At 43.3% G+C, this 70,621-nt stretch overlaps 5 protein-coding genes and 1 long non-coding RNA gene across 9 annotated transcripts in view; 3 read left to right on the top strand and 3 right to left on the bottom strand.

The window, feature by feature from the left end:
• The window catches only part of LOC128442189 (dihydropyridine-sensitive L-type skeletal muscle calcium channel subunit alpha-1), a 19,522-nt gene extending 10,356 nt beyond the window's left edge, over positions 1–9,166 (bottom strand). The window contains exons 1-19 of the mRNA XM_053424503.1: positions 8,906–9,166; positions 7,239–7,344; positions 4,428–4,567; positions 4,148–4,281; positions 3,910–4,062; positions 3,626–3,831; positions 3,102–3,205; positions 2,871–3,016; positions 2,704–2,785; positions 2,449–2,609; positions 2,139–2,364; positions 1,835–2,042; positions 1,626–1,746; positions 1,403–1,517; positions 1,210–1,309; positions 1,004–1,073; positions 491–623; positions 272–401; positions 125–184 (exon numbers count right to left, since the gene is read on the bottom strand). Of these exons, the coding sequence (XP_053280478.1) occupies positions 125–184; positions 272–401; positions 491–623; positions 1,004–1,073; positions 1,210–1,309; positions 1,403–1,517; positions 1,626–1,746; positions 1,835–2,042; positions 2,139–2,364; positions 2,449–2,609; positions 2,704–2,785; positions 2,871–3,016; positions 3,102–3,205; positions 3,626–3,831; positions 3,910–4,062; positions 4,148–4,281; positions 4,428–4,567; positions 7,239–7,344; positions 8,906–9,090 (2,580 nt within the window). The 5' untranslated portion in view covers positions 9,091–9,166. The remainder of the gene's footprint in view (positions 1–124; positions 185–271; positions 402–490; positions 624–1,003; positions 1,074–1,209; positions 1,310–1,402; positions 1,518–1,625; positions 1,747–1,834; positions 2,043–2,138; positions 2,365–2,448; positions 2,610–2,703; positions 2,786–2,870; positions 3,017–3,101; positions 3,206–3,625; positions 3,832–3,909; positions 4,063–4,147; positions 4,282–4,427; positions 4,568–7,238; positions 7,345–8,905) is intronic.
• Positions 9,167–10,148: 982 nt separating this feature from the next.
• tmem9 (transmembrane protein 9) lies at positions 10,149–13,545 on the bottom strand. Its single transcript, XM_053424770.1, has 6 exons — positions 13,419–13,545; positions 13,169–13,294; positions 12,874–12,965; positions 12,222–12,330; positions 11,757–11,888; positions 10,149–11,523 (listed from the first exon to the last, which is right to left on the bottom strand). The coding sequence occupies exons 2-6, from the start codon at positions 13,259–13,261 to the stop codon at positions 11,383–11,385; spliced, it is 567 nt and encodes a 188-aa protein (XP_053280745.1). The 5' UTR covers positions 13,262–13,294; positions 13,419–13,545; the 3' UTR covers positions 10,149–11,382.
• Positions 13,546–33,027: 19,482 nt separating this feature from the next.
• On the top strand, positions 33,028–40,910 carry c1ql4a (complement component 1, q subcomponent-like 4). The gene is made up of 2 exons (XM_053425288.1): positions 33,028–33,570; positions 40,731–40,910. The coding sequence occupies exons 1-2, from the start codon at positions 33,034–33,036 to the stop codon at positions 40,908–40,910; spliced, it is 717 nt and encodes a 238-aa protein (XP_053281263.1). The 5' UTR covers positions 33,028–33,033.
• A 3,105-nt stretch (positions 40,911–44,015) lies between these two features.
• zgc:153867 (uncharacterized protein LOC337226 homolog) lies at positions 44,016–54,465 on the bottom strand. 4 transcript variants are annotated; one of them, XM_053424425.1, is made up of 7 exons: positions 49,767–49,898; positions 49,331–49,358; positions 47,010–47,153; positions 46,722–46,895; positions 46,307–46,384; positions 45,325–45,359; positions 44,016–44,271 (listed from the first exon to the last, which is right to left on the bottom strand). In XM_053424425.1, the coding sequence occupies exons 1-6, from the start codon at positions 49,767–49,769 to the stop codon at positions 45,331–45,333; spliced, it is 456 nt and encodes a 151-aa protein (XP_053280400.1). In that variant the 5' UTR covers positions 49,770–49,898; the 3' UTR covers positions 44,016–44,271; positions 45,325–45,330. The 4 variants fall into 4 exon arrangements, with proteins under 4 accessions (XP_053280400.1, XP_053280396.1, XP_053280397.1 ...); XM_053424421.1 differs by lacking the exons at positions 45,325–45,359; positions 49,767–49,898 and adding an exon at positions 54,289–54,465; XM_053424422.1 differs by lacking the exons at positions 45,325–45,359; positions 49,331–49,358; positions 49,767–49,898 and adding exons at positions 49,070–49,097; positions 54,289–54,465.
• On the top strand, positions 50,040–55,448 carry LOC128442148 (uncharacterized). Its single transcript, XR_008338804.1, has 3 exons — positions 50,040–50,098; positions 50,691–50,839; positions 55,071–55,448. It is a non-coding gene; the product is annotated as an uncharacterized LOC128442148 (long non-coding RNA).
• A 9,095-nt stretch (positions 55,449–64,543) lies between these two features.
• neurod4 (neuronal differentiation 4) lies at positions 64,544–65,623 on the top strand. Its single transcript, XM_053425403.1, has one exon. The coding sequence runs from the start codon at positions 64,544–64,546 to the stop codon at positions 65,621–65,623; it is 1,080 nt and encodes a 359-aa protein (XP_053281378.1).
• Positions 65,624–70,621: the final 4,998 nt, after the last annotated feature.

Below are 70,621 nucleotides of genomic sequence, written 5' to 3'. Positions count from 1 at the left end.
ATAAATAAAAAACAAACATCACCTGCTTCAGCAAATATATGCAAATATATTTGGTATCTCGACGACTGAAATAAGACATTCAGTAAGATGAAAGATACAGCACATGACTGTCAGCTGTATTTACCTTGAGCACAATCTCAATGGTGAACACGGTTGTGAAGACGATGTCAGCATAGGCCAAGATCTGGAAGAAAAACACAGACAGCAGGATTGTTATCAAACGCGGCCTTCTCTCAAAAGTCTGTTGGGTCCTGCTGGATCTGACTATCACCTTGTTCCTGTAGGACTTGGGGTCGATGGGGTCCTCAGCTGCCAGGGAGATGGAGGACAGCAGGATGAACAGGAGGATCAAGTTGGTGAAGGACGAGGCATTGATGATCTTGTAGCACAACTTCCGGAACCTGGATACCAGCGAGGAGCCCGATGTCAGCAAACACATATCGTTTATTATAATCTTAAATATATTTACGAGGACAGTCGGGGTTCTCACTTGTTCTGAGGTCCAAAGATGAAAAAGGAGCTGGCTTCAGGCAACGGAACCGCTTCTTCTTTCAGCTGCAGGTCGGCCATCGGGCGGGGCCGAGGGCTGAGGGGGATTGCGGGCTCTTCTTCCTCGTCATCACCTACCAAGTGAAAGAAAGCAGGTTCAAAACTCTCTACTTATTCGTGGTTTTCATGTTACAGAATCAAAGAGAATTGAGGGTGAAAAAAAATGACTGGTGATTCGACCTATACTGAATCACATAGTGGGCTTTATATGGTCGTCACCGGAGCAGTGTGAAAATAGCCTGACTTTACCCTCTGCTTTATACTCAGCTCAGGGAATTGCCTGGGTCTAATTATAATGACGGGTTACTATACTTGTACTGTAACATCGCCAAGACAGCAGCACTGGTAAACAGCCAGTGTAATGAATACAATTCCCTGTAATCAGTAAACCCCTGCTGCTGCAACTGCCCTGCTGAGAGAAGGAGGTGGGAGATGCAGGAGAAGTGGAGGTTACCTGGGAAGTCGGCAGGTGGGAATGGGTCTTTCACTTCATTGACGTTGGACTCAAATTCATCAATTTTGAGCTGAAAAAAAACAACAAAAACAATCATGTGCCTATTGTATATATATACCTACTGTACGCATGGCTTGTATGCACTAGATTTATGTCAGTATCTAAGAATAGATGTGTGATATAACACCAGTAAAACAAACACTAACCTTGGCTGTGGTGGGCATGCCCTCCGTCTTGGCTCTCTGCTCTGCCAGCTTCTTAGCAATCCGCTCCCTCTCCTCATCGGTCTTGTCGGGCATTTTGGACCTGGAGGCCAAGCGGGGGAAAGAAATAGAATAAAGCTGAGCAATGAGTCGACAGAGCAGATAATGTCAGCCGGGTTAACCTCTCTTTATTCACCTCAGTATCTTCCTCTTCAACTTCTCCTCTGCCTTTTCTTTCTGAGCCGACGTCAGACTCTCAGCCTCTGCCAGGTTGTCGACAGCGATGGCCAAGAAGACATTGAGGAGGATATCTAATTCCCGCAGAGCTCAGGAAAACGAAATCTTTGGGGGTTTTGTTGACATTATCATTACGTATAAAATTTGTATCACGTCACATTGTGAGTGCGCGTGAAGGATACAGTTTCCACAGACAAAGAGGAAGATGAAGTAGATGGAGACCAGGATGCCAGGGATGACAGGCCCTCCATAGGCCATGATGCCGTTATACATGATGGTGGTCCATTCCTCTCCTGTGAGGATCTGAGACATTTAGACAATGACTTTCTGTCCCATCACAAAATCAAAGGAGAACCTTGCTGAGAGTTTAAAAATGAGCAGATAGCCTCACCTGGAACACACTGATGAGGGCCTGGGGGAAATTGTCAAAGTTACTGCGACTGGGTCTGTTGTAGGGAAAGTTGAATTTCCCCCCAAACACCTGCATGCCGAGGAGCGAAAAGATGACGATGAAGAGGAAGAGGAGGAGGAGCAGGGAGGCAATGGAGCGGACGGAGTTGAGGAGGGAGGCCACAAGATTGCTCAGAGGGGTCCAGTACCTGCAAAGCAGTTTAGAGAGGGGGAGTGTTAAATGACGATTAAAAAACACTATGACTTATTGAACTGAATGCAGCATAATGCTTTGAGGACTTTACTTTGTGACTTTAAGGATCCTCAGCAGCCGAATACACCTGAGTACCGAGAAACCCAGAGGGGCCACGGATCCCACAGACATCATGATCATCTCCAGGATGCCGCACAGCACCACGAAGCAGTCAAAGCGGTTAAACAGAGACATGAAGTAGGCTCTAGGACCCAGAGCATACATCTTCAGAAACATCTCAATGACAAACAGCACCAGCAGCACACGACTGGCCACATCTGTCGAAACCAGAGGAGAGAGAATGGATGAAGCCAAGAGGGAAATAATCGATGTAAAAACAAATAGTCATGTTCATAATTAACCTTGTAGGGCAGTGAGGTTTTCCGACTGGTGGTGGTACTCGGTCGCTATGGTCAGGGTGTTGAGTAAAACCAGGAACATCACCAACCAGTAAAAGCCCCTGGTTTTCACATACACCAGGCACTTCATCCTGAAGAAGCGATTCCAGCGACGGGCCAAGCGGCTAAACACAAAAATGACCCCCACGGCTCACTGTGACAAACTGCTGGTGATATTACATGTCAACATTAACACATTTACAAAACAGCCCGACTCACTAATAGTAGATGACGCGACTCTTGCCTTCCAGGCCATACAGGCTGTCTGCGTCAGAGTCCCCGCTGGTCAAAGGCAGCAGACCTGACAAGGACGAGAGAGAAGAACTGTTGGAATTCCACAGAATCGCTGCATGGGATGGGAGCTGAGCAGGTCCGCAGGTGCTCACCTTTGCCCTCGCGATCGGCATCCAGGATCTCAGCGTGAGTGATCCACTCCATGTAGCCATGCAGGTCTTCATCCAGCTGCTGACGCTCTCGCATCTCCTGGAACTCTCCACGCGACCTGGCCTTTTCTCTCTCTTTGGTAAACTCTCTGAGATGTGAGACGATGAAAAGTTAAACAGCAGAAAATACTTGTTGTTTGTTCGAGGAAAGAAACAAAAATGCTGTCGTCTCACCCGCTGAGCACACCCAGAACCAGATTGAGCATGAAGAAGGAACCAATCAGGATGAGGGGAACAAAGTAGACCCAGGGCCATTCGTATCCTATGGCATCATTGACCTGAGAGAAAACTCTGCGTCAGCCACACACGCTGTCATCTGTTGGGTATACTCAATAGACTTTTGTTAAGAATACTTAAAAAATAAATAGTTATTGATCTGTATTCTTACAGCACTTCCCTAGTCTCAATGGCCACTCAAAGCTCTTTGGTTTGGTCCTTCATCCGCTAACACACACATTCATACAGTGGATGTGTGTGCAGCACTCTATCATACATCACTGCTGGCACAGCGGCCTGTGGAGAATTGGGGCTCAGTGTTTTGCCCAAGGACACTTCGGCATGAGGAATTAGGCCAAATGGGGCTCAAACTATTGACCTTAATCGTTAGTGGACGTTCCGCTCTACCTCTTAAGACTGGCCTAAAATGTTGAGGTGTTGGTGTGTGAAACACGGCAGTTCATGTTGGAGCAGTCACTAACCCAGTAGAGCACTTTGGTCCATCCCTCCATGGTGATACACTGGTAGACAGTCAACATGGCAAAACCAATGTTGTCGAAGTGGGTGATGCCATTGTTGGGACCTTCCCAGCCGGGCCGACACTCCGTGCCATTGATGAGGCAACGGCGTCCATTACCGGCCTGAGCACACGGAGCAGGCAGCTCAGCCTCTGCTGTAGCATAGATATCTGCAGGCCAACGAAAAGAGATCAGTACAACATAATGTACGACTTCAACTGTGTCTGATTATGACCTTTAAGACATACTTGTGCCAGTGTAGTAACAGGTCTTATGCATTTTGCACTTGAAGAGCTCCAGGCCCATAATGGCATAGATGGTGACCAGTAAAAAGACGAGCAGGGCGATGTGCAGCAGAGGCAGCATGGCCTTGAGGATGGAGTTCATCACCACCTGCAGGCCTGAGGGGGAACAGTAAAACCAAAAGATCACAATACTGTAATGAAGATTTGGTGGTAGAGACTCAAAACGGGCCGAACACCTTACTGGGGACTCCAGAGACGAGGCGCAGGGGTCGCAGCACTCTGAAGGCTCTCAGTGCCTTCATGTCAAAGCCCCCACCCTTCTCCACTGGAATGTCGACTATCATATGGATCGTATCCAAAGCAAAGGTGAAGAGTCTGCATGGGAAAAAAAGATGACATTCAGCAAATACTACTGAAGACTGGATACAAAATGTAACATGTCTGCATATCAACACAATTCAAAGTTTTGCAAGATTCTCTGGCAGCAGAGATGTCGGCCTGCAGCACAGATCTCATCTCACCCCATGAAGACGATGACAAAGTCCAATATGTTCCAACAGTTCCGTAAATAGGCGCCTTCATGGAAAAAGAGTCCGTATGCCACTATCTTCAGAAAGCACTCTAATGTGAAGATGATCATGAAGATGTACTCCAAACTCTCCTGCAGAAAGACATTTACAAACCAGGGAATGACACTTCGTAAAGCTCACAACCCTCAGGTTACATTCTCTGGAATGACTGTGGTTAAAGGCCTTGTTAAAAATCCTCACTTACACACCACTCGTCTGCTTATCATTTGATTTTCCATTATTTGCCTGTAACTGTGAATCTAAAATAATTTTGCAGTTACTTTTTATGTGTGTTATTATTTCAGACAGTATTAGACCACTTGAAGTCGCTGTCGATGAGGACAATCTCAGAGAGCTTCTCCAATGTAAATAAAGATGAAATTGAACGAGAGATGAACTAATTTGCTCTGATAGCCGGTCATGACCTCACACAGTTTAAACAAATCTGTGGCTCATGACTCAGTGATGAATTAACCTATTTTAGCTTCGACATAGAGAGATCCTGAGCTGAAGTAACAGACATGTATTATGCTTTACCAGATGCATTTTAGGAGGGTTTAATAAAAGCATATTTTAGTTAATCTGGCCTGAATCTGTGTCTTTATCGTCAGTGTCGATTGTTTTCGGGGACAAACAGCAGACTGACACAGAGGAGCTGTAACATTTCCTCTACATTGTTTGGCCATTTTTATAAAAAACGTATCTGCTTCATTACTTCTGCCAAAGGGGATACAGTTTTTTTTTCGCTATCAGGATTTGAAATTCCTCAAAACGATTTTCCATTAAATGCTGTAGACACCCGAGGAAGAAACCATCAACTTTCGGAGCGGTTCCGGATCAGGGGGTGGGTGCAGATGGATATGAGATAGGGCGTTTTTCTACATTTCCGTGGATTTCTCAGAGAATAATTCATGGATCTTGATTTAAAAAAAAAAATCTTGCACATTTAAGGGACTGATATTTATGAGCGTGTGCAATTTCCTACAGATCCAGACAAAAATCTTGATCTAGTGAATTTGAATGTGTTGTAATCGGGGGACTGTCGGGCCTTGGTGGAGGTCTGCGCTCTACTGAGGGAAAATCCAGGTGTTGATGTGCAATACAAATATTGTCAGAGAAGAAGGGATGATGTGAGAAGAGAGGGATTTGAGCCCCAGCAGAGTTCTTTTGAGAAAAAGTTATAAATTATAAATGAAATGCTGTTTATTTCCCTTTGATCCTTTCAGGTCTATAATATTGGATTGAATCAGCCGGCAGAAGCCCCCAAGCCCCTGGTCAATAACAACCATCAAGGCTACAGCTGTACATGCATTGACAATAGTGCGCACATTTATAAACAAAATAAATGTAGAGCAACAAGAAAGGCTTTGCTTCTATATACTGTAATGTACACTGTTACAAACCATGAGTGCAGTTCTATGAGACTACATTTGCTGATTGTCATGCATTGGCTGTAGTGACGCTGTTGGGCCGACCTACTTCCAACAGCACCAGTGGTGGTGTGGGGTAGTTGTTGGGGTGTAGAGGGGTATATAGGTTGACTAGCTCCTCTTACATAGCTCACCCCTGAAGAATGGCATGCTGTGGTAAGAAGAATTTGGCAAGAGGGCCAAAGTAAAGATATTGAAGAGATGGGGTGAGCTTTAGGTTCAGGTGCCTGATAACTCAATGAATTTGGCCGCAGTGTCGGTCAATTGGTCAAACAAGGTTTATATGAGCTTTGACCGGGTGATTTGATGGAGTTGATTGAACGTGTGGAGGATTTGTGAGGCGGCTGTATGTTGACACTTAAAACCAGATGTCACGGCCTCTCAGAGACACAGATCCACAAATCAAGACTCTCGCGACGAGCCTCCTCAGAACCATAACAACTGCGTCAATACAATGTCAAATATCCAGAGAATGGCAAAATATGTCCACTGTGGAGCAAAGGTTCATCTTTTGCTCACAAAGGCACTTTCATTCTCCCCAAATGCAGCTCCATCGATTGTATAATTCAGTCTGAGACCTGTGATACATTATACACAACCTCCCAGCAATGTGAACACACATGAGATTTCAATTATAGTAACGCCTGAGAAAACAAAAGTGGCAATCAGGGGACAAATTTAAAATAAGAGGATTCATGAACATTTTACAAACGAGACTTGTTATCCATGCAGCTGAAAAATTCATATATTACGTTACAAACTTAGGCAAGTTCTGATCACAGTTTAGGGATAGACCAATCGCACGCTTAGTTGTGCACAAGTTCCACTGCAGACAAATGTGACTCCAAATAAACAACTGACTTGTGTCTGGAGGCATTTGAATTGGTTCTGGCACTGAGACCTGCAGTGTCCATTTCAGACACAGAGCAATCTGACTTTGCTCGATTAAAGGAATTGAACACGTGAAATCTGTGGGAAAAACACTTGAACTCTTTAGAAATCAGTGACTATGTTAATATTTAGTTTCGATACCCCTAGTTTTAAACCCCTTTTTTTTTAACTTGCCTCACATCGCATTTTATATTTATATATTTTTTGTATCTCCCCCAATTTAAGTCTGGCTTTACAAATAATTGGCTTATCTTTTTAAACGTTATTTTAAAACATAATATGTTGTATTTTTATGCTTCTGCTTATCATTTTATTATCGTTCATCTTATCCTTATTTTAGTATGAATTCGTATTTATATAATTCCAAATAAATATCACTTTCGTGGTCCTGGGCATGATAAATGTCTGTAAGAAGGGGTGAAAGGATCATATTTATACTCACCAAGTTTTCGTTGGTGTTATTACTATCTTCTTCAGGCATGGGCAGGAACACAGCCAGAGCCACACAGTTTGCAAAGATGGTCAATAAGATGATGATCTCAAAGGTTCTGGATGTGGAGGCTTAGGATCATAACAATAACAAATGAAGAGGACTGGTAAAATCCCAGTTTACCCCAATAAGAAATATTACAAAAGGGGATACCATTTACCTGGAAATGACCTATGAGGCTAATATTACAGTGAAAATGGAAGGACGAGAATTATTTTTAGAAACGTTATCTGTGTAATTTGCTCTGTAATTTTTTCTTGATGTAAAGTAACAACACATATCCTGCTGACACTGATCAGTGGCTCTAAATGCTGCCTGAAACCTCATCCCTAACTGGGCCAGCAAACCCGTCACAGTAAAAGTAATCCTGTCCATCGCGCTGCTTCATTCCCGTCCATAGGGGGCTCTCTGAGTGAATTCCCCTGCCAGGTCAGCATCATGTCTGGGTGTGAAGCCGCGGGACAGCTGCAGAGCCCAAGAATATGACCGAACCATTTTAACACACACTGCTCATCAGGAATAAATCTCTTTGGTTATACTGTGAGCTAGTTATTGATTCTTATGTCTGCGAGCAGTATTTTTTTTTTTAAATACTATGAGTAGAACTTCAGGAGTTTTTGTAGATTTCTAATTTTACTGTAATTTTACAGCACTAGTCTTGTATTACAGGATCCCATACCAAAGTGATTAAACTGTGGTGGTAAAAAACTCATGACCTGGTTGAGCGTATGGACATTTCACTGTTACTGTTCAGGAACTATTTTCACAGATGAGGTTTCAATCTGTAGTTGATCTATTTAAAGTCTGAACATATGGAGTTTGTCGTTGAAAAAATACGATCGACTGAATCTATTTTGGAAAAGAAATGTGTATAATCCAGGAATGGACTTCATGCTAAAACAGGAAACCCCCTAACATCACTCTGTAGCCTGCCTTGTCTTCTTGTGTTAGGCCTCACAGCAATGCGGAGCAAAACTATCTCCACATTAAAACCATGTCATCTGGTCAGGACCCTTGAGAGGCAGCTTGATTAATAGTTTTTGCACGCTTGACGTAAATAGATTAGCTCAGGAAACTCCACAAGAGAAAATACAAGCTTGACTTTGACGCAGGGCGGCCAAATACATGACAAAAGTGACTTGGCTTCATCGCAGGTAAACCACACAGCTGATAGGTCACTGACATGTAGACACATTATTTCTGTCAATCCTGGTTGTCAGTGTTCTTGACCACAACAAAATATGTTGTGATAATTGTACAACACCTTGAATACTGTATTATTATAATAATAGTAACATTTAAATAGTATTTCTTGTACAAGACTGAATAATGATATTGAGTTTAATTGGTATATTTTAAATAAACGTCGACTAAAGTAGTCAGACTGTTGTGATTGTGTGTGTGGTCGAGGTATTACTTAGGTTGCACTGACCTAAATATTTGACAGTCATGTAATGTGGCCAAAAAGAAAGACTCATTATTTAAATCATGAAATACAGTACAGTAGGGTTAACTTTGCGGTAAGGGTTATGGTTAGGCAAGTAGTGGCTATTGATATGGTTAGAATTACACCCCAGCAAATGTCTGAGTGTGTTTGTGTGTGGAAGATAAAAGGATACTTCCACTCTACGATGGTAATGCAGGCCTTGCGGAAGGGATTCTTGAGGCCGAAGATGAAGAGGGTTCTCGCCGGTCGAGGGTTGCCCCCCGTGGCCTGCAGCTTCTTCATCTTCTCCCTCTGCTTCCGCTTCAGCTCCTCTTCGTTCATGATGACCGGCTTGGCGGCCTCTCCGTTGGACGCCATCCTGTTGCTTCCACCTGAGATAATCTCCCACTCCACGAGAAATGAGTCCTCTCACAGTATAATCCCAAAAGTGAGGCACGCTATAACTCCCTGCTGTGAAGGCCCGTGGGCTCCTGGCCTGCGAATCCTGTGTGCAGTGCTCCACCGACCTCTCTCCCCCTCTACTCCTCTCCCTCTGACTTTGTCTCCCCCATGCAGAGTGACAGGCCTCTCCTCCTGGCTGAGGGCCTCTGACAGAAAAAGCCCCCCCCCCCCCCCCCCCCCCAGATAGGGGGGAAATAACAGGGGCTCAGGGTGGCTGGAGGAGCAGTTGCTCCTGCGGCAGGTTAAATTTAGACTGTGAGCCACTGACAGGCCATGCTTGGGGATGGTTATGAGGGCAGGGTGGGTAAAAGGTGGAAGAAGGGAGTAGATGGGATCAAAGGGGGTTGGGGCAGGGCAGCAGTGGCAGGCGAGAGCACAAAGACGAGGACTGACAGTCTTACAGACGCAGAATACCCCCACCAGCCTCCATTTCAAAACATATTGAGCCCTAAACATACAGTTCTCTGGTTAAACCTTAAACTATGAAAAAAAAGTGAGCAGAGAATGGGGAAGGGATTCTGAATCCAATGACACTGTGCAGGTTGAAGTCAGTGTTAAGACTCTGAAGAGTTTGGGATTAGATGATTTCTCAATGTACATTTTTGGTTAAAGAATTTTTTGGCATGTTTTCTTTTAATTAAAAAAGCCCCAAAAGGGAAATAGAAATCCTTCGAAATACAATAGGGCAATTGATCGCACAGCCTTAAGGAAATTAGTCTGAATGTGTTTTGGGAGAATGAGATGTTAATGTTGCATAAAACATCTTACTTCTGTTTCCAGCTGAAGAAAACAGAACCAATGTAAAGTTTGATTTGATGATAAATCAGCGTTTTCTCATGGTTCAACTCTAAACAGGGGGCCCCCATACTGTGTGCTCTGTTGCCCCCTAGTGCCAATAAACAGTAGCAATGACTCAAGTAGTGGAAAATCTGCAGCAACCAAAATAATAATTCTAAACCTCCAGAGGCATGAAGAACATTTTTACACTCAAGGGTTTTTTATTTATTATTTCACATCAAGCAGAATGTATTGATTCAAGAACTGGAATACTCCATTTATGCTAGAAATTAATAAATATAAGCACAAAACACTGATACCACTGACGTGAAATTATACACAATTCAATCAAAAACTCTTCAGTGATGAAATAAAGCCTCACAGATAAACAAATAAAGTTCACCAGTTTGTAATAAGCATGAGGTTATGTATTTCAGCATACCTTTCTTATTTAAGCTTTGTTTTGTAAAATGTGAAGGGGAACATCGGCATAGTGATGCATACGACGGCCCTTCAAGGTTTGGCCGTACTTTACCGCATTATCAGCAGCTCTGCTGATTTAGGACTTCCTCCACTGGCAGAGAATGGATTAATTTGAGTTAAAAGCTCTGTTAAATGTCCCCTACTCCATATCTCTGCTTGCTTTGGAAAGTATGTTCGAGCTAGACTGCAAAACAGAGAGTGTAAACGTGGCCTTGTGCTTAACTCAGTGATCCAAAAGGTCAGATTAAGTTCAACTCAAGGTAAATGATTAAGTTTAAGTTAAAGAAACATAACGTTTACTTAGACAACGATATATCTGCAGTAGTTTGTCTTTTACATTTAGCAAGATGACAAAAACCAAGATTTAAGCGCCAACGTCAAAGCTTTAAAATTACAAAGCCCAAAATGTACAAGCCTTTACCTAAATTAAAAGTGCAAATGATACCAAATACGCCCAGAGCTACAATATAAATAACATATCATTTTTACCAAATTATAAAATGTGCAATACTTGGAAATAGAACGGTATGCTTTCTACCTCATTAGCAAAAACGGATCATTCACAAACACAAAGCTTTACCTGTTCAGAGGTAACGTCATCATTTATGCTACAAGAAAAAAAGGCTTAATATAATATCAAATTAGCAAAGAGCTGATAAAAAGTACCATGAAGAGGCTTAAATGCTTTTCAGAGTCTGGCTTCACAGACAAGAAAAGTTCTTACCATCAAGACATTCCATATGTAGTAGTCGTTAAGAGTGCAAAATGTAGCTTAGCCTTTAGTGCTGCATCTAATAAATAGAAAATATCTGCTTGTTTGATCAGTGCGTTGAAGCGTTTCTTAGTGAGGAAAGTGACAGTGGAGTGAGTAACAGTACAGCTGAGGCCAGTGCGCTGGACCAGATGAAGTTACCTATTCTAAACATGTTTAGAGGTTCGTCGCAGGGTTTAGCTGAGCAGCTTGTGGCGGTCAAAAACAGTCTTACGCTGCTCCTGGACCTGTTTCTTCCAGCGCTGCTGTGCTCCTTCGACACGCTCCAGCACCGTGTTCCCTTTCGCCTGGCTGCTGTCCACCGGTGGACGCATCTCCTGAACACACACACACACGCAGAAAACCACTTCATTAAATACACCAGTGTGGTGTAGGTGTATAAAAGACTATTGTGTAAGATTTAGTGGCATCAAGTTTCTGCACCCTCTCTTGAGTGGCCTTCACTTTATAACAACAACATTGAAGGTCCTCTCTAAAGTGACGACAACTGATTCCCCCTAAATCCTACACAGTGGCCCTTTGAGAGAACATGTGTTGTTTGAGTGGTTACCTCAGAGTCCTCCTCATTGTGCAGTGGCTGGGTGTAGGGCTCGCGTTTGCGGATAAGAGGATCGACCAGTAGCAGAAACAGCATGTAGAGCAGCAGTGCCCCCACAACAGACAGGTAAATGATGATGGTTACCTGAGATTGACAGGATACATTTTTGGAAAATACAGACATTAAGTGAAGCTGACACTCTGCCTACGCGCTCGCTCAATCTCTGCTGTGTGCAATGGCAGCCACTCACAGACCGGGAGGAAGCAACTCTGATTTTGAAAACGACAATAATGTCCGCAAATAGAAGCGGACGGTACTGTCCTGCATGGATTTATTATATTGTATCATATTTTATCAAGGAAGTTTATTAAAACAGACTTTATAAAGTTTGACATGACATGTTTTGTGACGTGACATTACAGTGAGGATGAAATACACATAGAGAAAATGGCACATGGTGACAAAGGTCCTCGGTACCTTGATGGTGTTGCTGCTTCGTTCCTCGTACTTGCACTCACACAGCAGGCAGTACGCCTCGACATCGTGCCCAGGCACCGGCATCGGCTCCACTACATGGAGGCAGTTACTGTAAAACACATGAAAGCAGTGCAGTGAGGAGTGGACCATGTGTTCAACCTCAACACATCAGCTTAGTGAAAGAAGACATTAAAGGGGTAGTTCACCCCAAAATGAAAATTGACTGATTATCTTTTTCAGGGGTAAACAGTGTTGCAGCCAAATCCAAAACAGTTTTAGTAAATGGCGACCACTGTTTACTGTGATGTCAGAGGACATCTGGGCTGAAAACACTGTGTAAATGATGCAGTTTTAAGTCTAATTTCAATGACGGGACTTACGGACACTTTGATGACACAAGCAGCATGGAGGCCTTTCTTGTTTTGACTGTTGTTTTCTTACATTTGAGGTGAAGTGATCATCAGTTACTTCAATAGTATTGGATTTGGCTGCAAAACTGTTTACCCATGAAACTCAAAAAGTGTTTTGTGGACTCAAACACTTCACCCACCACCCCCACATCAGCATAGTGGTGAGTGGATAATGAGTGAATATACATTATTGGGGTGAACTAACCCTTTACACTATTTGCTGAGGTGAGGGTTTCTCTTACCAATCCTTCTGGGACACATTTCTGTTATAGATGTGGCCAGTGATGTTCCTGTATGGAGGGCAGATGCATTTGCAGCGAACATCTTCAAAGTTCTGCAATTCAAGAGGAAATTGAAATGTTTAAAAAGTGCTCAGTTCAATGATTACTTCAACCATCTATTTATGCTGAAGCCATTTCTTTAACTGATTTAAAAAAATAAATAACACAAAGTCTCCCTCAGTCCAGCTCCAACACGTTATTTAATACAAGGAGAGCAGAGGAGCACACAGAGGGAAATGGATGATGCAGGTTTTACCTTTGCTTGTGTGAAACCAACAAGATTCAGCAGAATAACGGTCACTACTGAGACTATGATGAATGTCCCGGATCCCGCTGCACCACACAACATCCTCCCGGGGAGGAGACGATCTGCACCACGCCTCTGCCGAAACACAACAGACAGCCTGGTTCACACGTTCACAGATCAACCGACCATCATTGACCTTTACTGCGACAACCAGCGAAAAAGACTGACTTCAGATCAACTAGAAAAACGATTAACTTACGTTGTATTAGAAGCTGAAGCTTCAGTTTTTTTCTTTTTTCGCTGCACTGTTGTTTTAGAATGCAAATTAATGTTCAACCATCCTTCCGGGTTTCGTTACGTTCGAAGGCAATGCGCATCTCCTAACCTGCCCCTGATTGGTTTGGGTTTGAGCAAGAAGAGTAATCATTGGGTAGGATTAGAGAACTGTTTCACAGCGAGCCAATCAGAGGTAGGGTAAGGGCGGGTTTTCTCCCAACTAGGAAAAAAATATATTCCTGCAGTGACACCTATTGGACGCAATTATATAAATCATCATCACCATTGCATTGGTCTAGTGTTCCTCTGCTTCAGGACATGCATCTATCCATCTATCCATATATCCATCCATCCATCTATCTATCCATCTATCTATCCATCTATCCATCTATCTATCTATCTATCTATCTATTTATCATTATATTATTATTGTTACATTACATACAATATATATTTTAAGTTTAAATATATATTGTATGTAATGTTACGCAGACAATGTTCTGGTGAGTCACAGATATTCTCTCTCATGTGTTTAAAATGTAAACACATGAGAGAGAAACGGATGACTCACCAGGACATTGTCTCCGTCGGTTAACACTGTCAATTTCTGTCCCCCTGCAGGGATTTGAAATGTAAGCCCGAACTTCGTGACCCAATCAATACCTCTATTTCCTGGTAATCCTGTTTTCACATCTCTCTGTATTGTAAGATACTCATACCTTTAATAAGCCAAAGAAATCAATGGCTCACAAATTCCACCTGAACCTCTTGTGCTGGTGGCCGTGGAGATCAATTGAGACCGTGGTTATTTCTCTAATGAGCTGTGATACCAGTGTGAACAGCACAACCCCATCCTCTGTGTAACCCCAATCATCCCTGTGACCCTTCATTCAACCATTTGAAAAAAACAACAACATTGACAACATATTGTTCTATATATAATATGAAGATGTGGGATATAGATTTCAATTTATGTTTCTAATATATTTTCCGCTATAGATACATTTGCTTTAACCACACATGAAAGGGAGTAGAAGTATGTTGGGATTAGTTTGTTACAGTGCAATACGTTAATGAATATTAATAGGAGATTATAAGAAGGTACTCACGTGGAACATGCAGGTATTGCGAAATCGGATAATATTAACAATTTGAAACAGAAAAGAGGGCACGGAAATATTGTATTATATGATACAGTATTGGAATGATAAGAGATTTGGTTTAAAGGGTTTTATTAAATTGTCTATTTGTTTTGATTTCATGTAAAGGAGATATATTTCTGTTATATCTGGAAACAATATGTTTGTATTAATGAACAGGACAGATATGTGAGTGCCCAAGACTGAAAATTGACAGCCATAATAAAATAGTTTCATTGAAGCTGTTTTGTAAATACTAATTATTCTGAAAGGTACTTCAAAATAATCAAAGTGAGGTTAATTCTAAATGATACTAATTGTTACATTTCAAATTCTTCTTTAATCTAAAATTCACAACTTCAATGCATGTAATTTTCCTTGTAATAATCACCATAATTTTATACATATTGAGGTAGATAACTCTCTTCAGTTTGTGACATGTGCCGGCCCACTGACGTTCTCCCACTCCTGTCAGTGTAGGCCACGCATAGCTCTTCGTCTTCTCTGATGCATGACTGCTCTTTACACCCCTAGGCCAATTACAGCATAAATGACATGGACCAGAGGTCAATGCCCATTCTCATTATCAGTTCAGAGCTCTCAGTTCAGAAGAAAAAAGGTGATACAGATGAATAGTAAAAAAAAAAGAAAAGATTCATTTGAGTCAGGAAAGAGAGGATTATAGTTACCTAATATGAAATGCTTTATTAGCTACACACAAAACAATAATTCAGGCAGATAGATGCTTTGACAGATGTGGTGACGATGACTTTGGACTAGCCACACGTCATGATTTTAAAACAGCAAAGGAAAATAATACATAATGGAAACACTGCAGAGGAATCCACCTCATAAACAAGCTCAGAAGATGTCGAGCTCTCTAATTTATCAAGGTACCTGATGGTATTGACTGAATCACATTATTCAAAGCATTCATTTTCATGAGACTGAGAAGTGGGCAGTTTGCCCACTAGGAGATGCTATAAGGCCCATGGCAAGACAAATAGGATTCAGACCTGCAGACTTAAAGACACTTGTGGTGGAGATACAACGTAGGTGGACATTTAGCGCAAAATAAAGATTGAACATGTTTCATATCAAATGTGCGGCTGAAGCTACGTTTAAAGCGTGTTAAACAACCGTGATTATTTTTCAATATTAGGGGAATTTGATAAAGAGAAGGCATTCCAGAATACTTAGAGCCCTTTAGTGGGTAAATACTGTTTAGATACTGTAACTAAATGTTTTCTGTGGTTTATAGCATCCTTATAAAGTCATATGACCTGCAGAAGGATGATAACTGTTTCTGTCCCTTTTCTTCCTTTTTCTATACACACCTCAACCTTTCAGCTTGGCTCTTTTTGACCTTTATCTCATCATCTGCAGAGTCTTTTTGCTCTCAACCCTTCCTCTGTATTATGCTTTTGTACAGAACACTGTTTGAATAACAAGGCTATCTCTGGAAACCCCCCACTCCTCTCCCCCCACCTCCTCTCCTCTCCTCTCCTCTCCTCTCCTCCGCTAACCTCTCGGCTGAGGCAATGCATTGTGGGCAGCTGGACTACTCTAATAGACACGTGGTAATTACAGTAGTGGGAGGCAGCAGACAGTGGTGGTCCAGGGACAGCACAAAACTATAAATCACGACTCCTGGTTCCGCCCTCCTGAGCGGAGCCGATCACGCTCAACCAAAAAGCAATTCTGCCAACATGTGTTTGCACATTTGTCTTCATCAGCCACTGGCTTGTTTTGGGCCCCTGCAACTGAATTTTCTCTCCCGTGGTAACAAACATGGACTATTTCTCAAGTGCTTTTGCTTCCAAGTCCTCTACATTACAGTCAACCCAGCGATTAGCCACACTTCGTGTGCGGCAACATATTTATACTGCATAAGCAATAAGCAGCATCTTAAACTGTTGAAGAGGTTTTTTTTGTGTTTACTTTGAACACCATCAACTGTTGAAACAAACAAGTAAACTAAGTAAGCTATAAAATGCATACAAAATACAACCTCAGTCACTAATCACGGCATTTTCTTAATGTTTCTTTTTTTGGAGATCGCATGAGATGCTTCCAGGAGAAATGTCTAAATCAAAGAGGTGCAATAAGAAAGGTGTTAGAAAAAGCAGGCAGCGGTGGTGACTCAGAGTACAGTGTGTGTCCTCCCACTACTTTACCTGTATGGACAGCTGCCTGTCAGCCAGCTGAGCCCATGTAGGGGAGAGGTGTCTGCTGAGGAGCTGGTGTCAGCAAGGTGAGAGCAGAGCCCGGCTACGCTGAGCCGAGCTGAAATGGATGCAGAGGAGAGAGCGTCTCCTGCCTCTGAGGGACACCGATTTTCAGCGAGGAAACAGAGACTGCTGGAGCAGGAGAGACTCAGCCAGACAGAACATGAAAGCCAAGAGCGGCCATGACACATGATGGACACAAACGCAGGGAGAGAAGCTGCCTCCTCCTCCTCCTCCTCCTCCACCTCCCCCTTTACCCCCTGCTCGCTATTCTCCTTCAGAAACAGGACCTCTGTAAAAAGGGGGGAAGAGATGATACTTGAATCACAGTGGCCACCGGTTGAACTCTACCCCCCTGTAATGTGTTGTCTTTGATGATGCCCGAGATGTTTAGAGGATGCGGGGAAGCTTCAAAGAGACCTTCACAAACCAATCAAAGAATCGTGGTGTGCTGATAGGAAAAAAGATAACAGCAGGCTGCCAGAAATCCACATGCATCTTTCAAGAGAGGCCAGGGGTCAGGCAAGGAGACAGCTGAAAACAATAGCGAGAAATGAAAGGTGACATGAATTGAGAGGTAGATAAATAGCTGCAGGGGAGGAAGGAAGTATGTGGCTGGTATAAAAGGATGTGATGTAGGCTTTGGTCTTGGAAGAGCTGCCAGTTGGTCTAACGAGACTTGGCAGGCCAGTCAATAGACTGTCAGCTATTAATGCCCACATTCCAGTGACACCAGCACCCAGTTTAAAACTGATTAATATATCCAGTGGTGCACAGAATCCTTAATAATAAAATGCTGCACACCGGGCTGACAATGAGGAAAACAAAAGAGATGCAGGCTTTGTCACGCGTGGCTCAACCAAACGGAGCTCTATAGAAATCCGATACGACGCTCCTTTCTGTGTCAGCTGCCGCAAAGAATAAGGGGAAACAAGCTAAAGGGTCAAAGGTCACACAGTCGAGGGGTTCGTCTGACAAAACACGCACAGATCATAAAATGTTGTCAAATTTAATCCTTTGGAGCGAGACCTCATCCATGGATTCTCCTGTCTAAGGCGGGGGTGGGAGTGTTATCCTAGTAGATGGACGGTTAATAGGATAGTGATAATCTAGTCGATGCTGCCCCCCCCCCCCCATCCCCCCTTACTCTATCGCCACTTATTCCCTTGCTGTTGCCGTTTGTGAGCCACCTGCCCCAGCTGCAGGCCACATCTGCAGGCATGATTTATTTAATCCACTGGGGCCTCGGCCTCCAAATGCCACTGTGACTTACCTTCCTCTTTTTCGGCATTTGCTCCAATCTGACCTGGCAGCTCAATGGTGAGCCACAATGGACTGCCCCCGGCGCTTTTTACAAACACAAAGAAAGCTATAGCACCTAAGATGTAGATAAAATGGAGTATAAATGCGGGCAACCATCTTATTCTAAGGCAAACATTGCTGTTTTCTCTCTCTGATATATTCTACCGCTCTGTGAAAACAAGTGTCTTGCAGTGAAACAGGGGGGTCTGAGACCAACATGTCGCCTCACAGATTCAAAAATCAATATGCTCCACTTTCCCCCTCGATTCTGGACACACGTGTGGAGAGAGCTTCAGCCGACCGGGCCCAAGAAGGAGGCAGGGAAACAGAGAGTGGTGTCAAGGAGGCAGACAGAGAGGAAAGAAAGGATGAGAAAATGAGGGTTAATCAATTCATATTGTGGAATGACAGGTCGAAGTTAATGGGGTTGTTATGAAAAGAAGACGTTTCTCCTTGTAGACTGGAAGTGAGAACAGTGTTTACAGAATTAAACATTTATAATAAGAAAATTCGGCGATTACGTGTCTTGCCAAAAATAGACTTCCAATTACTCTGAGCAAACAGAAGAAACAGTCTCTGCGCAACTTGGTTACTGTGAAGTCTTTGGCAAATGCAGAGCAGCAGCAGCACTGTCTCTGGACAGATCTTAGCTGCTGATCTTTTCACGCATTTTTTCCCCTCTTTGGCTCTGCAAGACAGATCAAAGTGGCATCCTTAGTCGGACTTTGAAGGTTAAGAAAGAAGTGAGAAGCAATCCCGCTGCAGAGCGAGCCTGCGATGTGTCTCTGTGCATGCGTGTTATATGATGTCCAGATGTGCGGCGAGCGGAGACAAGCTGATCAAGGTATCTCTGCTGGGAGCCCAGTGTCTTTGAGCGTCACGGCGACAGTATGCCTGTTGCAATTAAAGTTGTGTTTGAGCGAGCCTGTGGATATCGGACGATCCCACCGCCTGAGGGGTAAAACGCAAAAATGGGGTTTCCAATACTTCAACAGCTGCTAATGAAGGCCTGATATTTAGAATTGGTTAAAACACCGAATATTTGTAATTTTTTCCTCGGGGAGAACAGAAGCACAGCATTGTTTCCTGAATGCAAAGAGTGTTTAATATACTAAATTGTGTGTGAGAACTCCTATGAACGCACATGAAGGTGAGAAAATGCCTCTTCAACTGTGAGACAGTAACAATGGGTCTTAAATTCCACACACAGCGCGACCACGTGGTTAATTGAACCATGTTTGAGTGAGGGGGAAAAAATGAATGAGTAAAGAGACAGCAAAGACAGGTGTGGTGTTTTATCTGTTGGGGGGGGGGGGGGGGTGAGGGGTAATCACTGCAAACTTTAATCAGTTCAGATCAATTATTCATGGTCAGGGGCCTGGCGAGCTGATTTCTAAAATGCCCCTTCTCATTCTCTCTCTCTCTCTCTCTCTCTCTCTCTCTCTCTCTCTCTCTCTCTCTCCTCTCCCTCTGACAGCCCTGTATGAATTATTCAGACTGCATTTACACAACGAACTCCATCTCTGATACCTGATCAGTCAGTTAGAAACATTATGCAACAGGGAATGTCAATTATAAACGGGGAAATAGGTCTCCAGGTATGAGCACAATATAAAAGCAAAACAAAGCCACTCAAGGAGAAGCAAGAGGATAACAGGAAAACTCCTGAAGAACCCCAAACTTCATGGTCTTTGGGAGGATTATTATTCATTGACAAATGAGTTCTCAGCTTTAATGGGCTCAACCAAAGTCAAGATTGCTCCTGCGGTGGGCCTCCTCTCATCATCCATCAGTTTATCTATTCGTTATAAGTGAACTCCATCAACAATGTGCGCTGCATCAAACCGGACATTCAACCCCACTCCACTATCAAGCTTTAATCATTTATCTTGCAACTTCCTCCTCCTCCTCCTCCTCCTCCTCCTCAGAGTGATGCTACTGCCTCATTTTCAATGTTGAGAGCACAATAAACAACAATCCATCCATTTGCATTGTCTTGTGGGAGAGGCAGATATCTCAAAAGGTAATGAGACATACACTATCATTATGGCAAGAGCCCACTAGACATACATATACAATTAATATAGTGCCAATCATTTATTTTTGTGGGCAGCCCTGTTGCCTCACAGCCAGAAGGGTCACGGTTCAAATCCCGGATTGGCCAGGTTTTTTTTTGGTGTCGAGCTTGAATGTTCTTCCCTTGTCTGTATCGGTTTTCTCCAGGTACTTCTTCCTACAGTCCATAGACAAGCAGATTGGGGCTAGGTTAATTGGAGACTCTAAATTGACGGTGGTGTAAACGTGTGTGGTAGGTTATTTGTTTTGATCTGTCCAGGGTGTGCCCCGCCCCTCGCCCACTGTCAGCTGGGATTGGCTCCAGTTCCGCCTGCGACCCTCAAAAGGACAAGCGGTGTAGATAATGGATGGATCTGTTTTGGTAATGTGTGTGATCTGATCCCTGGGCGTACTCCACTTCATTTGGCATTGCACTCCTATAACATTCTCAAACCCATGATGGACAGTTTAGAATTTGAAACTGTGTTGATTTTTATCCGATGCATTCGTCTCTCCCCTAAAAAAAAAACTGGCCTCAAGCAGAGATGAGGGGCGGGCTGCGGAGGAAACGTTCTTCTGAGGCGCTTCATCAGATTCCATGCAGCTCCCTCTGGAGCAACAAGAGGCTTCATACAACTTTTATTAAACATGTGCATTCGAATAAATGTGTGGACCTCTTCTTTATGTGACAGTCAACTTGCTGCACAGTCCCTTACACCTTGACAAATATGGGGCATTGCAAGTCCTTTAAATGATGCAGAGACCTTGCATTGCCTTATTTGCAATAGTCACACTCCTCTCTTGCGTGTTTTATTTTTTACGAAACCAATTTCTTTGCATCAATTAAATTCGCATCATCTCTGACACGGCTTTGCACTTATAGGCATCAAATCGCACTCTGTCTCTTATTGACTTTATCAGTGTGTGCTCTCACTTCCAGGAGGAGTGGAGAGGCTGTTTAACAGTCCCAAGGAAAACAAAAAAAAACGAGATTGTGAGAAGACAAAAGAATCAGAGCGGGAGAGAGAGAGAGAGAGAGAGAGAGAGAGAGAGAGAGAGAGAGAGAAAGCCAGAGAGCCATGATAGGGTGGGGTTAGAGGGAGACGCTCCACTGCCTGGCTGACAAACAGAGGGTCCCTCCAGAGCCAGGCAGATGAGAAGGAGAGGAAGAGAAAGGGAGAGGGGCGAGAGAGGAAAGGAGGGGAGTTTGATGTGGGCAGTCAACCCCGCCACCCTCCAACAGCCTTCCCTCTCTTCCTCCATCCCCCCCAGCAGAAAATCCATTCCTGCTCTTAGTATTCCTCCCATCTCTTGTGACGGCTCTGCGAAGGGAAAGCAGACAAGTGGATGGCGAGCGAGGCCCAGGCCAGCCGTGTGTGATGCTATCTGGGAGGTTTTTAGTTTTCCTCCCTTCTCCTCCTCTTAGGGTGGGGTGTTTGCTCAGGGTTGACAGGACGGACAGAGCGTCCAGTCACTTCCACCGGAGACACTTCCTCCATGTTCACCCATCACCTGCCCTCTGTTTGTAAACCTGTAGATCAGGTCTACTCTGTGGAGTGGACCACCTGATCTCAGACCTGGACCTGTTAGTACTGATGTGATTAAACAACCAGTGCAAGTACAATGTCGTTTTGATAGATGGTTCACTATCAATTCACTTTGTTCACTTCAATCACATGTTGATCTACTGTAAAAAAAGACCTATGCCTCCTGCCATCCATGACTGTGGATGAACTGAATGACCACCTGTGTGTCTGTGTGTGTGTGTGTGTGTGTGTGGTCTATTCCAAGGTGACATCCATGCGGACCCTTTTCCATAGTGTAGACCATAAAATGTTCGAATTGACTTCCTACTTTACACGTTGCCCTTTAGCTTAATTCGTTTCAAACCTGTAAGAAAAATCCACTTGTTATACTTCACTCTTAAAAGGTCTTCTGTCACAAAGAGCACTGAATCACATGTAGTTACATTGATGAAGACAACAACAGGTGAATAAAGCATGGTGGAGAAGAGTTTTCTGACCTATAGGAACTTCACATTAATCTAATATCACTGTTTGACATCACAGTTAAAATTACTCATCTATAAATATGGCTGGAACTGATAAAGATTTGTTTATTGCTTCCATCAAAAGTTTTGTTCTCAGCAGCCGACTCTCAAGAAATAGGTGGACCAATGTAGGTCTTCAGCCATGCTAGTAGCATTTAGTAGTGGTCATGACATTTTGTTCAGACAGTTACAGACAAACATGATCTCTAGGGATATGAATCCTGATGACTTTGATGATTCACTGATTTTTTTTCTGTTGTGCCACCATGAGGCACATTTGTTTTAGAAATAAAAGTTTTTTTACACTATTAAATGAATTGCCCTGACATTTGGTTCACCATTCAGGATACATTTTAATATATTTGGTGATAATAACACTTATCTTCTAAATGCATTAGCAGGTCAAATATGAATATAATACTTTCGTTTATGATCAAATACAACAAAATGATTCTCAGCTTCTGATACATGCATCCTATTCTTTTTTATGATATGTACTTATCATACAATAGAGAGGTGATAAATTGTCAACAGGGATTGATTTCCTATCTCGTGCAAATCTCAAGCTTTACCACATGCGTCCTTATAATAACGATGTTAAGAGTAAATAATGGAAAAGTATGGAAATTGTTTAAAAAATCTTGAAATCGTCAGCAGTATCAAAAACTATGCAACATGAAATGCTCATGTTGTGGGTTTATATGTGTGTGTGTGTGTGTCTGTGAGTAGAGGCCAGTGTTATGTATGCACAGTTGACCTTCCCTCTGATAAATAAAGCTTAAAAAGGTAAAGTTACTGTTCTCCACCACTACAGTTGCCTTGTTAAAGTGATAATGATCTTTATCTTTTCCTGCATTTACACACAGTCCTCCACTGTTCTCTGACAAAACGTGGTGTTACTCATCCCCCGTGTCCCTATAATCCCCATCACCACTGCTGCGTCATGGCTGCAGATCTACAGACGCACAAAGCTTTGTTGTCCGTCGCATCCTCCTCCAAAGTAGCCGGTTTCTCTCTCACCTTGAGCCCGGTTCGTCATGCCTGTGTGATCACTCCAAAGGTCACAGCTTGTAGCTACTGTCATTAGCTGTCACTCTTCCACACTCCCTCCTACTCCCTGCCTCTCCCCTCCTTCAAGTCGCTCTCTGTCACGCATTTTTTCCCCTCTTTGGCTCTGCAAGACAGATCAAAGTGGCATCCTTAGTCGGACTTTGAAGGTTAAGAAAGAAGTGAGAAGCAATCCCGCTGCAGAGCGAGCCTGCGATGTGTCTCTGTGCATGCGTGTTATATGATGTCCAGATGTGCGGCGAGCGGAGACAAGCTGATCAAGGTATCTCTGCTGGGAGCCCAGTGTCTTTGAGCGTCACGGCGACAGTATGCCTGTTGCAATTAAAGTTGTGTTTGAGCGAGCCTGTGGATATCGGACGATCCCACCGCCTGAGGGGTAAAACGCAAAAATGGGGTTTCCAATACTTCAACAGCTGCTAATGAAGGCCTGATATTTAGAATTGGTTAAAACACCGAATATTTTTAATTTTTTCCTCGGGGAGAACAGAAGCACAGCATTGTTTCCTGAATGCAAAGAGTGTTTAATATACTAAATTGTGTGTGAGAACTCCTATGAACGCACATGAAGGTGAGAAAAGATGCCTCTTCAACTGTGAGACAGTAACAATGGGTCTTAAATTCCACACACAGCGCGACCACGTGGTTAATTGAACCATGTTTGAGTGAGGGGGAAAAAATGAATGAGTAAAGAGACAGCAAAGACAGGTGTGGTGTTTTATCTGTTGGGGGGGGGGGGGGGTGAGGGGTAATCACTGCAAACTTTAATCAGTTCAGATCAATTATTCATGGTCAGGGGCCTGGCGAGCTGATTTCTAAAATGCCCCTTCTCATTCTCTCTCTCTCTCTCTCTCTCTCTCTCTCTCTCTCTCTCTCTCTCTCCCTCTCCCTCTGACAGCCCTGTATGAATTATTCAGACTGCATTTACACAACGAACTCCATCTCTGATACCTGATCAGTCAGTTAGAAACATTATGCAACAGGGAATGTCAATTATAAACGGGGAAATAGGTCTCCAGGTATGAGCACAATATAAAAGCAAAACAAAGCCACTCAAGGAGAAGCAAGAGGATAACGGGAAAACTCCTGAAGAACCCCAAACTTCATGGTCTTTGGGAGGATTATTATTCATTGACAAATGAGTTCTCAGCTTTAATGGGCTCAACCAAAGTCAAGATTGCTCCTGCGGTGGGCCTCCTCTCATCATCCATCAGTTTATCTATTCGTTATAAGTGAACTCCATCAACAATGTGCGCTGCATCAAACCGGACATTCAACCCCACTCCACTATCAAGCTTTAATCATTTATCTTGCAACTTCCTCCTCCTCCTCCTCCTCCTCCTCCTCCTCAGAGTGATGCTACTGCCTCATTTTCATCCTCATCAAATCACCCCTGTCCCTTCCTTCTGCAGGTCTGTCTCTGGCTGCCGCAGGCTGTTTGTAGTCAGATTAAAACCCTGGTGCCGGTGTATGAGCACACACTCTTGAACCTTAGGCCAGGACTATATGAACCGGCCACAGCAATTAGCTCTCCTCTCCCCGGCCGTCTCTCCACACGGTCACCGGTCCCCCCCACCCCCCTGGTGGGAGCAAAGTCACATCCCCTCATCCATCAGTGACTTAAAATACATCCGTTCAAAAACTTTTCATATCCATATTGCTACATTTGTTTCAAATTTCCCAAAAAATAAGTTAAACTACACTTTTGAGACAGAACAAGTATTTATAGCCTTGCCAACGTGCTGAGGTTTAGTATCTACTGCATAATGTTTACCAGGTACATCTCAATTTAGCATGTTAGCATGCTAACATTAGCTAATTACAACTAAAATTACAGTAAAGTAAAGTACAGGGTTATGCTGATTGGAATATCTTTCATTTTTCAGGTATTTTGTCAAAAACTTAAATGTTGGACAAGTTGCATAAGGAGATGTGTTAAACTTAATGCAATTAATCAGTTTACCGTGTGACAATTCACCTAAAACTATAATCGTCAATCTCATGGTGGAGATAGAGAGAAATTTAAATTGAGCAGGATACATTACATATACAGCAATGTTCCAATATCAAAGTGATTAAGACCATAGTCTGAATAAGTTACTTACATCAGCATTTACTGATTTAACCCAAATAAGATCATACCCTGAATAAGCAATAGTTCGAATTGACATGTGGAGTATTTTGACCTTAGTCACATTAGATAAACATATATATAAAATAGTTCTTAATTGCACTATAGCGTCCTATTGAAGTTTTTACAGCATTTTGTCGAGGTGCTACTGGTTGATTGTTGAACTGTTGATTACCAAAATCACAAGGATTCATATTGTCATATCCTTTTCATGGCAATTCCTATGGTATAGAATAATAATAATAAAAAATAAAGATATACTTATATATAGATATAATGTATATAGCACTTTTAAAACAGAGTTTAGAATGTGGTTTGACCTCAAAGCAATAAGCAGATACGAGAAAAGCAGCAAGATGCAATGTGACAAAAAAGCCAGACACCAACGTTGATAGTCCTGAAATTAAATCTATCGCTGACCATCAGATAGACACTTCCAGTGAGCCATAGTGCTGGTATTGGCTTAAAAGAATAACATAACATAAAGTGATTACAGCATTTTTCTGCTTCATTAGAAGACATTGTGGGACATGCAGCCCCAAAAGTCAGACTTGAGAACTTACTGGTACAAGGACAGAGGAGGATGACTGGGAGAAGCCGTGGTCAGGTGGAAAACTAAGCAGATAAACAGACAGTGGAGGAATGAGAACGTGTAATTCTCGCTCTGCCCAATTTATCATGCCATCCCTGACAGCCACCGACCATAAGTCATCAAACTATCACTCTCCATAATTTCCAGGGATCTCTCGTGTCCTCCCTTCCCCTCTGTCTGCCCTTGTGATGCATTCCCATGACACGCGGTCAAACCGCCTGCCTGTTGACACTCTAAGCTCTTCATAAATGCAGTGTAACCACACCAGGTTTGACTTGACTGATTGTATTGCTGCGGTGCATGACAACAGGTAGAGCGCTGGGTGGAGAGAGAAAAAGCAGGATGTGCCGTGCATGCCTCCCGTCGTGTCTCGGCGATCCTGCATCTCACCGGCTGGACTAATGGGCTATCACAATTGACATCTCCATGGGAACGTCCCACTGCATCACTGATACACAATTTCGCTGCTGTTTGCTTACATTCCAGTGATACCCCCCCCCCCCCCCCCCCTGTACTGTGGAGACATTCAGGGTCAGTTATGCTTGTTTCTGCATCTTGGATTCCAAAGAACATAGATCAATGCCAAATGTTGTTGACAGTAATTGTGCAGCCTGGCCGCGAATAAGGATGCACTTATTAATTTTATCTACAAACCATTGACTGCGCGATACGCGTTAAAGCAGTGAAAGGTAATTGAACGAAAGATGTGAGCGACCTGATCATGACCGAAAGGAATTACGGGCCAGATAAATGTATCATTTCTCTGACAGCATGTGTCTTGGTTGGGATAGCTGGTCGGTCCATTCATCCTCGTCATGTTGCTGTCAGAGCCCAGCGGCAGACGAGTGATGACCACTCCTGTCAGACCAAACGCTGTCTGTCTCCGTCTGAATGATGGAAGTGGAGTATGAGCCTGTGCGGAAGGAGGGGGGGGGGGGGGGGATCAATTTCTTTCACTCTGTCCTCTACGTCTCTTCACTTTTCCCTGTCACACCTTGGAATTCACTGTATTCTGACCTCCCTTGAAACAGAGAATTTTTATGTTTTCCCCCCGCCACTATCTGAATGTTAATCCACACCTTTCGTACGTCGGCGAGATTCTCCCTGTGACGTCTGTCCCTGCTGTGTGTCACTTCTCGACCTTTTCTCTGTATGTGTGTCCATCGTCTCTTTTGTCTGCGACTGTTGGCTTGGATGATCGTGTGTGCCACGCGTGTTTGTTCCACGGCGCGGCACAGGAGGGGGATCGCCGGCGACTCGGGGATGCTGTGAAAATGTCACTGTTTGGTTGTGCTCTGCTTTACGACACAGTTTATACAACGCCGACGATTTCTCTTCCCCCCCCCCCCAGCGTGGCCTTCTGCTTTGTCTGCCTGGAATCAGGAACGGTAAATAAGTGGTAATGGGAGTGAATCGGAGGGGAAGTCAGCCAACGTCTTTCTGTCATCACTTTAGAAGGTTGCGACCCCAAAGCACGCTGGCACAGAGCTGCTAAATTATTCAGGCTGTGTCTCAAGCCCTGATCTCTGGAGAAGACGGGCCTGTGATTGCTGGGAGCGGACTGACTGACATTTACACATGAAAATCGCCTCTGTTTCCCCCAAACACCCATTTTGCAGAGAGGAAACAGTGGAGGGACCCTGGTTGTGTGTGAGAGGGCTGTGGGTGGTGAGCGGTAGCGCTGAGGAGAGGGAGGGCTGAAGGAGGGGGGTTTAATTAGAGGAACACCGCTGCCTCAAAACCCAAACACACAGCAGTGGGGGCTTTACTTCTGAACAGTTAACAATCAGACTTGGCTGTAACTCCTGGAGAAACAAACTACAGGAGAAAAAAGTTCTTCCGTGTGATGAAACTGCAGTTCTGGGTAAATGAATATCCTAAACGTGTCAATATAACGAGCATGAAAGCAGCTTGAAAATTGGAGTGGCAGAGCAGGACCTAGGGGACTAGCTGACTCATAAATCATCTTTCTGAGTGGGGTCAAGGGCCATTTGACTGAGACATGAGCAGAAATGTGATTATAGTTGTGGGAATATTTTCCCACCGATAATGCAATAATACCATCTGCACATCCCAGCATGCATATTGATTAAACGCCAGCATTTTGTGTACAAAGAAACGCAGTGGTGCTTGGATCAATGCAAAAAAAGAGGCAATGTGTTCCAAAAGGCCATTGCAGGCTATCTCAGAGAAAGGTTGGACATGCTCTGTAATGATGCATCACACTGTGCAAGGTTTGTATGTGCTGCAAAGCCAGCAAAGAGATATAAGAATCCTCGTTTAGTCATAATTTCCTATAATCTTCGGTGGATCGTCACCTACACAGGCCGCACCAACCAAGTTGTTCACTGTTATTTGGCCAATTAAAGCTGGAGAGCTTTTGATTAATCAGACTCCTTCGAGAGTGCAGTTAGAGTGAGCGAGCAGCGGAGGAGAGCGAGAACGTCCCTCTGTATGCCGGACCATGTCTCTGAGCTGTAGGCGAACGGGAGCCGGGGCGAGGGGAGGGAGGCCGGGGGTGGGGAGGTGCAGGCGGTAACTGGCCCTGCTGGGAGGGTGTACGCGGCTCGAGGAGAGGGGAGGGCGAGAGTCGACGGAGAAGGAGAGGGCGGAGCGTCGGACAGATGACAAATTGTGATTAATAAATGTGGTCCAGGATGGCAGTGTGCAGGGTTGTTATTAATAGAGAGAATTAGAGTGGCTGTGCAACTCAATCTGCACACTGTCACTCTGCATCAGGCCCCATAATCAGAACCTAATGAAACAGCGCAGCACCAGGATGTAGACACATCCACACCGGTGCACGCTGGTTACAAATGACTGTACAGTAAACACACGGCTCAGGTAAGTCACAGGGTAAATACAGCGAGAGTGCAAGAACAGCGTGATGTGTGGATGAGTGGGTCTCAAGAAACAAACCCCCGTGTTTGTGTTTGATTTATCCTGCTAAAAATGTGACTTATTTTAGTGGGAGACCTTCATTGCTTTTCATTTCTACTCCATGGTGTAAATCCCACAGCAGCTGTATTAGAAAGGGTCATACCAAATGCAAGTGTCACAAGCAACATCAGGGTTCACATGTTACTCCTCATGACCTGACAGCGTGTGAACATGCAGCATGTGTGGATTTATATTTTACTCTGCATCTTTGTCCTCTATTACAGCTCGTCCTGGTTTTCTCCTCAACCCGCCCAATCACCTCTTCACACCCCTAATGACCTCAAAATTGATTTACAAGGCAGTGATCTACAAAGCAGAGAATGGGATCTTAATAGCTGGATCCCTGTCAGTGTTAACTGTGGCAGACGTGAGCAGTGGTTCCCCCGGGAGAGACGGCCCTCCGGCAGCTACGTGCCACTTGAGGACGATCTGTCATCATCCCTCAGAGCTGACGCACAGTATGTGTTGGTCACACTCTCTGTGCTGGGGCGGATTGTGTGATGGTGCTACTACCTCAAAATAAAACAAAATGTCACACACACAAAACCCGACTATGACATGTGACACATATCACTGACTGTGGTACCTGAGACCTATTACTATTCTGCTAACAAGAAAGGTCTGGTTCATTTTTTGGCACACGTTTCATAAATTACAGGAAAGGGTGAGAGTTATTTGCTCTGGATGGCTGAGTTGAAGAATTAGAATGTCTTTAAGAATCTAACAGCCGTAACAGAAGAGAAATACAACATGAGTAATGTGGCCGTAAATATTATCCTGCTCTTCTCCCACTTGTTTACACAGAATGGAAGAGAGAAAAGTTAGAGCTGGAATTGTGCAGGCGTGTGCACAAAAGACAGAGACGTATTCTTGGTCCATCATAATATAGGAAATTAATTATTAAACAAACTAATAACTCAAACAGCCCAGTGCCGATCCTCCTATGGCTCTTTTTTTCCTCTGTTGGTGACACTGGAGACTGTGCGGTGAGTCAGTGACGTCGGGCCAAGTGAAATGATAAAACAATCGTGCTGCATAAAAAGGACATATTTCATCAACATAATGCATAATGTTGAAACTTTGGGCGAGCGTGAATACTAAGGGGAACAAATGAAGAAGAGAATAGGGGGAGAGGGAGACAGATAGCTGAGAGACATGCGCATATTTCAATATTAATCACCTCAGTAATATTTTAACAGGCTTTAAAAATCCAATCCTGAGCATATTGCCTCTGACTGTTGGCAATGATAATGTGCCCGACGCCGCTCAGGACCCCTGCGCACTGTTCTAGTGGGCCAGACTGACTGACCTGCGAACCGGCACTGACACAGCATTTAACTTGATCCCTATACGCAGCTCAGCTACAGCAACAATCCCCACTGGAAATATCACAGGCCCCTCACCCTCCACTGCCTCCACCTTAATTTCAAAATCCAAACCATCCCTGGGAAAAGACCCACCTTAAAACTCAGCAATCATCCACCTTGCCATGTCTGTAGGGATCACGCCGAATGATCCCCCCCCCTATCGCCAGACGGTGGTCATCCTATCCGAGGAGAGAGGGGTCGCGGAGGTGCTGGTTGATGAAAAGGCAGTCATCAATACTGTATGTAGACCTCTTCGCCCGGCTCCCACTGCCTCCGCCATTAAAGTTTAAACTCACAGATGTGTGGTGGTCCCTGTCAGACAGGTGACACAGGAGGACTCCAAGGAAATTATGATATGAGCTCAGAAATCTGTCCAAAATGTCCCCCATATATAAAAAGTAATCACCAGTGAATGTGACTTGGTGGTAAATATTTCAGCTCACACAGCCGGTTACGTCTACCGTCATTTGAACAGAGGGAAAATGACGCAACGATACAAAACATGGTCTTCCAACAACAAGTGGTGCAACTACTCCATATTCATTTTTTTGCACATGTGTCTATGAGGGTGCACGTGTGCTCGTGTGAGGGCGTATGTGTGTGTGTAAGGTAAAGGAAAAGGAGAGGCACAACCTGTGGGGCAGGGTGTCTCACTAATGAGGCTTTAAAACTGTGGGATGCGAGCCACACAGACACACACACACACACACACACACACACACACACAGGAGAGCGTTCAGTGTCTCCGCTCCATCCCTCACATTATCCCACCGAGGCTGCTTTTACTCAGTCACCCTACTGTCCTCCCTTCCATCGTGTACAGGAGATGAAAACATCTGCCTTCATCTGGCAACTCTTCATCTTCAAACCACTTCGCCTCTAACAACAGGTGAATAGCATGCCTGCAACAGGAGACGGAGAGGAAGCATCAGTGCAGCCCGCATATGGTCCTTGTTCTGTGTGAATGTGAAATGAGATGAATTTCATATTTGAGAAAAACGATATAATAATAATATGATGTGGACATCAGCCCTCACATACACAGCTTCAGTGTTCATACATCTGGCAGAAGAGTCAAATACACAGATGATGGTGAAGGAGAGAGAGAGGGACAGAGAGAGAGAGAGAGAGAGAGAGAGAGGGGGGGGGGGGGGGGGGATCGATCTTACAGGTGTCGGCTTGGACCAAACACTGCACTACGCTACACAGTGGACAGACACACTGGATACGAGCGGCAGAATCACAGTGCGCCTCTCGTCCTGGAATTGCGTCAAAAAGTGCTCCAGCTGGTGATATTTTAAATTTGGTCTTCACGTGCTCCGAAGTTAGCGGCATTTAAACTCCGGTTGGGAAGGAAAAGCGGGGATTAAGCACCGATTGAGAAACTCCTGTCACTTTCCCTGCAGCTCCTGCGCGCCCGGCGGCTCTCCATCTCTCCAGATCTCCAGCTCTCCATCTGGGAACTCCAGCGCTCCTAAAGTCCTTTCTGTTGGGACGCGGACGGGACCGATACAGACACAGATAATTGTTTCCTCTTAAAAATGTTTCGGGATCATGAAGTACAGATGGTGAGTTTTTCTTTGTCTTTGTCTTGGCTGCTTCTTTCAGCAGTTTTTAATTTACCCGTAAACATAATCACGCACAGTGGATAATTACGCACTTTATCATTAAATGTTGAAAATAATCATTTTGCTTATTTTTTTCGAAAATATGTATATCAAATTTTACAAATAGATTTAAATTATGTTTTTTTTTAATTTTGTTTTTATCTCGATCATTTATTTTCCACCATGCCTTGATTCTTTATATAGATAAAATATGTTACAGTCGTAATTTGGGACGGATCAATAATTGGGTTTCTAACCCTTTTTTTACTATTATTTCCAGATCCAAATATAACCGGAGGAAGAATCACACCCAGGCTGACATACGTGACAGTGAAACATCACCTGTTTAATGTGGACAGTGGAAATACGATAAGAGAGTGGGCTCATAAAATGACTGTGCTGTGCAGAAAAGACCTCTGATGAACTTCTGCCACTTACAGTCATGGCTTTAATTGAGACATCCACATGAAGTGAAATCCTGTGCTTTGTAGTGGGGGCTGGAAACAAGTGTTTTTCTTTGAAATTAAACAAAACTGGGAATTCTCTATTAATCAAACAAAACACACAGTTGCACCTCTCCCTCCTCAATGAGTCGAGTTTGGCACCAGCTTTCCTTTAAGCACACTTTTGAAAAGCTCTGCCTTCATAATAACCCCTCTCAGTGCCGGCCATGGTTTCTGATTAATGTTACAAATTGAATTGAACTGGAGAACAAAAGGAGAGGAAAAAAAAAAAGTGAGACAGACATCAAATAAATTATGTTGTCTGTAGGGTCTCACCACAAACCTGAGAATACACACTTTTTCATCTATTTGCCTAAAGACTCTGGTATGTAAAGTTTTTGTAAGGCTTTAAAATATCCTGTTGATAGATCCTCTCTGGTTGTTTCCCTCCTGACCATCTGCCATTTTGCCTTCTCGTTCATACGTGGCCCAGTGATACACTGTTCACTCCTCACTCCTTTCCACCTTCTTCTTCGCCTATACACACCGAACTGGTTCACTGAGAGGCTTCATCCTGGCCGGCACTATTCCAGCCAAGGGGGAAGAGGACTTCCTGACGCTGGCCGCTTCGCGGCTCAGCCGCAGGAAACGTGTCATTGGCGCTGCTGTAGGTGTGGCAATGGTTCTAATACTGTTGGTGGCCATTCCCCTGCTGGTCCACACAACCAAAGGGGGAAACACGGGAAATTCAGGGAGCCGTTATGAAATGCTTGGAAGCTGCCGGATGGTATGTGACCCTTACGCCACGTCTCAACCAGGCCAGGAGCTGACAGCTGTGTCTCCAGCGCCCCAGGATTACTCTGGGAAGAAGATAAAGTCAGGGCTTCGTGGGCCGCCAGGGATCACTGGTCCTCCAGGACCCCCTGGGGAGCCAGGCAAACCAGGTCCTCAGGGGCCCCAGGGTCCAGGTCCTGGGGGCTATTCGCCCTCACTGTACACTCCCAAAATTGCCTTTTATGCAGGGCTACGCAAGCAGCATGAGGGGAGTGAAATACTGAAGTTTGATGATGTGGTGACCAATGTAGGCAACTACTATGAGCCCAGTACCGGCAAGTTCACCTGCCCTCTGCCTGGCATCTACTTCTTCACCTACCATGTTCTAATGAGAGGTGGCGACGGGACCAGCATGTGGGCTGACCTGAAGAAGAACGGACTGGTTAGTAAAACTATGTGTATGCGTGTGGGTGTATGTGTGTGTGTGTTTGTGTGTGTGTGTGTGTGTGTGTGTGTGTGTGTGTGTGTGCGTGTGTGTGTGTGTGTGTGTGTGTGCGTATATGTATGTGTATATGTATGTGTATACGCACATATGTGTTTGTATGCACAAACACGATCATGCAACAGATCATCCACTGTTGACCATCCTGTGTTGTCATTGACACATTCACCCCTGTAACATTGAGCTCTTCAGATTCAGAGCACATTCCGCTGCTCAGGTGGAAACATGACAGCCACAGAATGAAACAACAATCTTTCTCCTCATTACGGGGGAATCCACGATATACAGACCCGAAATTTCAGCTGCAGATATTTGCGTTCCCACATTGACTGTGGCTAAATGACAAGTGGCAGAATGCAAACGCCAAAAAGGAACGGTCTAATTAGTGAATATCATGCACAGAGCTTGATTACCGCATAAACAGAAGTGCAAAAGAGCACGGCAGAAGTGTCTGTCAGTATGTGGACCAGTCATCGTACACCTCCGCTAAATAAATAATGAATGTAAAATTGACAGTCCACTCATCCACTCCCTCATTCCCCAGACACTAATTAAAGACAGAGGGGCTGACGGGGGGGACGAGGAGAGGTGGGATAAATCACAGGGTTTTTATCAGAGGACTCCAAATTCAGGAAACATTCTTCAAGTCGCTTTATACATTCATTCATTCATCAAGGACGCTAAATGCAAATACTCTCCTCTCAGACCTCTCCCCTCGCTCAACATGTTGTGTACCAAGACTCGTGCCTCTATGATTCATCACCACGGACTATTTCGTTCGGCCTTGATTTGGCGAGATGTGAAACTGAATGTTTAAAATCGTTCATCATCCATCAAACATCACTTTATTTCACGCTTGACACCACAAAGACGAATATGTTTCTGACTGCCTGCCGTCTGTCTTGTGATGTCATTCAAGTCATCGTAGGCTGCTAAATCATTTATACGCCTTAGATTAGATCCCCTTTAACAGCCGCTATACTTTCCTCAGCTGACCCCTCCCCCAGCTTGTTCATTGATTCTCCATTAATTATCTTTTCACTCAACTCAATTATTTAACCTCAGCGAGGTCCATCTGACACCCGTCGGGTGGCCTCCTCAAACAGTTACGTTTAATAGAGCACTCCACTAACAAGGGATCTGCCCAAACGAGAGCCGTGAAAATGGAGTGTGGGATTGGATGGCTGCAGAATGCCTGATCATGTTTGGAGTTAAGTTCAGCGGCGTGTGGGTAATCAGCCCGAGGCCAGTCAGAGGCTGGGGTTTACTAAATGGGCACAATGTTTGACAGGTTGGAATCCAGGCTGTAGAATCAAATAGTCTGTTTTTATCACTGCCCTAGGTGCTGAAACATTATTGGATATTTTGTCTACCCATGGGGTTTTGTTTCATCAAAAAAAAAAAAAACGGCTGTCCACAGCTACAAATCCGCCACCTTCCTTTTGCGATGGAGTTTCAACTGTCACACCTTGATTAACAGATAAGGTCATTTGCAACCTTGCATTTGTGAGGCAGCCAGTCCGGCAGATTGAGGATGAGTGAAAGAAACACGAGAGATTCAACATGGCACGGACATGCCCGAGACATCCGTGAGACGAAAAAGGGGGGCGAGCAAAACAAAACAAGTGAAATGCTGGAGAGATCAGGGATGGAGCAGAGGAAGACAGATGACTTAATGGAGTTGTGGAGACAGTGGGCTGGTAGATGAGGCTTCTGGGAGGCCCGTGGTGAAGGCCGGGATGAGATCAGGCGAGATGACCAATGGACGCCCACTCAACATGTCTCGGGTTGACAAGTGATCAAGGCCGGCCGGAGAAAGAGAGTAAGCCTTGTTCATGCACCAATCCAGCAGCTGACAAACACTCATAGGAGCCAGTTTAAAAGCAGGAAAAATGATTAATTCTGGTAAACCAATAGATCTTTCCTGGAAATATTAGATGTTTTCCTTCCTGTGCTACTTGTAATGACGTTTAAATAACACAGCACATTGGCTGATGGACTGCGACGTGTGTCATGTGACGTGAGTGTGGTGTAATGCAGCGGCGGGAGGAGGTGTTGGGCCATGAAGGACTGGATTCCTATAGATCCGATACCTATTACCTTCACTAAATCCCAACTCTGTAAAGCCTATACCTGCTCACACCTCAATCTAACTTTCACAAGGCATCGCAACATGACAGGGGGCTTCAGAGTTAAGGGAAGGGGGTTGTCACACTGCAGCTGCTTCCGTGTGTGTAACGTGTGGCTAATTGACTCGTGGTATAATTCCGATGTGTGATGTGTGTGTTAGCTTTACCTCCTGTTCCTGATCGGCTGTGTCATTTGCACGGTTGAGAAAAGCAAGGCGCGCTTGCCAACCGAGTTTGGGATCATGATGGACCCATATGATACTTAATTATTTAATATTATCACAGCCCTGCTGGAAATAAATCGTCCTGCTATGCCCTTCCTACTCCTGCCACCATATTATAAATGTGCTTAATCACTCTATTCTTAATTCACTGTTAGGGATCGATGGGTTTTGTGCTACTTAACATTCCGGCTCGGTAGCAAACATTATTAGGACGGTCTATTCTAATGTTGCCATGCTTAACGCTGTGAGGGGCGGTAACGCGTCATGTGCACATCCTCAGCAGAACCTCTCCCCTTCCCCTCATTAACTGCAGGCTATGTGAGCTGCACACCTTCTCGTTTAAGTTCCCATAATGCACCGCTGTACTGTATAACTATATCAAATATTCCTTACACAATGTTCAGTGAAGACAAACAGATACTGGTGCGGCTCCTATTTAATATCTCTCCCCTTTCTTCCCTTTACCTATCATAGTCTCTTTTAATAGCCCAGTTAAAGGTCAAGTTATTTCAGACTTAAAATGTCATCACTCACTATAATGACCACTACCTGCATTAACCTCCCCCGGTATAGAGATATGCTACAGGTAAAATATAATTAGCCTTACCGCCGAGGGCGAGAAAGAGTTAGATACATGGAATTTGTCACATGAAGACAAGTCAGATGTTGTTTTGTTAGTTCAAAAATACATCACAATGTTCCCCCGGATGAAAGCCACTAATTAAGATGAGTCCCCTCCACTCATACTGTGCACAGGTTTCCACACCTATCCATGCCGCTGAACACAGGCTGTAACTCTGAATGGCAGGTAATAGCAATCTGAGGTACGGCTCTGCCACAGCTTGTCGCCATGTAATCCCCGCACTCCCAGAGGAGAGGCTAAACCAACTCAATAAATATTCTATTTCCACAACATCCCCCCCCCCCCACCCCAACCCCAGCGGTACCACAACCCTCTTGCCATGTACGGGAGTCCCTTAGGTAAGTTTAACAGCTACTTTTCTATTGTCTCCACTCTAAGAGGTCAGTATATCACAGTGAATGAATCCTGTCAGTTTTATTACCAGTGGAGCACAGCAGCACAGATAAAAAACAAGACTTCATATACCCCCACATCTCCCTGGTCTCACAAAATAGCTTCGCTTGATCAGTCTGTACACCAGCCCCCCCACCCTCGCCTTTCTTCAACCCTCTGGCCCTGTTTTTCTTTCTTTTTTTCGCCTGTCTCTTCTTTTTGTCCATCCTTGTCTGTCGTCTGCAGTGCAGCTCCACTTGTACACCGAATGTCACCGCAGCTGCTCCCCCTCACCAACACCCCACCAACACCCCACCCCTATTGTGGTCCCCTCTTCTCCCAGGCGTGTTTACTGGAGGCCCTATAATGAAAGGGCTAGGCGGAGACGGAGACAGCCACAGGCAAGCCCTGGGGGTCCCTGCCTCGCGGCTCACAATCCTTCCAGCTCCAGAATCAGCACAGCGTGCAGCCTTGGTTCACATGGATCAGTTTGTGTCCTCCGGCCGTATCCATCTCCTCTGTCGGCTTCCCTTCCTAATCCCACCACGGCTCTCTGTCTGGTGTCTACATTAATGGATGCTCTGTGTTGCTCCTGCAGCTGAAGCAGCGATTCATATATCTTATATTGACAAAAAGGATCTCTACACTGAGCGATGTAAATCATTCTGTTTTACAGACATATCATTTCAGGGATTAAGTCATGAGAATCTGAGCAGGCCGGCGTGGGATCATGGGTCCCCCCACTTCTCCCTCCATTACACCGTTTGCCCAAAAATAATGAGCAGGATGACATATGCCTGGTGTCAATAGGAAGTCACAACAACAGCATCACTGTCAGAAGAGCCCGAAGATGCAAATGTGATATTGACTGTCACCACATATGTCAAGTAGAACAACAATATAACCTTTACACTTGACAATAGATTGGTGTCATTATTTTAAGAGGAGGTCTTATTGGGGGGGATGCTCAATGTTTCATCACACCCATGATGGAAAGGTTCAAAAGGTCAAAGGTCCTAAATTAATGCTGTGGATAATTTTAAGACACTCAGTAGAGTGTGTACCTCTGCCAAGGCCCAACACTGTCTTAATGAAACCATATTTAAATTCACTAGATCAGGATTTTTATTTGGATCTGCATCACATTGTACACACACATAAATATCAGTCTCCTTAACATGCCAATTTTTTTTTTTAAATCAAGATCCCTGAATTATTCTCTGACAAATTTACGAAAATGTAAAAAAGGCAAAACCTCATGTCACAAGGTTAAAGAAAGTGAAAAAGAGGTTCCTGGTTCCGCCCCCTGATCAGGATCCAGACCGAGATTGAATAGGTTCTCTCGTGACCCATATTCTTTAGTTCACCAATAAGTGCAAGGTCATTTTTGTGTAATCCTCTTAAATAACAATCAAAAAACGCAGATGAAAACATATAAAGGATTGTCAGGTGACTCTAAAATCCCTTTAAATGTATAAGTCTTGATTTGCTGTTTTAATGAGGGGCGTCACTCATTTTGTTTGCTTGTTTATCAGTCAACTTATTGACGACAGAGCGGTGTACGGTGCTGCCTGGTGTCAACAGGCATGACTGTCTTTGGTCACTTTTTGGCTCTTATTTAGATTTGTGCTCCTCAGGTCAAATATATATTTGTTTAGTGCTAAACCTCATGAATAACAAACAAACATGTTTGCTTTATATACCAGGCTGGTAGTGTTATATTTAAAATCATATTCAGAACGTGATGTTTACATGAAACACAGTATCCTGGCTCTTCAGCTCCTTTTAGGATAAGACTTTAGTGATCTATGGAGAGAACATCCCTTGTTACAACAGCAGAGAAAGACCAGGAGGAATGAAATGACATGAAATTAATGAAATTGATTTTAAATAGTAAAATAATGAATTATAGAAATTGAAGGTACGGCATGGAAATGATAGATACAGTAAATATATAACAATACCTTGTAATGCTGTAAAAAATGATATCATTCTAATAATAATTCCCTGGTTGTCAGTGCAGGCATGTTTGAGACATACTGAGGAAGAGGGTATCAAACTTACACTTCCCTTACAGTCCCACCTTTTCCAAAACTCTTGCAACACCCGGTCAGAAAAGCTATATCTGGTTGCCCTTGCTTATTTAGATTTAAGAACACCCCTGTGGACTAACCACAATGTGAAATCTAATAGAACAAGACCATTGTAACAGTGGAACAATAACTGTGGACGGTTTTATTGTGCAGTTGTTGAGCTGTGGAGCCCCGGGAGAGCGACTCCTCTGCCCCCTTAATCAATCTGGTTTAGAGAGGACAGGGACATGCTTAACCACTGGTGGCCAACATGCTCTAGGTTGGATTGTAGTATCCATGACCTGAATCTCATTTGAGGAGACCCGCAGATAGTGTCCAGGTAATAGAGCCCAACTCCGGGAGGGGGGGGGGGGGTTGATAGATGATGAACAGTGTGCTCAGGCGAGAGCAAAATGTTTGACTGCAGGGGAAAATAGCTTCTGTTTTTTTTTTTTTTTAAGTTACAGTAATTCGGGCTGGCTCTGAGTGATTGACTGTTTTCAAATTGATGCGTGCTCATTGGGGAGAACGGGGCCCCGGTGACGGGGATGACATGATGGTAGTTGAGTTGCAGATCATATTCTGTGGCTGTCACGGAGGTGTGCGTGGCTCGTCTCGCTGCTGACATAGATTGAGTGCTCCCGCCATAGATGGACACTGAGTCAGACACAGGGCCACTGATGGCTGACACATGTCTGATGATGGGAGCTGCTACACCAGAATTATTGATACATCCCTCTAAGGAGGTTACGGAGTGCATTTGTCAGAAACACTATAATTGTTTTAGTAACACTTTAAAAAGAACCTTAAAGGGTTTTACTGCAATAAAGCATAATTTGAGACTTTTAATTATTGATTAATCAGATTAAATAAAGGGGCTTGATAATATTTAATATTTTACTTGAGTACATAGTCCTTACATTAAGCCCCAAACCGTTAAACAAACATTATTCTTGTTGTGCACCCGATTAAAAGTAGAATGGACAAAGACTAAATGAACGAATCCTGTTTCCTCTGCAACTGTAACTGGATGTGAGCATGTGTATTTAAATGTCCACAAAGAGTAAACCCAATTAAATGTGTTAACAAACAAGTAAAGATCCACTGCCGCTGGGTCAATAGGACCGAACTAACACGCAGCATGCAAATGTAAAACTGTCTGGCTCCGGCGTAGCCACTCGATATCATGCATATTGAGCTGGGCCAGCACTGTAAGCAACAGGTCAATAGCTGCTCTTTCTTGGCTGAGCCGGTTTCCCCACAGACAACCTGTTGTCCCCATTGAGTCCGCTTATCTCCACAACCCAATCAGATCACCATCCTTTGCTCCTTTACACCGAGCCCAGCTACAGCCGATCGATATGACACAGGGCGGCTCGTGTTTCCAGTCCACATCTGGGGTCACAGGTCGCACTCCCATTCCATCTGTGATGTCATACCCGTGATTGTCTCATTTGAAGGTTGTAAATAATTAATTATACCCCAAGCCTGGAGAGGGTAAACAAAAACAACAGGATGTAATGAAAGAAGAGAGAGAGTGAGGTGTGGTAGTTCGGGCTTTGAAAGAGCGGCCGAGGAAGTGACGGTGACATTTGCGAAGTGTTTGCTCAGTTTGGTCCGTGTTCTAATTGTCAATCCGCATGTCCCCCGGGGCCGACAGGTGAAAGCCAGCGCCATCGCTCAGGACGCTGATCAGAATTACGACTACGCCTCCAACAGTGTGATCCTGCATCTGGACGTGGGCGATGAGGTGTGCGTGCAGCTGGACGGAGGCAAGGTCCACGGAGGGAACACAAACAAATACAGCACCTTCTCCGGCTTCCTCGTCTACCCAGACTGAATCTAGTTGTTGCCCATGCAGGGGAGAGGAGGTGTTAGAGGAACATCAACACACACAGAGTAAAAACTCACACATACACAGACACGTATGTATGCAAATTCATGCAGCTGCTCAGACATGCACACACACACACACACAGAGACAAACACACACATCAACACCATTTCTACATACAGACACTCTGAGATTCCGACAGACAGAAAGTGAATTAAGTGAAAATCCCCAAATGTCAGTCATCATGACAAGCAACCGAATTTGTTGGCGCCCATTGTGTGCAAACACGACTTTTCAGAATATGTACAGTCTGAGTGCTCATGGAAATTGCACGTTGTGGCTCGGAAATATCCAAAATATTATAATGTGTTCCATATTAACTGACATTGTGATAACTAGAATGTAACAAACACCATCAGTGTGATTGTTTTTACAATGCAATAAGGGTATCAAGGGTGTCATCCACTGAGATGACAGGGCTGACAAATGCACACGTTATTCCAGTCTTCACCCACACATCTCCGCTCTCCGTTTTAATGACTCCTAATCGAATGGCCTGTCTATATTTTGCAACTCGTCTTTATGAATATTTTTTCTGCCCCTGGTGCGTCAGAGGGAATTAAACCAGTTGAAATTTACCGAGCCCGTGTTGTGATTAATTGGGAGAGTGCTGTTCAAAATGAGGCGATTTGAATAAAATACAGATGTTTGACCTACAACTCCTGTTCCCAGATGTGTCAGCTCTGACACGGGATTTAAAGAAAAAACAAGAAATATTAATATTCGAAGTTAAGAAAAAAAACAAATCCTATTTTAAGGTTCGCATATGAGTGTCATGAAGTTTGACTTGAGAAGTGCATTATTGACAATAGTATGTGTATGTGTGTGTGTGTGTGTGTGTGTGTGTGTGAGAGTGAAAATATATTACAGATACTGTGAGATACAAAGGCGCCAAAAATGGGACAGCTGCAGTGTTTTCCCTGACATTAATTGTTGTACAATACTTTACAGATTGTTGCTGTAATTACACTGCCATACTTATTCAGTACTTTATTTTTGAGAGACCCTGTAAAAGTACCATCATATGTATAAACACAGTAATCCTGGGACTGGCTGTCTGGTATGTCGAGCAGGTGGAGCCGACAATATTGCTATTAAAAATATCTATACCTACCCTGTCTGTGTTCTTACGTGTATTCTGAAGTCATGGAAAATCAGGGCTAAATAAAAGCGTGCACGTTCAACAGTCACACTTGTTCAGTTTAATTTGCAGTGACCACCGTGGAGTTAGATATACAACATGGCCGCGTGGACTCGCAGCTGAGATCGAAGCCACAGCCGCTGACCACAGCCACCGCCTGCTACAACATGGATTTCCAATATGTCTTAAGACACTGTCTAAGACACGGACATTAATACCTGCTATATTGATCTCAGCTTATAATACACCCAGGATCTACAAAATTCAGCTGATGTACATTTTAAATAGAAGCAATATAGTGATCAATTGTACAAACACACCAAAGTGGATCAGTGTGGGATCAACGGTCGCTCTTGCTGATCAGGGGTTTGAATCCAGGCCCATTTGTGGAAAAGCACCAGTAACAAGAAATAGATCCAGGGAATTATTTCAGAAATAATATCAATACAGTTCTCTGGATTTATTGATATTCTTACAGTGATGTATAAATTGCATTTTCCACCACAATTTGATCCAACACTTATATTTATCATTTACTGTACTAATTATATCTTTGAGTTAATCACTAATGATTAAGTCTATGTTATTAAATAAAAAGTTAAAGGTATTTAGGGATTAGTATTATTAGGAGTTTCCTTTTAGTTGTTAAAAAAGATATTGGAACTAATTGGAATTTAAGTGTTGAATTAGTCATTAGACAACTGACAGTTTAAAACAATTATTTGTCTGACAAGAACATGTTTATGATTTATTAATAATCTAGTTGCTGACTGACACAAAATCCTATGTGTATTGAAATTGTGGATGTTTTTTCATGTTATATACTATGGGATATATGATCTGAATAATACCGTCTAAAATTGCTGTAACAAATTGGTACAAAACAGTACGTTGATAATTATTTATACTATTATGTTTTCAACAGTGAATTTCCCTGTTTTATTTAAGGGGCATTCTTAAACCAGGTAAGAGAGAGACATCAGCGTAGCATTAGGAGAATGAACCTCAAATACCTCTTATATTATTGGGAAAACATGTAATTAGTGCGGAGAGTCGATGGCGTTCTGGACTTAAAGGATTTGGTGAATCTGTTGCTCCTGAGCTGAGAAAGTGGGATGCAGCTGTGCCAAGCCCGGGCCCAGCCCCCGGCTCTCGCTCCTGCCAGATTCCAGCTGAAAGTTAATTGGACGGGGAGAGGTCTGAGACAGGCTGCACTGAGGCCCATTAGCGATTCCCCTGTCGAATGCAGAGCCATGAGGATCACAGACTCACAAATAGGGAGGATTAAAATAATCAATAGCCTTGACTTCCATCGACCACACACACAGCGTAATTAGTGGACAATCTATTCAGCGGTGGACTACGCCACCCTCCTGAACCTTACCCCACACACACATAAGCTCCACACTCCGATAACTGTGGTGCCTAATGAGGGGAAATAGTTGTGGCTGCTAGTGAGGAAAAAAGAAGAAAAGGTCAGAAAGCAAACAGTCTTCTGCAGCTCTAGTGTTTGCCACCGATGATGTCTCGGAAAATCTATGACATGGCGACAGAAGCAATAAAATCAATCATTTGTTAATATAAGAGTAGAATTTTATTATGTTCCTTTAGATTTGCAACAAGAGAGAAACACATTTTTTCTGCAATTACACGAAGACCTAATTCTAGACAAGTGGTTTGTTGTAAAATCTTCAATTGGCTCATCGAAACACAAAAAGTATTAGTCCTCTTATATCTCCGGTGTATATTTTTTATTTTACAAATTGGCCAATTTAACAGGTTACAGCTGCAACACTGCCCTCGTGTGTCAATGAAAGAAAGTACACATACATGGACTGTGCAAAAGTCCAATAAAAGCCTCATGTGCATTATTCTACTGAATCAAACATATTCACTCAAAGGAACCAGGATAAGTTTTCAGGGAAAACATTTATTTAAATGCAAACAACATAATTGGGAGCAACAGCCAGATTATTTGTGGTCTTTTGATGGGAATGTAAAGGCACTTCTTAAATTAAATGTGGAAAACTAATCCATGGAATGAGGAGGGGGCAGGAATGTAGAGGCCAACTGCAAAAAGAGGGTTTATGTGACAGGGTAAAAAAAAAAAAAAAACTGAAGGATGATCTTTGTTTCTTCACCCGTTCATCACCATCCTGACCAGTTCTGTAAAAGACATAAGACAAAGAAAATGTGAGTGTCATGGTCTGGATATTTACAGAGATCTACTCCAACTGCAGCAACTGGAGCTATGGCTGCTCTCCTCAACCAGGTTAGCGGCGAACCTGGGTGGGACATGCTGCATGTGGGGGCAGATCCCCATTTCCGCTCACCCAGTGGAAAGAGGGTTGGAACTGGGCACTAAAAGAAAGAGGTGAGGAAATCATCTCTATCTCCAATTCAGCCAAAGTATTAAGGCCATGTCTATGATCCAAGAAGAGCTGGTTAGAGAAGCCATCATCGCTGTATGCTTTCCTCTAGTTGAGAAGCACAGAAAAGGGGAGAAGATCAAGGCAGCTACAGTCCAGTCAGAGTGGGCAGCTACAAATTCAGCTTCCGTCAGTACAGAGGAGAAAACAATCAGCACATTAGCAACTCATCGCATTTCTCTGGTTAGTAGAAAAGGGATTGCTTCACTCTCCTGAAGCAGGTGGCTATGCTTGAATGTAAAACAATGTAATGAACTGAAACATCTAATTCAGTGTCTATGAAAAAGAGCAGCACCTCTGACACCAACAGAAGAAAGGGCCTATTTTAATAGCACTGATGACATGCAAATGAGATTAGAAGAGCTGCTTCAGGGCCACAACACCAATCAGCTCAAACGACTCAACGGTGGCCACCAGGTTTAGCCTGAATGAGGCCAGTCTCTTCCCTGTGTCCACCATAGTCCCATACAAATGGAGGGGGGTCTCAGACACATGCAGTGGCACATTCTGCAGCCAGGGGCCAAGACGGAGGGCTGCAGGAGAGACAGAGACAGAGCAGCAGGAGGCTACGCATTGGTCAAGGCCTCAGGACTAAAGATGATAAGGACCCACCAGGGTTTCCCCAGGGCACCTACAGGTCATATCTACTTTTGCGATCGCTCGTTTCTTGCCAATATAAAATGTGATAACTACAGCTGATTAGTGTTGGAATGGCCTGATGGGTATTATTAAAGACATAAAATGCAGGAAAGCCCGGGGGTGCCATCTCATGTATACCCAATGCCCGTACCGGCCCTCAGCCTGACATGATGTGGCGAACAAACGCTGTGGAGGAAGAAGAGTTAACAAACTGTCAGCAGATGAAATGTACACGGGGTCTTAGAGAGGTCAATTTACAACGAGTGTAAAGAACACATATTAGACAGTAGCTGTCAACACAAACAACATCCCATCATAAGATCGATCACACATCACTGTTTAGTATTATATGTGCCTCTAATCATTGAAAACACAATATGTGAATTTACACAAACTCAAAATAAAAGTTACACAATATTTCACGTCAAAGCAAACAGTCAGAGAAACATATGACCCAAGTCTCAGTCTCACATTTCTAGATGACCTACACAGGTTTAATAAGTTCCAGCGCTAATCGTCATTAGCCCCCTGCAGGGTAGGAAACATTCAGCTGCAGCTTCTCACTTTGAGCTGGTGCTGGGGGCCACTGTCGCCAGTTTAGGAAACACATGGGCTGGTGGCGTTCCATATCAGCTCTAACTAATGAACTTGATCTCAGGACTAAATGAAACATGGCTGATGTAAGTTTATGCGCACTTTGAACACTGTTATCTTGTCAAGGTTAGTTTGCTTGAGGAAAAAAAAATACCATTCTGCAACACCACTGTACAACCTCTGCAGTTTCAACTAATTTGGGATTTTCCAAAATAAACTTTTAATTTATATATCAAAACATTTAGTTTACAGACTTAAGACCTTCAGCACTTGGATCAATAAGCTCTTAATTGAACAAGGTGTTTGAGGTTAACCAGTCTACATCTACATTTATTTGAAGGTGTCAGATACACAGGCTATCAACATTTATTTAACACGATATATCATACCTTTCATATTATGAAGACTGTCAGCTATGTGACATCTGATACTGGGTACAATGTTTAGTTTGCCGATTTATTTTAATGTCACCGTCACACCCCATCAACCTAATAAAAGCAGACATCACATTTTGTTCCCTTATATTTTGCTAATCTCACCTTCATAATTGATGCAACCATTTGCATCTTCGTGTCCTGCCAGCAGCGTCTCCACTTCCTCCTCTGACATCTTCTCGCCTGGAAACGAAACATGAATATGTTTATTCATATTATACAAGTGACTTAACAATTATTTTTCAAAATTACAAAATATACTAGACGTGGAAAAATAAAATACATGCATTAGAAAATGTATCAAATATCAAGAGGGTCCCTATCAAATTAAAACAGCAGATTTCTTTAATGTAAAATTAATTCTCAGAATCGAACACGTTTACTTGTGATGCTATGAACATTCAGATTTCATTACGACAGATGTGCAGTGAGCTTTTCATTCAGAGGATTGCAGTATTTCCCCTGTAATAAAAAGTGGCAGCCATCTATTTAAGGATGATCACAAAAAAAGGGGACTTGCCTAGCGTGGTGAGGACGTGACGTAGCTCTGCTCCCATTACTGTGCCGTTGCCCTCCTTGTCAAAGACACGCAGTCCCTCCACAAAATCCTCCATGGAGCCCTGGTCTTTATTCTTAGCGATGGCCTGGAACATGGGCAGGAACTGCTCAAAGTCGAGCATCTTGCTGTTCATCTCTGCAAAAAAAGACAAGAATAATTAAAGCTATTTTCAGTATGAGCCTCTAGAGACTATTTCATGATTTACATTTATCATAGACCACTTCAAGCAAAATATATCTTTACCCTCACCCTCAGCCTTGGGGTTGCCCAGGACCTTGAGCACCTCAGCGTTGACAGGGTTCTGTCCCAGGGCCCGCATGACGTCCCCACACTGGCTGTAGTTGATCTTCCCATCTCCGGTCTTGTCGAAGAGCAGGAATGCTTCCTTGAACTCTGCAGGTTACAAAGACATGTGAAAAATGCTGTGGAGATAAGCGGACAGGTATGGAGGATTAATGGGGATAGGGAGAAATTTGCAAAAAAGGTGAAATCAGAAAACAGAAATCAGAGTGTGAACAAAATGAGAACAAGCAGACAGAGAGCACAGGCTATGAAAAAGGAGTTAAAATGATCACGTTCTCTCAGGGAAGGCTTAAATTTTAAAGAGAAAAGAAAAGACAGGGCACAAAGCCTCACATGGACAAGCCTGCTCAGGTTTCCTGCGCCACTCTTGATAGGATAAGAGATAACTCTAGGCAATTTATAAAAGAAAACTAAAAATAATGATGCACGCCAATACATTGTTTCAACACACAAAACTAAATTACATTAAACTTATCGATACTTCACTCTGGAAGAGTGTGGTTCAAATGGTAAAAACTCTGCTGGTTGTCACTGGAAAAACACTCTTACTTCCTTAAAACAGCAAATAAACGTGTTAGTCAACTGGTCAGTCGGACTTTTTCCCTTCACACCAACAGGGTTAAACTATTTCAATGCAACACTACATGCTCCTGTTATGTTTTCTGCAGAATGAACACGCAAACACTAATCGGTTACTTTTCTAAACATCAAATGTCTGAGCTACAATGCATTGTCCCAACAATGCAGCAGTAAATATATAAAGTGTGACTAAAATAACTAACAATGGAGCAAACAGATGTGGATATAATACTTGTTAATTTAAAATTAATAAATACAGATGTGGTTGTTCAGACATCGACTTTTGAGCTACACTTTGGTTCATATCCCTCCAAACAAAGTATTTAAATTAGCATTTGTTGTGAACCTCAACAGAGACGTCACTACTTTGCTTCATGTTTGACCTGTTCCAACAAGAATAGATCTGGCAGACTGATCTTTCAGGTGGCTTGGGGCTTTTTCTTCTCAAACCATTTAAGTTTAATCTGAACTCCCTTCTATTACTATTATATTTTACAGCACTGCTGTCTGGTCAATACGTGGGCTGCTACTACACAGGCACGCGAAAGCCTTCGCAACAACAAGTAATGAGTATCTGTGTTGTTGTTTGAGTGGAGTTACAGAGGCTTGATCAACACTCAGCAATGAAGCAATCGTGTTGTTGATCAAAGGGTTGCTTAACTTAGCTTTGATCCACATCAGGCAGTCTAGTTAAGCCTGATAACAAAACACAAAGCTCTGCTATCATCTAGCGATCAGGGAGACACAAAGTTGTCTTGCACAATATCCGGGGCTGGCAAGCTGTTCCTAATTTTATGGGCCAAGCAATTCCTCCTCAGAAAAGGCTCAGGCACTGTTGTGGAGTTCTTCCTGTTCTGAGGAATGTGCCTCTTCCCTTCTGGCGTGTGAGCACTTTTCCCAACACCATATTTGGTATTAGAGGAGTGGAGGAAAGTAGGAGGAGAGTGAGAGTATGGCCTATTATGTCAACAGTGATTAAACAAACCCAACCCTGGGACAAAAACCATCCACCACTGTATCCCGCACCAAAAAAGGACACGCGCGTGAAGATGAGCAGCTTGAGAGATAACAGACACAGGTCCGGGCAAACTGACACAGCCAGGAATGACTACGATCCAACAGGACAAGACTTATGGGGACAGATCCTGATGCATGACCGGTGGGGTCCACTTTCCAGTGATCTTACACTTTTGCGGAACCCCATCAATACAAAAACACTGCAACACATGGTCGAAGCTGGTCAGGGTTATAACGTTATGTGCACAGTATGACTTTGACGAACCAGACGACAGTGCAAAGCGACTCTCATTCACACGTAGGACAATTTGCTTGAACCAAAACTCAACATGCAGATCACACCCTGAAACACTGCCGAGAGAGGCACCAGTCCTTCTCGGTCAAGGCTGCCCCCCGCTTCACTGACTTACCATGAATCTGATCCAGGTTAAACTCAATCTGGAAAGGACAAGCAGTTGCAAGTGGAAAAGTGATTGAAACAGCGCGGAAATAAAAGGAGGAAACAAACCTAGCCTAACCACGACTACTGTGACAGGCAGGTACAGAGAGAGCAGGGTGATAGTGGAGATACAGGGCAAAGTGTCATCGGATACCAAGCGAGAATGAGGGCATGCAAAACAAGCTGGATTCAGCAGGGGGGGGAGACGTCAAAACAATAATTCACAACTCACCGAGGATTTGATCTTCCGAGAAGTCAGACTGTTCAAAGAGAAATCAGGCTACATGAAGGCTGTGGCAAAGCTAGCTCGGGTTAACCTCGGAGGCCCTTTGAGCACATTTTATTCGTATTTACATTTACCCCCCCCCCCCCCCCCACAACAAACATCATCTAACTACCCCACATTCAGTCCTGATTAAAGTACATGGAGGTGTTTCAGTGACATAACTAAGCTCGCCGTGTGATTGCTAAGTGTGTCCACCGCGCAAGCTAACGTTAGCTTCTCGAAAAGTTGCACTTCCGCTAGCGAAGAGCGAGACGATAACTGAGGGAACAAATGAACGGCTCTGCAAAGACAAAACCTTCTCCCGAAAACAACAACACCATGAGCCGAATACACACGAGCGGCAACAAAGTGGAAAGAGTGAGTGGTCTGGAAACAAACCCACCATTTTCCTGTGAAGGCTGAGGTGTGTCCCGGGCGTAGGCAAGAACGAAGAATGTGACGGAGAGTCGGAGCAGAGCACGGTGACAAAACCCCAGCAGCAGCGTCTGCGTCATATGAGCTATCCTACCCGAGCTGAGCGAAGACCCGCCCATTTGCCGCCTGTGATTGGTTTAGATTTAGGTAGTGAGCGTAACGATTGGTTGGACGCAGGGGGTAATAACAAGGTAAGCCAATCAGAGACGTGCGATGGCGTTTCGCTCACCTCGGGTGGGGTAAATAGCGAAGGAGGGAAGACCGGGCAGCCACGCTCCATATATAGAAACAAACATCAAGGTGTAGTGTGTTTTTCACTGTTACCTTACTTGTGTATATTAATACTCTCTAAACTTTCAAGTCTATAAATAAAATGACTGTTATATAATCTATGGGTTTAATCTGAATCTACGGAGTTTGATTTAACCCAAGCAAGAGGTCAAGAAGGCCTCAACATTACAAACTTTGTTGCTCAGTTTGCTCTCGCATGAAAGATGAAGGGATTTAAACACTTTAAGTTGCCTTTCATTCATATTGTTGTGTTGCTTATTTCTATTTTTCTGAGCCGTCTGACCATCAGACATGTTCATAATGGATTTGACACCTGAATATGACGATATTATAATAGCGACAGTATCTTATATGCAATCTTTGTGGAGAGTTGTGAAAGTATCTGTGTACTTAGATATGTGAATGTCAATGCCTTATTTGTGAATGTGTAAATTGTGCTGCAAATGTGCTCAGATTTTCAAATATGCCCCGTGATTGTGTAAATGTTTACTGGGATCTGCAAATATTTACACAAATATATAAATGTGGAAAAGATTTGTACACGTGTAACACAACAATGTGCACATGGGGACTGGTTGAATGGTTGTTTGTCTCTTTACAGTTTGTCAGCCCTCATGAGATATGCTGTTGACCTGTCCAGGATCTACCCCACCTCTTGTTCTCAGCTGCTGGACCCAGCCTTACCACGACCCTCACAGGACACGGATAATGGATGGGAGTATTTGGCTTCATGCTGTCCTCCCACCTCAGGTATTCCTCTCTTTTTTTTCCTAAATGGGATTTTACCACTATCTGCCATGCCTGACATCCTAGAGTGTGTGGCAATCTGTCATCAGCTTGAGGGGGGTTCTCTTATCATGCTTTTTCTTGAGGCCAGACAATGTGTAAACATTTGCAAATCTCGGTACAATTTATGGATTAGTGTCAATACACATTCAGATCTGAACACATTTTTGCCGATTCACAAATCTGAGTGCAGACATACAGACACTTGCAAAACTATTGAAACTAAAAGTCTGTTTTCATATTTATCTGCTGAAGGTTGAACATTTCTCTGTTTTTTTATTTAAAATTGTATTTAAAATAAAAATGATAACAAACATGGTTTTGAAACATGAAACCAATTTAGATTCAATCCTGGCAATTCTGCAAAGCTTTCAGTGAAGTAGGAGACATCTTGTGTCAATTCATTAAACGTTTGGAAATTAACAATAAATTGGCATATTTATAGATTTAGAATCGTTTGATAAAGTTGACCTAGAGTTGATATTAGAATATTTGACATGGTAATTAAGGAGGGTGTAGCATATCTTAAAATGTATAAAACACAGGGATAATGATCACGCCCTAAACCTTGTAAATTAATCGGAGAATCCTTAGACCTGAGGGTGACATTGTGTGTCACTTTGTGGTGTTTGTTTGACTTCGTTGGTTTTGACCCCACTTGAGTAAATTAATGCATGACTGCAGTGAATGACTTTGCTCGGCTTTGCATTAAGGATGTAACTGTCTGGCCATGCTGGAATGATGGATTACTTTAGGCCAGTAAGATCATGGACTGAAGCCACATCTCTCGACAGCCTGGCTAAAGTGCTGTCTTTGCCCAGCAGGAGCTCTGGCCTCCTGTCATGTCTGTGATCCCACTGGGAGCCGAAGCGGGTGTATCTAACATGTCCCACATATCCTCACAGGCGAAATGGGACAAATCATGGCGTGCACACTGAAAGAATGAGGGTGGCAGCAAAGCTAAAACACCAGCAGAGCTAAAGCATGTTCATGCAAAGTCTAATGTGGGCATCAGATATAATATGAGATATTCAGTTTCTCTTTTACATACTGTAAAAAAAATTGCCTGGTTGAACTATGCCTGCTTTGACCTAAGTACACTGTATGTGTAATATTAAAATCTTTTCATTTAACAGTTTGGTCAAAGAGCCTACTTTGTTTACAGTTAAACAGCTGATGAAATCGGAGTAAAGTATAGATTTCATAATGGTATCAGGGCGGGGCGATATGACTTCAAATCAATTTCGTGATTATTTCAAACCTTTACCTCGATTTTGTGTGTCACAGTTTTCTTTAAAGGTCCAATGTGTAAGATGTAGGTGGTAGATATTGAATATAAAATAATCCTTGTGAGGTTTTCAAAGGTTTGTAAATATCTAAATTGTACGAATGGTTGTTTTTCTTTACTCCTGAATGGGCCCTTTTATAATCAAATGTTTTATATCAGGAGTGGGTTCTCTCCATAGAGGCCGCCATGTTGTTTCTCAGTAGCCCCAGACCGGACAAACTAACAACCTTTTAAGTCTTTATGTTTGGAATGGGAGGGTGAGGTGTGGCCGAGATGTGGCCGAGTTGTGGCCTAGGGGGTAGAGTGGTCGCTCTCCAACAAGAAGGTTGCCGGTTCAAATCCCACTCTACCGCATCTGCCCCTCATAAATGTTGAGTGTACTAATTGTAAGTCACTTTGGACAAAAGCGTCAGCCAAATGACATGTAATGTAATGTGAGGGGTATTCAGCTGCAACATGCAACTTCACCACTAGATGTCCCTAAATTCTACACACTGAACCTTTATTTATTAATCGATGATGACGGCTCATGAATCTGGAACGTTCTGGTCACTTTCACCCTGATGTCGTGGCTGGATGTGTGAACTATGTGAGCGCAAAATGTTGGACTTTTTTTCAATCTGTTTAAATACGTGTCTCCTGAGCTTTTGAACGAATCAGACAAACAAAGTAAACTTCAAGTCCTGCAGCCTACCTAATAACATCTTATTAGAGTTTATTGCTAAAGTGTAATGTGAGCGCAGGTCAGCGGCGGAGGACATAGGACACGTAGCGGAAACCCAAACAAGTATTAACCAAATTAACTGACATGAGTAAAATTACATCGGTTAGAGATTATAAATGTCTGTTTCGATCCATGTTTTGTTAATTCCCCAGCCCTAGTATGTTTAAATATATTATTTTATATCATAGACTGTATATAAAGAGGTATATATGCATATAGATTATGCATAGACAGACCGTTTTAGAGGTGAAAAACTAAAAGTGAACTTCCTAACAGACCCTGCATCTATTCAGTTGTGATGTATCACATACTGTAGAATCCATAATTTCCTGCTGGATAAATATAAAAATACTAATTTAATTAATACACTCTCTTGATTACTTGATAACTAATTTACTGCATTGCATTGGGGCAGCCAGGAGACGCCACTACTAGTATATTAGTGATAAGCCGACATAACACTCAATTCTCTCTGCTGTTTTGGCGTCATGGTCCTGGTATTGAGCGTGCTGCATCACTGTCACGCTGTCATGTTCAATGGGACTGTTGAATGGAATGGATGGCTAATGTTATTCGTAAAGTCTTTGCTTTTCCTGCCATGACAAGTAAAAGTGTCTGGGGCGAAGGAGGTCTGTGACACGGTTTATCCAGAGGTCAGCTTCTGTCTGAGCCCCTGGACAGAAGCGTTTTCACAGCGGCCCTTCTGACTTAGCAGGGACAAGAACAGATGAGGTGAAAGGCTCAGTTCCACTAAGTGTCCCTTGTAAACTAGGTCAATGTGCCAGCATGCATAAAACCAGAACCCTCAAAATAACTCAATTTAGTCATTTTTAATATCATCAGTAACTTGTACTGCTGTGACAAGTCAATGTGTGTGGTCTGAAATGGTAGCGGGATAAAGGGAAGTCCACACCCTTAGTTCATATTTTGAGTCATGAAATAGAGGCGTTAGACATTTTGTCTTTTTTGCAACAGTTGTGACTTTGCAGCTCATCAGGGAAAAGCTTCTGATTTTATTCCAATCACCTGCCTGATGGAAGAAGTAGAACATACTGAGGCAGGAAGCAGCCTCTTTCTCTCTAAGGAGGCCACTGACTGACAGTCTCACCCTCACTGCCCCACTTCTCTGCAGTCTCTCATTGTAAATTGATGAAGACCATTTGGTCCATCATAGCTTCCGAGTCACAGAAAGCTACAGCAACTAATCCGCATAAGATGTTTTTTTACACTTCCACACTACCGGCAGCAGCACTATTTTGTGTTTCTGATTTAGATTTACTATGTTGGCTAAGGTTGCGAAACAATATTTTGCGAATGACCTGAACAAATGATTCCAATAGACCTATTTTATGCCCCACATTAGCTTTGTCACAAAAATGATACTGCAGCAACCCCACTCACCTCCAAAGTACTGGGGTCAAACGGTGAATCTGAGGGACGCAGCATCCTTGGTTTCTGGTCTAGAGAAGCTTTCGGTGCCGCAGCAGTTGCAGGCAGGCTGGGGTAAGGGGGACCCAGTCGCGGTTGGGTCACTGGTGAAGGTGATTTCTTAATAGAGGATTCTCTTTTCGGAGCCATTCTCTGACACCCTGGAAAAAGCCCTGAGCGTAAATGTTGTCTGAAATCTCTTCACCCACTGCCGGTGTGTCTACCGAGAGGAGTGTTCGAGCTGTGAAGTTAAGTGTGTCAGCTGTGTGTGTCCTGTGCACGGGAGGGGGTTGAGGGGAGGCAGCTTGATGATGCCGATGATGCTCTGGGACTGGCAGGTGGAAGAGGCAGAGGTGGATGCATTGAATAGCGTGGGAGCAAATTTATCAAGGAGAGCGTAGGGGTGGCGATGAAAGCTTGGTAGTAGGATAAACAGGGGGATATATATAGAAAGAACCAGGCTCAGCTGAATGACGCTAAGCACATGCTTTTATTTGGGTCAGAAACGCAAGCAGCAGTGAAGCAGCACCAAGCAGGTATTCTGTGTCAAGCTTCACACACAGATGATAGACCAAATCCTACCAGTCTCTTATGTTTGTGAAAAGAAGTGATTTGATCTCATGGAAAATGCAGTCTCTCTCATTAACAATGAGAGACTGTATCGTGCAGCTAATAGGTTCTTCAGGTTTGGATGATGAAATAGATGTTTAATTTATATTGCTCCCGAGATACTCACTTGCTCTTGTTTCCTGCAGAGTGGGAGGCACCGGTGCTACATGCCCAGAAACAGAGGATTGGAACACCAAGGTGCCAAACAGATCACCGTGAGATTTAGACTCCACAATGTGTTTTGCTCTGTGAAGGCTCTGTGATTCTTACACATGATTTTGGACCGTACAGTGCACAAGGAGCCTGTGATGTCAGTTGTGCATAACAGGATGTTGCTTGTATCTTATTTATTTTTGTTTTGCTATATGATATTGGTTACCATTCATTTTTGCTTTGAGGTTAACAGGGACACAACAATTAGAATTTGAATATCATTTTAGCAAAATAACGGTGTCTTTGTAAATTGAGGTCCATGGGAAAAAAAAAAAAAATTCACTCCAATGTATGTATTTATCAACTATAGATAGACGGCAATATTCTTATCAGATACTTTACAGGAAGGCTTGATGATAAAATGATAACAATATTGCTTTCATCAATAGCAATATAACAAATGTTTAAATCGATATCATTCTTATGCATCGTAAAAGCACAGTGAGGAGGATAACACACAATTAGTTTTAATGTTGAACCTCATATTTGTAAAATGTTTAACTGTTTATGAAGTGTTTGTCCTTTTCTATTCATATAGAAGAGTTTGAAATCACAAACCTCAACTGATATGAAAATTGTTGTCAATCTTGATTTTTTTTGCCATATTTTACATATGTTATATTTTACAAATTCCTGGGTATAAGATGCTGCTGTATGCCAAGATTTCAAAATTGTTACTTAAAAAAATGTGATTTGCTATTTTGGGCTGTATAAATACAATAGAAGTATCTTAATGTATTTCAAACACAAGCCAATTATATATAAAGCTCAACCACAACCACAACTGTTTCCGAATCACAGTGTTAAAACAATAACCATTTATCATACTTGTGCTAATATGATATTGATTTTATGTTGTGGTATTGAGGTAGTGTTTACATGCATTGGTAAAGTAAAATCAAAACCACAGAGAGATCGTAATTCTGAAGGGTGCCACTAGATGTCACTGTTGCCTAACAGGAAGCCCCATAGAGCCTGAGCACTCGTTTCTGTAAAAAGAATTGACTCGCAGATTTGTCTCGAATAGAAGTCGTATTTGTTATAGAAGTTTATCTGACTCTCTGTCTGTCTGTCTGTCTGTCTGTCTGTCTGTCTGTCTATCTAACCATCTATCTATCTATCTATCTATCTATCTATCTATCTATCTATCCATCCATCCATCCATCTATCCATCTATCAATCCATTCATCCATCCGCTTTACAACTCCTGGCGTCACTCCACCCGCTCCTCCAATAATCGATGCTCTCCATTGGTCCGTGGATATCGGGCTCAATCCATCGCGCGCTAAATGGGCCTTGAAATCAGCGTTTACGCGGCTCGAGCCTCAAAACAATAGGAACACGAGACCCTCGCTGTGAGACCAACGGCCCTGCTGACGCTGTGAGCGTCATCGGCCGATCGAACATGTCAAATAAGTGCAGGAAAAACACACCTCCCATCAAAGTCAGCAAGACCAGACCTATTGTTGAAACGACAATAAATATGATCCAACAACATGGGACAATATAGAATAGATTTTGATTGGTCTTATATGTTGTGCTAATAGATTCAGTCAAGCCTCCAGCCTATTCACCCAGCAGCTGATTGCTGATGAGTCTGCCGAGCAGACAGCTCGGTGTCAAACACGTTAAGAAGATTAGCAGGGCCTCACGTTTTCCTCATCGTTTGAGACGATAATCCACCGCAAGAAGCTAATAATAGAAAACAGCAATACCCTACATGTCTGCTTTCAAATTGTAATTTGGAAATTGAAAATACTATCCTACCCTGGTGTCTGCATTGGTCTTTGCAGGTCTGAAATTGATTTTCAAAATTATTAGGCACTTAATTGGCAAAAAATTACCCACATCACTTTTCCCCATCTTTCATTTTGTGTTTCGGTGTTGTGAAAGCAAATTCAATTACGGCAACTTAAAGGAAATGTTTCAACAGATCCTCTGAGGTGCCCCAATTGACTAATGAAATTATGGCAGTTCTCCCACGTAATGTGATTCAGAGTCCCCCCCACCCCCCACCCAACACACACCACCACCACCACAGCAAATCTCCAAACCACCTGATTTATTTTTAATGATATTACACCCCTCAGTCGGCTGTGTCATGGTAATAATCGGGGTGCTCCAGCTGCCTCTAGATCACATTAGCTGGGCTTAATATTGACAGTGCCGGGCCTACTAAACAATGAGGCTACGGGGACAGGGAGCTTAGAGGCTGCCTCGCCAATGGGCATACTGCAGGAGGTAGAGGAGATGCAGGCCAGGATGCTCCAGTTCCCTATGCCCCGGAGGACTGGTGCCATCATTAGGCGGCTTCTCCTACAGTCCTGTGGAGCTTTAAACCCACAAATACCAGATCCAAACCCCACCCAGGACCCAGACATCAAAAACCCCAGTGACAAGGGACCGTGAAAGTAGTGGCAACTTGATTCGCTTCCATTCTTTGGCCGGATGGGGAAACCTGCCAGGAGGACACCTCAGCAGCTGCACCTTGTGTAGGTTCCCGCTGTGACACACAGTCCTCGGATAAGACGCAGGGACAACTGCACTGGAAAGTTCATGTGGTGACAGCAGAACGTTGGCTAATGAAATTCATGTTCGAGAAATATGGAGAAAAAAAATTTAAACAAAATAAAGTGTCCATGCAGTAGTAGAAACCTTTTTGTTATTTGGGGTCATAATCCAGAAAATGCAATTTAAGAAGAAAAAAATAAAAACTTTTGCAATCTGAATTGATTAGAAAAGTGCTTTTATCCGTTAGTCTAATTTACGTTTGAGGCTTGTCTAGTTGCTCTATTTGCATAATGGTCACACTGGGAATCAGGCTAGGCCACTTGTGGGACACTTGCACCTGATCACAGACACACTATGGCTTGTTGCCAATCACACCTCTGCAGTCGATACTTCCAATTAAAAAAATCACCTGCATTTATCATTTTTATTTGTCGGTTTGTTCAAGATCAGGTAAATGTCCCAGTACTCTGAGGTTTTATCCTGTTTTCCAAATTGTTGTTTGGATCGAAGGGGATTTTGTATGGGGGCCCACAGATTACTGTCGTTGATTAGTGGTTGGGTGTAATCCTTTCAGCCCCTCTCTCTCCAAAACACCCCTGGGATATGCCCGTCTCCCTGAGGACCGGCAGCGTGGCAGATGGATCCTCCTCCCCCTCTCCTGCCCCCTCTAACAGCTCACCCAAAAACACTGTTGATGTCCTGGGACGGCGGTTGTAAAGTATCCTGAATATGAAACCACAGGCACCTTTGTTTAATGGCTCTCTCCCCACTTAGTGAGAATTGCCCCCAGGCCTGATTCCCATTCTGTAGCTATATTTCTGGCCGATTGGAATGTGTTCCAAATCCATTAGCCCAAAGGAAGACGAATAAGCTGCAACCAATCTGCTCATGTTGCCTGGATGAAATGCGGCGATAGATCTTATCAAATTTAACTCTGTGATCGAGGACACTCTTAAGTTGTTGACAGTATAATTGTATGGATATGACAACCCTTGCTCCAGAAAGGCACGTGCAATTCAAAGACAAACATGGGATTATATTCCCATAAACAGATGAAGATAACTGGGTTAAAAGTTCAAACACACCTTCTTTTTTTTTTTAAGACTACAGCTCATATGTCTTAATTGCACTGATACAATGAGTAGGCTGCAGCTGGCACAGTGTGAGATCATGCATCATCTATGAAGGCACTAGTCTGAGACATAGAAAAAAGCACTTTAGCACATTTTATTATGTATAAATGTCTTCTTACCTCCACCAAGGAAGTTGTGTTTTCACCCTGTATATGAGATTGTTGGTTGGTTGCTTTTTAGAGCAAGATTACGCAAACACTACCAGATGGATTACCTTGAAACTTGGTCTGCCGATGTGGTACTGGTCAGGGAATGGCTCATTCAATTTATGGTGTGGATCTGCATCATGGGGCAGATCTTTAACACTGGGAGATATTTCCCATGAATTAATTTCCTTGAATCTTGAAATGAATCTTGAATAAATCTGAATTTTGGTGCAGCTTGAGCTTAGAGGACGATTGAGCCTCGACTCTATGGTGTGAGTGCCATTCAAATAAAAAATAAATAAATGAACCAATGGTGTAGTCAGATTTCATTGGGAGATTTAACTGAGTTTTAAAGTCCACGAATCCCAGCTCTGTGTCTGTTGGTCCTCACAACTTCAAAAAGCTGTCTGAGGGTTAAGACTTGATATTAAGGTACCTTTTTAAAATTAGGTTTAGGCAATTTATTGTGAGGGTAAAGATAGAAGTGTGGGTCTGTGTGTGTGTGTGTGTGTATCTGTGAACTGATGTTCCTCAGTGTGCAGAGTCAAAGTCTGCTGTGTAGCTATATTCAGCCTCTATGAGCAGCAAATGAGGTCTGACACGCTCCTGCAATGCTTTACAATATAACTGTAAAGCATTAAACATACACAGACAGATAAGCTGCATGCAAACAGGAAATGTTTGCTGAAACTTTTGGAAATCTCTTTAGCATGATCAAGATAAAACTTAAACATGTATATAATTAAGTAGAACTAGATGATATCAGACTTTTTTTATTCATGTTTCACAACAATACAATTTAATCTGTCTAGTCTCACCACCCTGTGCCACATCACCCCAACCCCTCACAAATCCTGGCTCTCAATATCTTTTATGATCACTGCGAGGGGCTCAGCTTTCAGGAGCAGAGCCGGGCGCATGTGTGTGGAGCTTTAATTCCTATTGTGTTCCAGCAGTCTTTGGTGTGTGTGCGTGTGTGTGTGAGTGTGTGTCTGTGTTTTTTTGCAAAAGAGGGAGAGGGAGATAGAGATGAAGAAAAAAGACAGGAACAAGGACCCATCTGTCAACACTGCAGAGCACCAATCCCTCCCATTCCACTCCGAGTCCCAGGGGAGACGAGCGAGAGACAACTCACTTGTGGCAGTGTTTTTTGTAAGGAAGGGGGTTATCCCATTACTAGAAACAACAGCACTTAAAAAGCTCCTGCAAGACCTGAGCTGGTACTCCTTTGCACAAATCTGTGCAGAGAAACTTCTTTTGGACAGTTCATGACTATGCATTTATTAGCCATTCTTCAACACAAGGACTAAAGATAAATCCCCCATAATCCCCATCTCAGTCTTTCTTCATTTACATTTCAAATATCTTATGGTAACAACTAAGTTAAGACGGCAACGAAATGCATCACTTTGTATCATAATTCATTTCTTTTGAAGTACCCAGGTCACAATAATGCAAACTCCTCAAAAGTTGGATCAGATCAGATGTGCTCATCATGACCTCTTCCAGAAGATTGGCTTATATGTTATTGCCGAAATGGGAGCAGGGCAATTCCCTATCTGCTAGTCAGTCAGTCATTTGGGAAACCGATGGGGATTGTGGGAGACAGCGAGACTCCAATTCCCCATGCAGGCTGCAGGTGTGGTGGAGGCCACACACTCACTCATGGGACAGAAGGGCAGTAGTGTGTTTGGAGGTAGGACGGGGGGGGGGTGTACCTGGGGAGCATTGAGCACATCACATTAGTCGAGTTGTGGCCGTACACATGTCTGATTCACAAGCAGAAACACACACACACACACACACAGTCTAACCCCAAATCCTTGTTCCTTATCCATAACCTTAACCATGACCAATTTGTGAGTATACGTCCATCTTTGTGACGCAAAACCACACTTTTAACTGTTTATGTCAAAATTAACTGGTATTTTTTAAATCCTGGTAAACTCGCTACAACGGCGATTGACTCCTTTCCGATTGCCACTAGAGGAGTTTGCCTCTCTGTATATTTTCCTTAAGGGCGATGATTGCCATCATGAATGTGCCAGAAACGGAGAAGCTCTCTTACCACGCTGCCTTGCCGGTCTTGCATTTTTTCATGATACAAAGACAAAAATATGTCGTTTTCAAGATGTGAAAAAAACAGTAAGTAAGACCTTCATGGCTATTTAGGCGCCAAGGACGAGAAGTTCATTGTTTTTCTCATAGCATCGCACAGAAAAAGTGCAGTGTCAGCGTCTAGACTGCTCAAAATAAAGAAGAAGAAGAAATTTGGCATTAAAAATCGGTGTGTGTACTGCAGAGTCATCTGACCTGCAGGGAATGACGATTATATAGATTCCCTTTTCAGACAAAAATATTGACGGTACGTTTTTTCCCCAGTAGAAAAGGGGCTTTTCGACACCAGCCCCTTGTACTCTAAAGTTACCCATGGCCCCACAGTTATATCTTTGTTAGGGCACTCACTGACACAACAGTCTTTATATCCCTATACCCCAGAGTTAACCATCCTTCCTCTGTAAGGTTTATAACTTAGACAAAGATAGAAGTACAAGTAGGCTTCACTACAAACACACACACACACACATACACATACACACACACACACACACACACACACACACAAAACACTTGGCTTCTCTCTCTCTCTACAGATGCCTTTATGGCCAGTGACCAGCAGTGATTAGGCCGTTAGTGAGGTGCGTAAACGCTGTTTCAGCACGAGACATCCTCTTGTGCGAGCGAGTGACGCGTGAGCATCCAAGCAACAGATGCACCCCTCCCCACACACCCCTCCCCACACACACGCACCCTCACACCCCTCCTAACGCTTCCTATAAGCAGCCATCTGTTCGGCTCTGTTCAATAAATCGTTGGAAAAGTGCCTGTTTTTTACGCGATGTTGCCGATTCGCCACGTGACCACACATGATTCCCCCGGACCCTGGATATTGAGGTTCGGTCCACGCACGGTGTGTGTTGGCAAAGTTTGGTCTCAAGCACAGCTGTGCGCAGTCGCGCGCACAATGGGATCAATGCGGGGGCACGTGCGACTCGCGAGACCCCGGCAGTCAATGGCCAGTGATAACAATGGACCCCCACTGCGCCGCGGCTCGCCGCGCACGAGGACTGGCGGGGCGCTCATTATGCCCTGGTATTTATGGTCAAAAGTGGGAAAATGCTCAATATTGAGATACGATTATAAACAATAAACGGCCATAGCGTCGTTTAAAGGGTATCCACGGGGTCTGATGAGTGGAAGAGTCAAGTCTTCTGGGGCCTGTCAGTGTTAATGAGTTTATTAACCTTTATTAGTAAACAATAAAATAAAATGATAATGTTGTATTGTTGACATTTAACAATGACTTCCTAATGTAAAACTGATAACTATTTAATTCGGAGTAATACTGTATAATAAGTCTTTGAATTTTAACCACTTGTTTTATTGGCTAATTTATTCTCATCCATTTATTTTATTATAATCCCTTTAATTTGATTCTTACTTTATTGTTTTGTGTTGCAGTGTGAGCATTGTAGGCAACCGGGGGAATGTGCATTAGTTACAAATACAAGTTGAGTTGTTGTTTACTGTGTGCAAGTACCTGCAGTCTCTTCATAACTGCACCGATCATTTCAATAAACGGACCAGTCCTCGGGGGCCGAATATGACGCTAAAAATGCAAGAAAACAATTGAATGAGCGGCTGAACAAGGCACACCTGCTCTCCGCGCACCAAGCTGTCAAAATCACTTAAATGCGCACACACGGAGGAGCGTCTCTTTACGCAGCGATGACCGGGCCTACGCTGTGTTTAATTAAGTGGAAAATTTCTAATCCAACCGACTAATGAAGAGATAGACAATCGATTAAGATAGTTAACACAGGACATCAAAACAGAATGGTGTTTTGGTTTTCTTTTTTTCCCTGTCCTACATTTACAAGTGTGAAGAATAAATCAGGGAAGGCCTGTAGATGCAAAACTTCATTTCAGAGGGTCGTTCCAGATCAGATCCTGTGAAACTAAATCAACTAAGTAAGAAGAAAAACAACATTATATTATATATTATAGTTAATGGAATTTTGACATGTGATACATTAACATCTGATATTTGAATTTTGTGATGCATGCATAACCTGTTTCATGTTGGAAAAGTGTAAAACTATTGTGGGATACAGGGAACTTGGCATCAGAGGGAGACGATGTTTAAGAATATTTGTTTTTTGCACATTACAAGCACTACAGCAATAAGCAAATAGACCGTGACCAATGGAAGTGTATATGTCCAATGGGTGTTTATGTGCTTCTTAACTCCATTGTGACATCATGGGCCTTATACTGCAAAGAGGTTGTCTCAACTTCCCTGATTAACATATTTAATGGTGTTTCCCAATATGCGCACATTTACATTTACTGGACCTCCCGCACGTGCACCCGGTCGCGCGCCTCCTCCTCCTCCTCCTCTTGTCCCTCACTCATTTGCATGCGGGTGAAACTTCTGGCCACGAGCCCGCCACGCGCGTTCGGATGAGTTGATGGTGGGTGGGGCCGCCACGAGGGAGGGGCTTCACCCGGTTTAAAGCGAAGAAGGACGAGCCGGGTCTGGACCACTTGGATATGAAAGTTCCATGCACGCTCATGGATGTGTGAGAGAGAAGAGCAGCTCAGGACACTCGCACACGCACGAAGACAGAAACACATCAGACACTCTGGATTCATCACTCAGTTGCTGCAAGTCTTTTTGAATCAGACCGTTTTTTTTTTCACAGAGAGCAAATCCAAACAGGTGAGAATTTGTTATTTATTAAAATCATATTAGTGAAACCAGATTTGGGATGCTAAATTCAGCACAGGCACTACATGGAGGCACTTATATTTTAACCCTGAAACGGTTAATTTAAGAATGCTGAGTTATAAAATATAGATTTCAAATTTTATATTTGTACTGTTCTAGTAGTTATGTTTAATTATATCCAGTAGCACGCAGTCCAGACATAATTCCGTCTTAACTTCTGAATTTATAATTGCAGTTCCCTAATCTGTCCCACTTATACGCCTTAGTGCACAATAATTAATTGGGACAGTGTTTTTCAAAACAATAGCACATGCTCATGTCCCAGGTCCGCATTTCTCTTCAATAACAATACAGCCTATAACGTTAAGCTCCAGTTATGAGTTAATTTTGTAAAAAGTTACAAGTTTATCGAAATGAACTGACTTCTTTTTAAAGTTATAAACTGTGTGGGAGCGACATGTCCACGTTGGTCTCGAGGTTGCCTATTTAATCTTTTAATTTTGTATGCTGAGTAAATCCGGTCATGTCCCAGATTAACAGTGTCTCAGAGAAAACTACAGCGTAAACAGCAGGGGTCACTTTATTCTCAAAACAACCATCTATTCCTCAATGTCAGATATAATATGCTTTGAATAATTTCATGGTTTCTGCCAAATATTTGTTGGACAGAGGGAACACAAGTTGCCAGTTAATTGTCCTGTCCCTAATCAATCACAAAAGATAATTTCATCATTATGTTAGTTTTTTGTGGAAAGCAACAACAGATATTAAAAACTGGATATGTGGTATTAAATGATTGAACGTTGTTTTTCCTCAGATAAAAAATGATGACCAAACCATTTGTGAAGAGCGGGGACGTGAGTGAGCTGGTGAGCTCCCTCAGCTGGCTTGAGGATGAGGAGGAGGAGGAGGATGACGACGGCAGCTCACAGGATGGGGACGAGTACCCAGACATGAGGACCCGCCTTGGTCTGAATGTCCGCTCCTGCACAGAGCTGGGCAGTGAAGATATGGAGGAGGAGGAAGAGGATGATAACGGCGAGAATGGACAAAATGGAGAGCAGGGTCCCAAAAGGAGAGGCCCCAAGAAGAAGAAGATGACCAAAGCGCGACAGGAGAGGTTTCGTGTCCGGCGGGTCAAGGCCAATGCCAGAGAACGCTCCCGAATGCACGGGCTGAACGACGCCCTGGATTGTCTCCGCAGAGTTATGCCCTGCTACTCCAAGACACAGAAGCTGTCAAAAATTGAGACTCTACGCCTGGCACGCAACTACATCTGGGCCCTGTCCGAGGTGCTTGAGAGTGGCCAATCCACAGAGAGCAATGGCTTCATGGAGATGCTGTGTAAAGGTTTGTCCCAGCCCACCAGTAACCTTGTGGCCGGCTGCCTGCAGCTGGCACCCAACCCGATGATGCTCACCAAGCTGGAGGACAAGTGTGGAGGCCCGGGGCAGGGCGGTGTGGGGGGTCAGGCTGGCCATCCCCTCAGCTACCCGTCCCCAGGCCTTCCCAGCCCCCCCTATGGCTCCCTGGAGGCATCCCACCTCCTCCACATGAAGGGATTCAAAGGGCCTGTGTACGACAACCCCTCCTCAAACGAGTGCAGCAGTGGCACCCCGCCATACGACGGGCCCCTCACCCCTCCCCTCAGCATCAGTGGCAACTTCGCCCTGAAGCATGAGCCCTCTCCCCACGAGTCAGAGAGGAACTACACGCCCCACCCCGGCCACCATGCCCACTACCTCATGTCGCACCACTACCCCACCTCCACGACAGGTGTCCTACCAGGCGGGCCTCAGAGCCACCCGCTCTTCCAGGCTTCACGCTATGAGCTGCCCCTGGATGTGGGCTTTGACTCCTTCGCTCCCTCTCACCTGGTCCCCACTCACATGGGTAACATCTGAAATGAGACGAGTGAAGGACGTGTGACTGAACACTTGCCAGCGGGGAGACTCACTGCCCCTGGACAAACTGCTGTAAGAACAATGGCCAACGTAACTGTACAGAAAATAACGGCTTCCATTTACGTTAGTACTCTGGGAGAGCACTGAATGCTTGGAGAGAGAGAGAGACTCGTCACCTCAACTCAATCTACCTGACACAAACATGCACCCATAACTTTTTAACATTTTATTTATTCTTTTTTTTTATATGTTGTTATTTGGATTTTAATATTTCTATTTAAGTTTCCCCCTCAGTTGTTGCAGAGTCGAGCTAAAGATTAGTTTACCAAATCACCCTAAGCAGCACACATGTGATTCGTGTGCAGGGTTTGAACAAAAACATGAAAACTTTTGTATGTCTACATATCAAAAGATTGAATAGCCATCCATCCTAAATTGTGCACTGAGGCCTCCTGCCATTGTCCCTCTTGTCATAAGAAAAGCAATGCATTTATTTATATCTGTATTTAATATTTATTTTGACATGGTCTTGTCCTTTTTATATTCTCAGCACAGTTTTTTTTTGTTTCAATGTCTTCATGGTTTATTGTCAGTCACAGGCAGCTGTACTGTATTTAAATTATTTATTTGAGCTTTTTCAGGAACTTGGTGTCACAACGTTTGTCATACTGTACTGTTGTAAATATTTTGCTGTTTCGCACTTAATTGAATAAATATTCTTATATTATATGCTATTTCCATAGTAACAATGCTTTCCATGTGTTTTCTTGTGTTATGCTGGACTTAATAGAAAGTCTACACCTCCCAGTGTATACAAGAGACTTATATGAAGCTCCAATGAATCAATGAATATGGACACTTGAATATTAATTATGTAATATAGTGACATTTCCAACAACAAAATGGTCATTTAGATAGATGTTGGCAGGTTCTGGTATTTCTAAATGAGATACGAAGGCATTTGGGCTTGTTTGAGGTTCTTCAAGAGATTTGACCTCTCGTTTCAAAGACTTCTTCAAAACTGAGTCTCTTCATTGTTCAGCCTGAACTGAGGAAACCTTTCAGATAAGACTTTACATTTCTTAAAGAACATTAAAGAGGTCCAGTTCCTTCGTATAGCACTAGCAAATAACTGAAATAGACTTAATTTTGCATTTTCACTTTGATTTAGCTTTGTGGTTAGATGTAAGTTTTCCTGTTGTTCTCTAGACCCTATAACGTGGATAAGATTATACAAGGCAATTTAGGAATTCTCGATAATTTAACACAATATAGCTAAAATTATTTTTAATAATAAGTAACATCATCATCAATTATTATTATTATAATTATTGTTATTATTGTTATCAGTATTTAAGTATTTTAAGTGAATCAACGGCTCCTCATCCATCATTCTGACCCTGTGAGTTCCTGTCAGTCACTTTCATCTGTCTGACTGAATTCACAGGGAACAGTATAGTGATTATACAGCTTTGCAGTCCTTCAATTCAATGCAAAGTGCTGTTTCAATATAAAGCTGAGGAATCTCAGATTAAAGAGAATTTTAATCCCTGAGGCTCTACTTCACAATTGCTAAAATGGACACACTGATATAAAAACCAATGAAACTGCACAAGTTTCAGTTGATGGAATAAAGACACACTTTGTTGCCGGGCAAAAGAGATCTATGTCGGGATGTGTGTGTGTGTGGGGGGGAGGGGGGGGGGGGGTCATGTGTATGCAAGTGTGTGTGTGTGTGATGTCATTCAGAGGCTTGCTCCAGGGTTTCTACCAGGTCAGGCAGGAGGCTGTTGTGGGCCATGGGAAAACAGCTCTAGGGAACAGGTGAACGTGTCACAGAGGCCTTTCTGAGTCCCTATCGTTGGCTTTCTCTGCCACATGTCCCACTTTCCCATCCAGCTCATGCCAAAACACTGTAGGGCAAGAACTCGTTCTCAAAGAACTCATTCACATTAAGTCAAAAGAGAGAAAAGCATCAGATTTCTGTTCAGAGACACAACATATGGATATGAGGAGCTGGGGCTATAACCAATCAGACACTTTTTTGAAATTTACTTTGAGAATGATCTCAATATACAATGAAGATTGAAGCATTTTAATTCAAACTTTAGCACCAAGACAGTAAAATGTACCGTATTCCAATACCTATATTTTGGATTCAACTCCAAGTGGCAAGGTTCCTCACACATTTATATCACATTAAAGTCAAACCGAGTGACAAAAGTCTTCGTTTTGACTTTAATGACCACGCTGAAGGACATGATGGCTCTTGACATTAACAAACACCGTGGTGCAAAGATGGAGTGGTGAGTGCAAGCGCCAATGGAGCGAGTGTGTTTATCATTGTGCTCCTTCAGGCAATTGTGAGGACGGCAGTGTGCCCGGGAGGCTGTTGTCCAAGAGGACTTTCCCCCTCTTCAGCTACCTCTCCAAAGGTTTGTCTTTTCCAGTCCAGGCAACAGTTCACAGAGGCTGCAGGAGAAAAAGGGAGCGATTGTTTTACTGGGCGCCACTGGTCCATTGTGAATGCAGCCTGTTCTTTCTCTTGACCTGTGACCTGTATTGTTGTGGGGTTTCTCGTTCGGGGAGGGCAGACAGCTGGGGGAACTGCGGGGGGGCTGATGGACAGCTGGGCCAATTTGCAGGGATAGAGAGAGAGAGAGAGTGAGAGCATGAGAGAGAGAGAGAGAGCGGGATGAGAGAGGAAGAGGAGACTCAGTGTGTTGAAGGGGTAAAAGGGGAAGAGGAAAGAGGAGGAAAGGGCAGGGGAGGTGAACGAGGTCCTTGCTCCTCATTCACGAGTTTGTGCTCTCTGCTCTTGTGTGTCAGTCTTGGCATAAGAATGACACATAGCTTTACACACAGGCAGACATTTGGCCTGTGAGAAAGTACTGGCAGAGTTAGCTGCTGGCGTACACCCTCTTTGTGCCTCGGCTGTTTTGTTTCTGCGCAAGCGGCGGGGGGGCAGGGTGCGTGGATTATCCTCCAGAGTCCAAATACATGAGTGGGTGGATATGGAAATAATCCACGTAAATTAACTTTGGATACAAGATTACAGAAACAAGAGATGCACGACTGTCCCTTGAGATTGGAGAAAAATAGTTTGACCGTTACACGGAACAATTTAAAAAAGATGTAGAAAAAGATACAAGGTTAGGATTTGGTATTCAGTTTGATATTTTAACGGTGCACCCTAGAAAAATCTGTCCCATTAAAGTTTATTGATTGAGGTGTGTGTGACCTGGCTGTACTTTGTATTACAGACGGTGCACACAGACTGAAGTGCATCATATCTATGACACGGGCCATGAGGGATGTAAGAGAACACATGCTCTGTAATGCCATCTTGGCCGAGGTGCAGAGCACGACCTGTGGCGCCGTCCCCCTGGGAGCGTGAGGTCATGTCAGATATCAGCCCACAGATAATCAATGTAGCTGCACTCAAACTACTGATCATAACATTTGTTTGATCTTTGTGGATTTTAGTTTTACAATACTGCACATTATAAACATGATCCCTTATTACAATTTCAAATATTAGGATTTGAAGATAATTCAGTTTGACGGGGGAAGTTGAAGACACAGGAAAAAAAAAAAAGAGGATAAAGTTAAAACAGACTTTGACCCAACAGAGTTTTTGAAGGGCTGTATGAAGCTTACACTCTCTTTCTGTCTCGTGCTCATATTCTAGTCTCTACGTGCAGCACACTTAATCCACTGGCCAAACAAGAGTTGCTCCCACTAAAATGAAAAGGTCCTGATCCATAGGAGCGAGATGGAGGGATAAAGCATTGTGATTAAGATAGTATTAATGGGGCCATAGGAGGCTGGAAGGCTTTAATCAGTGTCTGTGTGCCGGTAATCCCTCTGCCTTTAAGCTGGGGCGAACACAGTGACTCCCACCCCCTCCTCCTCCTCCTCCTGTGCCACAGTACGCACACACACACAAACAGAACTCTGTGGGGAGCATATGAGCGCCCGAATTGAGAGGTGGAGCATGCACTCTGAAACAGAGACGCCCAAGACTTAGACAAGCAGCTGGTAGAAGAAAGACCAAATAGATGGAAACAGAGTCGTGGGCAACGACCGATGAAAACAATGAGAGATGGTGAGGTTGGCATCATGAGAAGATGTATAGAATTCAAATGACGAGGCCTGGGTTTGTCAACACTGTTAAGCAATTCGATGTAAATAAATATATATAAAATATTGCCTTTTATTACCACATCACAATTTTATCAGCTTAATCATTTATAAACTAAACTCTCTTGAGGCATGAACAAAATTAATTGCAGATTTAAACTTGAGTGGCACTCCGCCAAATAGTCCTGTTTCAATTTAATCAAGTTGCACCAAGTTGCACATGCTCATAGAAATCACCTCTCTAAATCTCTGTGAATTATCTTTAGGGCAATCAATGAAAATGGAGGAACACCCTATCTCTCAATGAGGAAAAATAAATCCCCTGACCCCCCCCTGATCTGTTTCCACACCGCAATTTAACGGCTTCTTCCTTGACCGATACCACGTCCCTCCACAAAGTTTAACAGAAATCCATCCTATAGTTTGTGTGTAATCTTGGTTAAAAGACAAAAAAACTGATAAAAACACAACCTCCTTTAAAGCCTACTTTTCAGAGGTAATAATACAAATCAGAGGAGGGTTTTCTACATTAACATCTTGAACAAGAACAAGAACTACCCTGCTCCCTTTAAAACTTTGAGTAAAACTCAAATAACTATGTCAGTTTGGTTAGAGAACACAACGATAACGAAATTGATTGACAGCTTGTTACAAGAGAAAAAGGAAAAAGGAGATGGATGGGGAGGGATGAGGGCTACTTTCAGACTCATTACCTAAGGGAGAGGGGTGTAAAAGGTGATATTGTGTGCACGAGGGTACGGGGTGCACCCTCTCCTTGCAGAGTTCTCTGAGAGTATTAGGGTGTTGGAGTTAAAGAGCTTCTAATGGGATCTGGATGCTGTCGTGTTTACTCTG

This window comes from Pleuronectes platessa, chromosome 6 (assembly GCF_947347685.1).
Source record: "Pleuronectes platessa chromosome 6, fPlePla1.1, whole genome shotgun sequence".
In the NCBI taxonomy this organism is placed as follows: domain Eukaryota; kingdom Metazoa; phylum Chordata; class Actinopteri; order Pleuronectiformes; family Pleuronectidae; genus Pleuronectes; species Pleuronectes platessa.
This window is presented reverse-complemented; position numbering and strand designations above follow the sequence as displayed.

What these genes read in the sequence shown, in the direction of transcription:
- tmem9 (XM_053424770.1), bottom strand. Translation starts at nt 13,261, where the DNA reads ATGTTGTGTGGTGCAGCGGGATCCGGGACATTCATCATAGTCTCAGTA. An exon ending in TTGGTTTCACACAAGCAAAG is followed by an intron (nt 12,966 to 13,168) that starts GTAAAACCTGCA and finishes CTTGAATTGCAG; the next exon opens with AACTTTGAAGATGTTCGCTG. An exon ending in AATGTGTCCCAGAAGGATTG is followed by an intron (nt 12,331 to 12,873) that starts GTAAGAGAAACC and finishes TGTGTTTTACAG; the next exon opens with TAACTGCCTCCATGTAGTGG.
- c1ql4a (XM_053425288.1), top strand. Translation starts at nt 33,034, where the DNA reads ATGGTTCTAATACTGTTGGTGGCCATTCCCCTGCTGGTCCACACAACC. An exon ending in ACCTGAAGAAGAACGGACTG is followed by an intron (nt 33,571 to 40,730) that starts GTTAGTAAAACT and finishes CGGGGCCGACAG; the next exon opens with GTGAAAGCCAGCGCCATCGC.
- zgc:153867 (XM_053424421.1), bottom strand. Translation starts at nt 54,465, where the DNA reads ATGGCTCCGAAAAGAGAATCCTCTATTAAGAAATCACCTTCACCAGTG. An exon ending in TTGACCCCAGTACTTTGGAG is followed by an intron (nt 49,359 to 54,288) that starts GTGAGTGGGGTT and finishes CTCTTTGAACAG; the next exon opens with TCTGACTTCTCGGAAGATCA. An exon ending in CTCGGAAGATCAAATCCTCG is followed by an intron (nt 47,154 to 49,330) that starts GTGAGTTGTGAA and finishes TGTAACCTGCAG; the next exon opens with AGTTCAAGGAAGCATTCCTG.
- neurod4 (XM_053425403.1), top strand. Translation starts at nt 64,544, where the DNA reads ATGATGACCAAACCATTTGTGAAGAGCGGGGACGTGAGTGAGCTGGTG.